A 63592-nucleotide genomic window follows, 5' to 3' on the forward strand; every position below is an offset into this window, starting at 1 on the left:
AACTCTTTTATTTTTTCAGTTAATTAGATTATGCCATGTCATTCCCTTTTTCAAAATTTTTTCCCTATCATTGTTATTTATATTTGTTGGGAATTTTTTAGAATTAATTACAAAAATTAAATGCAAAATATAAAGAAGCTAAAAAAAACTTAAAACAAATAGCCTTTATGCTAGCTGGCGGGACAATTAAGGCGAATTATCTAAAAAGTGGAGCGGGTACATGGGTGCAGGTCGGGTTTGGACACATGTGTAGTGTTTGTCCGGATTAGGGTGTAAATGAGTTGAGTCGCTCGGTCAAAGTTCGATTCGAGTTCGGTCAAAATCGAATTCGAGCTGAGCTCGAGCCAACTCGTTTAAGATTCAAGCCAAATTCAAACTTAGGTAAGAGTCGTTTGATGGTTCGTTGAATTTTTTCGAGCCTAATTATATAATTTTTTTTTATTATATTTTACTTTTTAATCAAAATTTAAAACATACCTATAAGACTGGGCTTATTGTTTATGGTCTCTTAAAATCCAATTATCCACATAACCATATTTTCTATCATGTTTTCCAAATTCCAAATCCTCTTATAACTCTTTAAATGTTTTGATTGTCCTTAATCATCTCATGTAGATTAAGATTAATTTTTTTTTATTTTGTTTTTTAGATTTTGATAGATGGAACTAACTAGGAAAAAATATACTATAAAATTTTAAATTTTGAAATAGACTTTATATTAACAAAATATATAACCTTACAGGATAATATTATTTTTGTTAATCATTATACAAAAATATGATATTTATTTAATATAACATAAAATATACATAGGAGTGAGAAATTTTACCGATATTATAAGCATATCAAAAATATCGAATGTAATATATAGAGAATATCGATTTTTCGGTATATCGAAAAAAGTAAGGTATGATACCGATACCAAAATTATTGGTACAATAAAGTATGAGATTTTTAATATTTTGGTATATCAATATATAACAAAATAATATTTAAAAATTAAAAAATATATATTATATAATACTTATAAGAAAATAAATAGATTTGATATTAATTTAATTACATAAACACAATTTTTGTAAATAAATCAAAATATAATTATACTGTAATATTATTTAATATATGTTGTCTCAATGTATTATATTTTATAAGATGAAAAACTATTTTTATTTCACTATAAAGTGTTTTATTTTTCAAAATAAATCTAATAAAGTCTAATATGTTTTCAAGTTTATCTCAAATATATATACGTGAAATTGTTCTTCTTGAAAAAAACTATTTGTGTGGTGGAGTGGTGATTGATGAACGGTGATTTGTGTTTTTTTAATATAAGAAATTAATATATAAATATATTTAAATTCGAGTCTTTGGAGCCAAACTCGGGCATATGGTTATATGATCGAGCCGAGTTCGGGCTTAATATTGAAAGTTCGATCGAGCTTGAACCGAACCAATAAAAAACGAGTCGAGCCGAACTTGAGTCAGGGCTATTTTGAGATCGACTCGGCTCATTTATATCCCTAGTCCAGATGGCTAAGTGTCAAAGTTTAGAAAGGGGAAGGATGATCCCAAATTCTAATCCTATAAAACATAATTGCTTTTTTTTTTTCTTTTTTCTTTTTTTGTTGTTAGGAAAGCGAGGTGTGTGGTATTTACTAAATAGAAACACAAGGTAGTGTAGTTGTCCGAGGCACATACTCGGAAGTGCAAGACGGGAGGCAGGCCCAGGGTTCATTTCCTGGCGAAAACATATGTTCTTGAAAGATTTCCTTAACCAAACCTTACTTACATTCGGTTACTCCAAATCCAACATAACATGTAGAAATAAACATTAACCCCTAATTCTCACTGAAACTCAAGATTCAAGTTTGAAAAATCATCTAACAATTTAAATAAAACAGCAAAGTTAAAGTCTAAGCAAATGAGATGGTTAGCTTGTGATTTTGTGATCAAATCTCTACCAAAAAACTATAAATAACTAAAAAAACTAATTCTCACTGTAATTGTTCTAAGTTAATCATGGGACCGTATCAACAAACTATAAATAACTAAAAAAAACTAAAAAAATGAGACCTACTCATCCATCATTCAATAAAGAATTTTGAAATCCAACTTTTCATTTTTAGTTTATCCCAAATATCCAAATCAATTTGAAATCGCTGCACAACATGTTTGGAACTTAACTAAATCAAAATATTGATCGATACAAAGCTAAAACATCAACACACCATATTTTTTAAAATTATTCATTTTTTAAACTATAGAATTACAATATGAATGACAAAAAGTTAGGGATTTGCACTAGTAAAAAAAGGGTCTTTAGCGACGGTTTTTCCCGAAGGTTTTGTAAACCTCTCCTAAATACTCCCGAGAGGAACAAATCCTTCGGGATTAAAAATAGATTCCGAGTGGGGTGTGAAACCTTCGGGTTTATTAATTATTACCGAAAGTTCTACAAAGAACTTTCGGTTTTTACCTTCCCAAAACACCCAAAAAAATTCTAAGTGTTGGGTGTGGGTTATTTGCGAAGGTTTTAGGAAAAACCTTCGGTTTTGAAATCCCTTGGTTTTTTAATTGCGAAGGTTATTCAAAGACCCTTCGGTTTTGCTCATTAAAAAAAATTGAAATTTTTGAAAGGGTTTTTTCCGAAGGGTCTTTAATAAACCCTCGGTTTTGACTAATATCAAAACCGAAAGGTTTATGAAAACCTTCGGCCTCAACCTCTATAAATACAAACCCTAACCCTTCTCTTTTTCATTTCGCTTCTCTCCTTTCTCTCTCTTCCGCCTCCGCCGCCGCCTGCCTCTTCCAAGCCAAGCCGCGGGTTCTTCTCTTCAGGTAATTTGTTTGATTTGGTTTTTTTGTTTTGTTTATTGCAAGATTTAGATTTATGTTAGTTTACGTTATTTTGTTTGATGAATATATATATATATATACATATATGATCTGAAATGCATTTAGGATATGGGTGATGATTCGACATGGAAGAGACTTCGGCGTACACCGGAGAAACTGCATCCGTGTTACCAGAATCTGATAACACAATCTGAAATTGCGGCACGTGAGGAAGAGGTCAGAAAGATGACGCTGGAAATGGAAGAAATCCGACTAAGGGATGCCGAAAGAGGTCGTTTGCTTAGTGAAATCAAAGCGGACCGGGCCGAAATGTCTCAGAGATTAGAGAATCTCGAACAGGAACTTGTCTTGTTGAGGAGTCGACTGAATCAACCACCCGCTCCTTCCACCCCCTCTAATAATTAATTTGTAGATTTATTATGGATTTTATGACTGTTATGTTTTAATATTTATGAATTATTGTTATTATGTTTGTTTTGTTTGGTTTAATATGTTTTATTTAATAATTATGTTTTGATTACTTTTCACAAATTTTTAAAAAAAAACCGCATTGCCAAAACCGAGGGTTTATTTGAAAACCTTCGGTTTTGACCTATTTTTTTTTTAAAATTGGGGTAAAAACCGAAGGTTTTCAAATAAACCTTCGGTTTTTGCCTAGCATTAAAAAAATCAGATTTTTTTCTAAGTATGGGAATGGGTAAAAACCGAAGGTTTTCAAATAAACCTTCGGTTTTTGCCTAGCATTAAAAAAATCAGATTTTTTTCTGAGTATGGGAATGGGTAAAAACCGAAGGTTTTCAAATAAACCTTCGGTTTTTGCCTAGCATTAAAAAAATCAGATTTTTTTTCTAAGTATGGGAATGGGTAAAAACCGAAGGTTTTCAAAGAAACCTTCGGTTTTTGCCTAGCATTAAAAAAATCAGATTTTTTTTCTAAGTATGGGAATGGATAAAAACCGAAGGTTTTCAAATAAACCTTCGGTTTTTGCCTAGCATTAAAAAAATCAGATTTTTTTCTAAGTATGGGAATGGGTAAAAACCGAAGGTTTTTAAAGAAACCTTCGGTTTTTGCCTAGCATTAAAAAAATCAGATTTTTTTCTAAGTATGGGAATGGGTAAAAACCGAAGGTTTTCAAAGAAACCTTCGGTTTTTGCCTAGCATTAAAAAAATCAGATTTTTTTCTAAGTATGGGAATGGGTAAAAACCGAAGGTTTTCAAATAAACCTTCGGGTTTAACTATGTTCAGGACCGAGAGTTATACGTAAATCCTTCGCAAATATACATAAAAACGAAAGTTTATGTTATAACTTTCGGTTTTGACAATTCCTAATTTGTTAAATAATTTTGTTTTTAAGCCACTAATCTTAACTCCTAACTAATATAATCAAGTGTGGGTTATATTTTAAAAATGAATATTGTGTTTAATGTTGAAATGTTTATGATTGTGTTTGATTATTATAGAGAAGTGTATTTATATATGTATGAATGTTTATGTTTGATTATGTGAAGAATGTGTTTAATGTTTGATCATATGGATTGTACAATATTGTAAGGATAACAAATGTGTTAAATCGATGTTCTTTAAGGTCATTAGAAGGTGAGAAACAAAAGAATTTAACAAATTTGAAAGTGATAAAACCGACAGTTAAATATTTAACCTTCGGAATTATCCATCTAACCCGAAAGTTGTATATATAACCTTCGGGTTTTATACTTCTCAAGACCGAAAGTTATATATACAACTTTCGTTTTTTATGTGTATTTGCGAAGGTTAATTATATAACTTTCGGTTTTTACATTTTCAATTTTTTAAATTAGAGTATTTTTTCTTTCCAATATAGACTCCTAACTAATATAATCTAATGTGAGTTATATTTTAAAAATTTATATTGTGTTTTATGTTGAAATGTTTATGATTGTGTTTGATTATTATAGAGAAGTGTATTTGAATGTTTATGTATGATTATGTAAAGAATATGTGTAATGTTTGATCATATGGATTGTGCAATATTGTAAGGATAACAAATGTGTTCAATCAATGTTGTTAAAGGTCATTAGTAGGTGAGAAACAAAAGAATTTAACAAATTTGGAAGTGATAAAACCGAAAGTTAAATATTTAACCTTCGGAATTATAAGGGTGAAAACCGAGAGTTGTATATAAAACTCTCGGGTTTCAAGTGAAAACCGAGAGTTGTATATAAAACTCTCGGGTTTTAATAAGGGTCAAAACCGAGGGTTGTATATATAACTCTCGGGTTTTAAAAAGAGTAAAACCGAGAGTTATATATACAACTCTCGGGTTTTAATAAGGGTAAAACCGAGAGTTATATATATAACTCTCGGAAATCAAATGATAAAATTAAAAAACGGGCGCCTCTTTCTCTTCTTTCCCGATTTTACTTCCCTCTTCTCCCGCCGCACTCCAGCCTCTCCCCGACGAACAAGCCTCCGCGCCATCTCCTGCCGAAGTTCTTGCGCCGCCGACCTGCCGAAGACGTTGCGCCGCCGTCCTGCCGAAGACCACCGGTTATTTTGAAGAATAGCCCTCTGCCGCCGCCGGAACGTGAAGAACATCCTCTGCCGCCGCCGCCGCCGCCCTGCAAGGTTTGTTTTTTATTTATTTTGCAATTAGGTTAGATTATTGTTAGATTATTGTTTAATATGTTAGATTATTGTTAGATTAGTGAAATTAGGTTAGATTAGGGTTTGATTTTTGAAATTAGGTTAGATTTTTGTTAGATTATTGTTAGATTTGGGTTGATTATGTTAGATTATTGATAGATTATTGAAATTAGGTTAGATTAGGGTTTGATTTTTGCAATTAGGTTAGATTCATTTTAGATTCTTGTTAGATTTGGGTTGATTATGTTAGATTATTGAAATTAGGTTAGATTATTGTTAGAATTTTGCAATTAGGTTAGATTATTGTTAGATTATGTATATATTATTGTTAAATTAGGTTATAAGTTTAAGATTAGGTTATTGTTAGTATGATTTGGGTTTATTTTTGATTGTGGTTGGTATGATATGTGTTTAATTTTGTTTTAGGTTTGATTGTGGTTGGTATGATTTGGGTTTAATTTTGATTTAGGTTTGATTGTGGTTGGTTTGATTTGAGTTTAATTTTGATTTAGGTTTGATTGTGGTTGGTTTGATTTGGGTTTAATTTTGATTTAGGTTTGATTGTGGATTACGAATTTCAGCCGCCCCCTGCCCGCCCGTCAATCTACATCCGCTGCTCTTCTTCGTTGCTCTTTTGGTGCAAGGTTAGTTCTTCATGTTATATTTAAGTCTGATTTTTCGATTAGGTTTATGTTAGATTAGTTTGATTATGTTAGCTTTTCATGTTAGCTTTTCCTGTTAGATTTTTGTTTGATTTGATTTATGTTAGATTAGGTATTAAGTTTGTTAGATTAAGCTGGATTAGATTGGGATTCAATTAGAATTGAATGTAGGTTAGAATTGTTAAATGCAATGAATTATGTATGAATAAAATTATGTTGGATTAGAATTGATTGCTTCAAAAGGTGTATGAATGATATAATTCTAGATGATATGTATGTTGAATTTTGGTTGGATAATGATAGAATAGTTAGAAATTATGTTAACATTATGTAAGCCTAACTAATTTAGACAAATGTAAGTAATTAATAATGCGGGTTGTTTTCCATTTTATTAGAAATATGGAAGTACCCGATAAAAGCTGGATGACCTTACGTCGAGATCATCCAGATTACGAGGAAGGTGTTGACAAATTCCTCGAGTATGCTGTTAGGAATACATCCCGACAAACCGTGAAATGTCCCTGCGTGAAATGCTTGAACACGCCGTTTATGGAAATAGACGAAGTCAAGACTCACCTCATCGTTTATGGAATAAATATTCATTATGAGTATTGGTATTTTCATGGAGAAAAGAGACGTACTACTCAAGTGGTTAATGAAGATGTCGATGAAGATGCCGATGACTACGATGATGATGACGACGATGATCAGTCGGAGGATGCCGTGCCGGAATTCAACGATCAGACACAGGAGATGAATAATACAGTTAATGAACAGGTCAACGAAGAACGTTATATGCACGAATTTATAAACGATATGTTCCCCAACGTTAATGACGTCCCGAGCAACGATCAACCAGTCGAAGATGCGCAAAGATTTTATAAATTACTTGATGATTCCAAACGACCATTGTATGAAGGTGCTCGAATAACGAAATCATCGGCACTACTGAAACTACTTCACATAAAAAATGTATGTCAATGGACGAATTCTTCGTTCGATATGTTGCTGCGTCTGCTTAAAGACTACATATTACCGATTGACGCTCAATTGCCAAACTCGTACTACGAAAGTAAAAAATTCATTACTGATATCGGGCTTAAATATAACAAGATAGACGCATGTAAGAACAACTGTATGCTATTTTGGAAGGACGACATAAATGAAGATTCGTGTAGAGTTTGCGGTCTTTCAAGATGGAAAGTCGACCAAACAAGTGGGACAGTTCGGGAGAAGCAAAACGGGAAATTCATTCCAAAAAAGGTGTTGAGATATTTCCCTTTAATACCAAGACTGCAAAGACTATACATGTCCTCAAAAACGGCTCCAATGATGAGATGGCATAAAGAAGGAAGAGTTGACAGTGATACGTTGAGACACCCCGCTGATTCCTTAACTTGGAAGACGTTTGATGAAAATTATACAGATTTTGCTTCAGAATCCCGAAACGTAAGACTTGGTTTATCAAGCGATGGATTTCAACCATTTGCAAATGGGAAAAAATCATACAGTGTTTGGCCGGTAATTCTCGTCCCTTATAATGTGTCACCCACGACTTGCATGGATTCTAGCAATTTCATTTTATCTATGTTAATTCCGGGTCCAAAGAGTCCGGGAGATGCAATTGACATATTTCTCCAGCCATTGATCGATGAGTTACATGAACTGTGGCAAACAGGTGTGAAAACGTTTGATGCACACACCTCGCAATACTTTAACATGCGAGCGGCGTTGTTGTGGACCATTAACGACTTTCCCGCATACGCGAACTTATCAGGCTGGAGTACGAAAGGTAAATTTGCTTGTCCTTGTTGTAGCAACGACACGGTATCCCTTCGATTGGTCCATGGTTCCAAACAATGTTACTTGGGTCACAGACGTTTCCTTCCACCGAAGCACAAATACAGAAGGGATAAAGAGTCGTTTGATGGTCGAACTGATTATAGGGATCCCCCTAGATTGTTAACGGGCCAAGAAAGTTATGAACAAGCACGAGACCTAGAAGACATTATTCTTAGTGCGGATATGAGCAAGAGAACCAAGATATATCATGAAACGCGGGGCGACAATTGGAACAAACTTAGCATTTTCTTCCGTCTACCTTATTGGAAATCGCTATTATTGAGACATAATTTGGATGTGATGCATATTGAGAAAAATATCTGTGATAGCGTGCTGGGAACAATAATGAATGTGAAAGAGAAGACTAAGGATGGTCCTAAAGCTCGTAAAGACTTAGAACTCTTGGGCATAAAATCATGGTTACATCCTATAAATGATGAAGGAGTTGTTCATTATCCAGAAGCGCCTTTTACTTTGACATCCGAAAATAAAATACGTCTTTGTAACTTCTTGAAAGATCTCAAGTTGCCTGATGGGTTTTGCTCAAATATCGGGGGTTGTGTAAATTTGGAAGAGAAAAAACTTTCGGGATTAAAGAGTCATGATTGTCACATTTTGTTGGAATACCTAATTCCTTTAGCAACTCGTGGATTGCTTCCAGAGTATGTGTATGATGCGTTAGTAAATTTGTCTCGTTTCTTTCGGTTGTTGTGCTTCAAAGAGTTGATTCAAGAGGACCTGGAACAATTGTACATGGATATTACATTGACGCTTTGCAAATTTGAAATGATTTTTCCGCCGTCAATCTTCGACATCATGATGCATCTCCCGGTTCACTTGTCATTTGAGGCTTTGCTTGGAGGACCTGTTCAGTATCGATGGATGTATCCCTTTGAACATTACATGGGTACAATGAAAAGATATTTGCGGAATAATAACCACCCCGAAGCCTCTATAAGCGAGAGCTATCTTGTTAACGAAAGTATTAGCTTATGTGCCAGGTATATGGAGGAACAAGATCAAGAAAATGCACAACCTGAAATCTCGGGGATTTCAATATTTGCATCATTGGAAGACCTATCCAACGGAAAAGTATACAACTTGGATTATATAGATCGAGTGACAGCTCATTCTTACATTTTGAAAAATTGTCCCGAAGCAGAACCTTTTTACATGTAAGCTTCAAAGTTGCTGTTACTAATTAGCATTAAAGAGTGTTACTAATTAGCATTCGATCTATTTGTAGAGATTATAACAACGAGTCCAGTGGAGAAACGTTTGCCGCATATTTCAAGCATCGAGTGAGTAAATTACAAACCATATATCCTAACTCTTCTTATTTATATTAACAACTACATTTCGGATACATATATAGGTCGCCCATTTAGCAGAAAGTAACGACATATCAAGAGACCTCAAGATCTTAGGAGAAGGTCCAAGTATCTACTCGTCTATGTATGTTTGGTGTAAAGTAAATGGATTCAAATTCTGTACAGAAAAACACGACGAAGGTTTGACAACTCAAAATAGTGGGGTGGTTGTTGAGGGATACAACGGATCTGAAACTATGTCATACTACGGAGTTTTGACGGATATAATCGAATTACAATACTATTCTCACAAACGAGTTGTTTTATTCAAGTGTAAGTGGTTTGATACACACTCGGGGGAACTAGGAGTGAAAGTGGATAAATATGGCTTCGTAAGTGTAAATGTAAACCGAATATTGAAAACGCAAAGTCAAGACCCGTATATATTGGCGAGTCAAGCAAAACAAGTATTCTACGCCCCTGATATGTCAGCCCGACCCGGTTGGAAGATTGTGACAAAAATAAAACCGCGGTTTACAAACATATAGTTCATATTAATTAATTAGGTAGATTTAATTATGTTTTTAACTTTATATTCATTTTTCTTACTACTTTATTTCAAGTATTCACTCATTTTTATTAATGGTGTGAATTAAGAATGTCTGAAGGTCCTAAAACAGTTTGGAAGAGTATGAGGAAGACACCCAAGAAATTGGATAAGAGTTACCAAAACCTACTTGCCCAATCCGAGGTGTTAAAGCAACGAGGATCGTCTTCGAGAGACCAACCACCGATTCCTGTGGTCCCGATAGCTACTGCGCCTCCGCGGACATACGAGAGTGAAGACGATATTGATGACATCGCAGAGTATATAGAGAGCACATTCGCTGCTGATAACCTGCCTAGCGCTGAGGCTGAAGACGAGGGTCTTGAGGAGCCTATCGAGGAGCAGGATGACGAGGAGGAGCACGGGACCACTCCCGACCCATCATCGACAGGTATTTCGTTTACAAATTAGTTAGTGTTTCAATTGATTGACATATTTAATTAAGATTTTGATAATTTTGAAGAATCTTCTGCCCGCAAGAGACGGGGGAAGAACAAGAATATTGCGCTGTCTAAGAGGCAAGCGGGGACGAGGATCCCTCTAACGTTTAGAGACAAGGATGGGAGGCCAGGCGGTACAGACGTGGGAAGGACACGTTGGTCTAGACATGTGGGGTCGATTATCCGGAGCCCCGCAGCCGTCTCACACCGTCTTCTCAAGTGGAAGGCTTTAAGTGCAGACCAATTGGATTCACTGTGGACTGCTATCAAGGTTAATAATTATTACTTGATTAAACATTACGTTATTAAATAATTATTTTTCACATTTCGATGTTATTTTTTTCAGGATCCGTTCGAAGCGACTAATGGTGACATTGACTCTTTTCGAACGAGGGGGTTGGGACACGCCAATCAGATATGGGATAGATGGCGGTCGGATTTGAACACGAATTATATCCGCGTCCACAACGGAGACGAGGCGGCGGTACTGGCTAATCCTCCACCGGACTACGATCGAGACGATTGGGAATTCGTGTGTCGCAACCATTTCTTCACAGAAACGTTTAAGGTAAGGTTTCATAATTCAAATAAGAGTTGATATTAATTAATCTAACTTCATTTGTTATTTCAAATACAGAGACACAGTACTACAAATATGAAGAATCGGAAGAATCTGAAATTCCCACATCGAACGGGAAGTAGACCGTTTGCACAAATTGAAGACGAGATGGTAAGTACATTATTTGTAATAACTTAATATAAAGATTGTTATTAATTATATAAATCATTTATTTCAACAGGCGATTGAAATGGGACGGCCACCGTCTGTAATTGAAGTATTCAAGAGGACCCGTACACCAAAACCGACACAAGAAAACCCAACACCCGTCCCGGACGAACACGTGCAAGAGAAAATTGTAAGTGAATTGAATATGCCTAGTTTTTTTATTATAGAAATGATATTTTATTTTAATTGTGCAGGCTGAGATGGAGGAGGTTGTTAGTAACGAACCGGGAATATCTGATTTTGAATTGACGGAGAGGGTGTTCGGACAACAAAAACACGGGGTCGTCTTCGGAATGGGATCAGGCGTCCGACCCACACAATTTCGTGAGGATCGTCGTAGTGGAAACAGTTCACAGCGAAACAATGAGCGATTGTTAGAAGAGAATCAAATAATGAAGCTCAAGCTGGAGGAACTGGAGAAGAGAGATGAAGAAAGAAGGCGGGAAATGGATGAAATGCAATTGGAAAAGAAAGAAATTGTGGAAAGAATGGAGAGGGAGAAGTTAGAGATAACTGAAAAAATGGAGAGGGAGAAGTCAGAGATGAACGCGAGAATGGAGAGAATAGAATTATATATGAGGCAACAACCACCTCCTCCCCCCACAAGCTAAGGTTGTTTCGATTATGAACATGTTTTCATTATAGTAGTTGAACTTATAACAGATTGTTCGGAATATTTGTTTGGTTTCGAATTTTGTAATGTTCACGATCAATTAATGTGATCGTTTAATGTATGCTGCATTTCTTTTATCATTAATATATTGGTTTGGCTGAACAGGTTTTGGTTATGTTTTGGTTGCGAGCAAAATAATCCGCACATTTTGAAAAATTTAGGGGAAAAAACCGAAAGTAATATTGAAATCTCTCGGTTTTTCTCTTTTTGAAAAAAACGAGAGATATTAGAAACCTCTCGGTTTTAAGCCAATGAGAAAACCGAGAGTTATATGACAAACCCTCGGTTTTTATCCTTAAGAGGAAAACCGAGAGTTATTCACAAAACTTTCGGTTTTCTTGAAAAGGAGAAAACCGAGGGTTTTGCAAAGAACTCTCGGTTTTACAAGAAGAGGAAAACCGAGAGTTATTTACAAAACTTTCGGTTTTAACCGAAGAGGAAAACCGAAAGTTTTGTATATAACTCTCGGTTTTCCTCTTCGGGTAAAACCGAAAGTTCTTTGCAAAACCCTCGGTTTTTCCACACAGAGAAAAACCGAAAGGTCTGTATAAAACCCTCGGTTTTTCCAAAAAGAGAAAAACCGAAAGTTCTTGTAAAACCCTCGGTTTTTTCAAAAAGAGAAAAATACGAAAGTTTTCATATAACTCTCGGTTTTTCTCTTTATGGAAGTCCCGAGAGTGTCAATAGCGAGGGATGGCGAGGGTTACTAAAACCTTCGGTAAGGTGTCTTCACCGAAAGTTATAGGGTCAAAACCGAGAGTTTTAACTCTCGGTTTTGACCCTTTTTTCACCAGTGTTGCAAAGCTCACAAATTTCTCGAAGTGAAAGAAGGTTCTTAACTTCGAAAGTCAACCTAAAAAGCTCTTCGCCCAACAATCGTGAATTTCTCCGGAAGTGAAAGACTTGCTCTTATTCGGCTATTTGATTCAATAAATCAAATGTTCCCTTTCTTTCTGAAAGGGGATTGTGCAGCTAATGATACAAAGGATTGTAGAAAAACTATTAATATTGAATAAAAAAATATATATTATTATAAAAAATTAATTAATCGTTTTAATTTTCAAAATTAATAAAAAAATAATTTAAAATTTATTTGATTATATATTATTAAAATCATCCCAATATATTTAATAAATATTTGAGAATTAAATAAAAATATTAATTTTAATGGGCCAGGCCTGACAGGGTACATGGGTAATGATGGGCTGCACTAAAACGCTCTTTCTTTCCAAAAACCCATACGCAACACCAGCTTGCTTAAAGTAGTGTTTTTTACTGTATAAATATTATAAAATAAACCATGAAATTATTTATATTTTTATACTATATTTAGCCTGTCACAATACTAAGCTAAAAATTGATATAACTTATTAAATTATTTAAATAAAGTTGTTTGAATTGAAATTAAGAAAAAATTATATTATTTAATAGAAATATTTAAAAGTATTAATATATAATAGAAATTAAATTTAAAAAAACTAAAACTAAAATATTTTATTTAATAAATTAATTAATTTTATTGATGATTAGATTTTTAACTGATTTTAAATTATTTGAAAATTATTCAAATAGTAGGAGGCATTATTTTTTTTTCTTGTTTTTTAATAATGGCTTGATCTGAATCCGTAAGGTAGTTCAATCGTAAAATTCGACTTAAGAAATTAAAAAGTCACGGGTTCAATTTAATCTGAAAACGCTTTGGGTTTAAGTGCGGGTCATCACTGTGGGGTGTCATGTTAGTTCTCTTCCATTAAAAAAAATAATAATAATAGTGACTTGGTCTGATTTTAGTTATTGAAGATATATATTTTATGATCTATTTCTTGAAATATGCTTGACAGATGAGGGACCACTTAGTATTTTGTTTAATAAGTAGAAATATTTGTAAAGGAAATTCAGTTTTTGATTCCATATTTTTGTAACCAAAAACAATTGTGATATTTTCGGTTATGCACTTATCTTTTGTGGGTTATTATATTTTGTATACCTAACTTTTTATTATAGTGGAACTTGATTGATAAAAAGTGGCATCATTTTGTTCCTTGATTTGATGGGATTTTCCATGAAAAAAATGTTAGTGTTATTGAATTGTTTTATTTTCGTCTATATTAGTTGATTATCACACTTAAATTTCTATTGAAGTGCATAATTGATTTATTATCGTAGATATTACTATGTCTGTTTATTCTCAACATATTAATACCATACATTTGATTATTGTTTAGTTGATATAGGGAGATAAACTCAAATATTATTATTTTATTATATTATTCAAATTATCATGAAAAGTATGATAAAATATCTCTATTTGTGGAGATAGTTTTTTTATTATCAAATAAGAGTAAAATTTTTTTAAAAATATATAAAAAAAATATTTTTCAAATCTATATATATATATATAATGATGCTTAATTTTTAAAGTGTCCGGATTGTCGGGTTAAGAGTTGTGGTTAATTTGGATATATATATATATATATATATATATATGTGAGAGTAAATAGATACTTGGGTCCGATTGTGGGTTGACCTGCCCATAAATTTAAAACGGTTAAAAATAAAATTAAAAATGCTATAGGTATAGTTCAAACTTGTAACCTAACAAAACAAGTACAACTCTTTAACCAACATGCTAATAACACTTTTTATTTTAAATTCAATATTTAATTTGATGAACGAGGTGATTCATCAATAGTTTTTAATCAGCCATAACTTTTGACTTTGCGCTATAGATTTCACTATTATTAGTGAGCAATAATGGAAGAATTTCGTCATATTTATAGAGATAAGAGATATAATTCATATGGATATAGTAAGTCTCGTCTAAGCTACTTTAATGGTAGTCTTTACATTTTCCCTTTCACTCGTAGTATGAGAAAAAAGTGGACTCTAGAGGTCAAACTAAATGAGTTGAAGAATCAAACTGTATCAATTATTTTAGAGATCGTTCAGCAATGTGAAAGTAATTGGATACTTGAGTCGGATTGTGGGTTGACCCGCCCATAAACTTAAAAAAATATTATCACATTTTTACCGTAATATTTTTTAAGATTTTTTATATTATTACCCGTGCAAATTATCACAGCCCAATCTTCCTGGCCAAGAAGAGGAGGCTTAAGGAGAATGTCACAACCCAATCTTCCTGGCCCAAGAAGAGGAGGAGGCTTAAGCCCGCTTAAGCCCAACGCAAGAAATATTCTAGTTGGAAGGCAGGTGCTTGATTAACGCATCACTAATTGAGAGTTGAAAGACAAGTCCTTGAATAATGCATCACTAATTGGTACTTAAAAGGAATGTCCTTGATTAGTCCATCACTTATTGACAATTAGAAAGAATCCCTAAATTAGTGCATCACTGATTGACACTTATAAGGAATGCCCTAAATTAGTGTGTCATTAATGTAATAGCTAGAATTAGTCCTATAAAGTGAGGTATTACATTGTAAATCACCAAGTATTCGAGTAATATAATATTATTCTTTGTAAGAGTTTTCTCTCTCTAGAATTCTTGTGTCAATTTTATTAAACGTCGAGTGTTGCGTCGAGTAAGGCTGACTAGTTACCCGTTCTTGCGAAGATCGTAACTAGTGCCGCACGGATCGTTAGTGAAAAGACTAAGCCCGTGACAATTGGTATCAAAGCTGAAATGACGAAGAGATCGGATGAAAGTTCAAAGGTCATGGACGAAGTAGAGAATCTTCCCCACGGGACCGGAGAAGATGGTAGGAACTCTCGCAAAGTTCAGGGGGGAGGATCCAAAGCTACCAAAGAAAGAGAGAGATTAAGAGACGCTATCGTTGACATTATCGCCATGCTGGAGAAGGTAGAACTCACCGTGGCATACGGACAAGATAATGCTGAGGACCTAGATGAACGCATTGCCGAGCTTGAGAAGGAGAGAGACGAGCTTCGAGAAGGAATGCAAGGTTCCCTGAACGAAGGCTTGTTCAAATTTCAAGAGCAAACTCAGATCGTGGAGCAAACCCTACTTGGTGAAATTAATACCTTGACCGAGAAACTCGAGGTAATGTCATCTAAATTACAAGTCACCAAAGAGGATGTGGAATTACTCAAGAAGACAATTGCGCAAGAGTGCGGACGTGCTCCTGTAGGAGTCCCCAATCCGATAAGGATAGACGTTCTAATGCCTAAAGCGTATTTAGGCGAGAGGAATGCGAAGGAGATCGACAACTTCTTATGGAGTCTGGACCAGTATTTCAAAGCACTCGGCCTAGTAGAAGAGGCGAGGAAGATAGATACTGCCACGACATACATGGAAGACACCGCAATGCTGTGGTGGAGGAGAAGAAGTAGTGACATAGAAAGAGGTCTATGTTCTGTCAATACCTGGAGTGAATTCAAGGAGAAACTTAAGAGACAGTTCTATCTTGAAAACGCCATTCGAGAAGCAAGGGCCAAGTTGCGGCGACTCTCACACAGAGGGAGTATTAAGGAGTATGTCAAGGAGTTCATCGTTACTCTCCTTGAAATTCCTAACTACTCAGACGACGAAGCCTTGTTCGCCTTCATTGATGGTCTACAAATGTGGGCGAAGCTGGAGTTGGAACGGCGTGGTGTCCAAGATCTAAACACCGCTATTGTCGTGGCTGAATCACTTTTTGAAATGAGAAGGCAAAAGAAACCAAAGTCGACCTATGAGAGGAATGACAAGGGGGGAAATGGTGAAAACCATATCTACAACAATGAAGACCCAATTAAGTCTACCAAATCCAATGGTAGAGAAGATCGGGATGAGAAATGTGGAGAGAAACCCCGGATAAAGTGTTTCTTTTGTGAAGGGTCACACAGAGCAAGAGAGTGCCCTATGAAGAACAAACTATCAGCATTGATGGAGGAGCAAGAACGCCTTCACGATGAAGCTCGACTGGGGTCGTTAAACCTAATTAGTGTTGTTACAGCAGAGTTTAATGAGCCAAAGTCCGCGAAGAAATGACGAATATTTGTGGAAACTAAAGTAAGAAATCACATAGTTAAAGCTTTGTTGGATACGGGAGCCAACAATAACTTTCTATAGGTAAAGGAGGCGGGAAGATTGGGAATCCGGTACACTAAGGAGAAAGGGTGGCTTAAAGCAGTTAACTCGGCACCAAGTGCAACTTATGGAGTTGCTTGTAATGTAAAGATCAACTTGGGGGAGTGGACTGGCCTTCTGAATTTCTCCATTATTGACATGGACGACTACAAAGTGGTTCTCGGCATAGAGTTCCTAGACAAGGTAAATGTCATCCTACTCCCTTCTGCCAATATGATGTACATTCTAGAGCAAGGTACTACTCGCACAATACCTTTAACAAGAGAGAGCAAGAGAGAAACTAGGCACCTATCTGCCATGCAACTCTCAAAAGGTGCGGAGAATACCTACCCATCATCTTTTGTCACCGTGAAAGAAGATGAGAAAACTGCGTCTAAAGAGAAGATACCTCCAGAAGTTACAACTGTCCTAGAGAAAGGTCACGATGTAATGCCCGCTGGATTATTAGAGAAACCCCACCATAAGAGAGAGGTGGATCACAGAGAAGAGTTAGTCAAATGTGCTAAACCATCGGCGGCGGTTCTTTATCGCATTAAACCTCCCAAATTGGAGGAATTGAAGAGGCAACCGGAGGAGTTTCCCTTCAAGAAAGAGAAGTGCGAAATAGCCAAGACTGCCAAAAGAATGAAGAAATGGGAGGACAAGAAGAGAAGACACTTGGAGTTCGGAGGAAACCGAGTGATAGTAAAACTTCTCCTCCATCTAGAGAGACGATTTTCCAAAGTTCACAAGAGGCTTGTGAGGCAATACGAATGCCCTTTCTTAGAGAAGAAATGAGTTGGAAAGCTAGCATGTCGCTCAAAACTTTTATCTTATGTGGAGACACCATCCAGGCCTACAAGGAGGAAGCGACGAGGACGTCGCCAGATTGAGTGGGGGAGAATGTTACGGCCCAATCTTCCTGGCCCAAGAAGAGGAGGAGACTTAAGCCCGCTTAAGACCAACGCAAGGAATATTCTAGCTGGAAGGCATGTGCTTGATTAACGCATCACTAATTGAGAGTTGAAAGACATTTCTTGATTAGCGCATCACTAATTTATACTTAAAAGAAATGTCCTTGATTAGTCCATCACTGATTGACAATTAGAAGGAATCCCTAAATTATTGCATCACTGATTGACACTTATAAGGAATGCCCTAAATTAGTGTGTCATTAATGTAATAGCTAAAATTAGTCCTATAAATACCTGTGAGGTATTACATTATTGTAAATCACCAAGTATTCGAGTAATATAATATTATTCTTTGTAAGAGTTTTCTCTCTCTAGAATTCTTGTGTCAATTTTATTAAACGTCGAGTGTTGCGTCGAGTAAAACTGACTAGTTACTCGTTCTCACGGAGATCGTAACTAGTGTCGCACGGATCGTCAGTGAAAAAACTGAGCCCGTGATAAAATACACGAAATACATGCTAGTGTATATAACCACTTTAAGTCTGAACCTTTAAGTCTAATAAGAAACAAAATAAAATAATTTATGGATAATTTTTTTTTTATTTTTTTTTTTTTGGTTTTAACCGGTGTAACTAAAAATTGGTTTTTAATTTATAAATTTTATTTTTAATTTATTAATTTGTTTTATATGTATATTAATTTTATATTTTTTATATTTTTTAAAAAATATTTATTTAACTTAAAAATGATAATATTTAATTATAATTGAATGATCCTATAAATATAGTTTATTTTTTAAAGATAAAATTACACGATACTTTTATTTTGAAAATATTTTTTTAATTAATTATAACATGATAAGTTAATTAAAATTTAATACTACTTAACAAAAAAATATTTTAATTTTAAGATAATTTTTTAACAATGTGAGACTTTTAATGTTAACGAGTAATGCCCCATAAATACAATATTGCTAATGTCTCGTTTTATACTAATTTTCTCTCTATTATAGCATAAATGTTTTTTTTATAAGATATTTTCTAGTCATCATTAATATTATTGTCATGATCGTCACCAGCCAAATTCATCCTCTCACAAAATCATATAATTAACACATTGTTGAAAGTAGGTCAATTTTCAACTCGGTCAAACAACATCATAATATAAAAATATTCAATATTTGTATATTTGGTTTTTTAATATATATTCGATGTGGTTATACTTTAAAATTTATTTTATGCATATTTTTTAAATTTATTTATGATAAAAGTTTTTTTTAATCGTACTCTAAATATTTTGTCAAAATCAATAAAATATTTTTTTAATATTTTTAAATATAAAATATTATTTTATTAAATTATTAAAATAAAATAATTTTATATAACATATCATTTTTTAAAAATTTATAAAAAAGTAAAATTTCAAACAAGTTTTAAATTCAAAAGTAAAAATTAGTTTAATAGTTAATCTGTAAATAAGAATTGTTATAATAAGTTAGAAAAACAAATTATGATAAAAGAAATAAAAATGAAATGGAGAATGAAAATAAAATTAATTAATAAAGGAAAACATCAGCTATATAACTGGTGAGAGATTTGTTGTTCCTTTAATTTCTCCTAAATCATCTTTAAAATTAATGTATTTTAAAAACTTTACGTATACATATATAGAGATTTTATTATACTTTAATTTTGAAATTTTGAAGGATGAGTATATGACACATCCAAAGGGACAGCACCGCTATAACTAGGACCATGCATATAATTGATTTTCAAACATGATGAGGTTAGAACTAAAATGTGTTAAGGTTCTTAATTAAAGAAGTCTTTATTTGGAATAAAAAAGATATTTCTACTTCAAATAATAAATAGATTCTCCATTTGAACAAAAAATTAACAAAAATGTATAAAAAACAAATAAACGTTGTTTTACTGTGAACTTCACTCAAATCAACAAATAAAATGTATGAATTTTTTCGTCCAAATCAAGCTTCATGATAATCAAAAAAATTGTATACAATTGTTTCGCCTTATTTTATTAATTATTCTGATTTGACATGATGTAATAACACAAAATGCATAGAAACTTAGAGCTAAAAGGATTTTTCATGAGATGGGAAATGAAAACGATTAGCCCCACGGGGTTACATAAAACTAAACTTTGAGATAAAATAAAAAATAATTATGAATGAGTTATCAACATCAAGACAAATTAAATTTAAACTTAATCGATTCAATGTTTGGTGAATTAGATTGCCCAGCTATAAGCTAAAATTTGTTCTATTCTTTTTGTTACATCTTTTCTATGTTATTATTGTCCTTTTCTTATTAATGCTAATAAACAACCCTCTAAAATTGACTATATTTGTCTAATGGATTTAAAAATATTAAAATTTTATTTTTCGTAGTTGAGAATTAAAAAAATAATAATTCTAACAATAGTTATATTGTCAACAATCACATTTGCATAAAGATATGATCCGTGCTATAATAAATGAATCATAGAATAATATATAATGCAATAAACAACCAAAATCAGATCAAGTGAATAATCAAATACACTTATCTTAACATAGTCAAAAACACCTATGTTTAAGAGTTTTAATTTCAAAGATTAGTTACAAAATCCTATTGATGAACCAACTCAATACAATTTGGTTGATTTGGAAGACTTTTTATATTTTAATTACTTAAGTCTTGATAATACTTTTTCAGTTCAATAACAATCAGTTTATGAATCAACCAATCTTGAACTAAAATATTCTGATCAGTCTATTGTATTCATCTTGTAAATTCTATTATTTTTTTTAACATAGAAGCTTGATAATGATTATATTGTTTGTGAAATTTATTGTGATAATCATAAATAACTGTAAATCCATTTTTTAATGATGAATTAAATAATATCGATTAATGTGGATTGGAATCATTATATATATATCTTGCTTGATTAATTATACTTATATCTCTACTAAGAAATAAATTGGAAATGTATTCAAAACAAATTAGTGAAAAATATATTTTCATGTTCATTTCTTCTTTGTATTGTAGGGTTTCTTTGCATATCTTCATGTTTTGTTTACTGTTCTGTTTAAAAGAAATTAATAAAAACGATTTGGTGAAAACTTTCGTTAGTATAGTTGAAGTTCTCTAGTCGTTGAGATATTATCAGCCTTCTCGGGGAGTTTACACATGATGATTAAAAATACCAAGTGAGTTTTGTCTAGTATTAGCCGAATTCAAGAAGGAATTAGGTCCAATTGGTCCTAGCTGATTAATTAGTTAGTATATTAACAATGCACATTAATACAAAATAACCCTAAACCACTTTTAATGTTCAACCCAAAAATGAGGGGAAAGAAAAATAAAGTGGGGGATTATTATTATTTTTTCAAAAAGTAAGTTAACTTGTACTAAAATAATAATAATCGTGCCCTAAAAAATATAACATTTTCTAATGAGATTCGAGTCAATTTGTTTTTATAGAATTAAGATTAAACATGTAACACACCTAATTTATTATTTTATAAAATGATCAATATGATTCAAAATGAAATAGGATTGTTTAACCAATAATGACAAAATATGAAATTAAATAATAAAAAAGTAACTTAATAAAACTAAAAAAATAAAAATCAATGTGTGTAAATTAAAAATAAAGACAAAAACTAGCATGCTCTCAAATCTTGCAAGAGTTAGATAAGATCCCTAGCATAAACATTGTCTCCACATTCTTTTACATTTTATAGAGTATTGAAGGTTACATTATGAAATGTTCCAAATCTTATTTTGATCGTACTTCATAAGATGTGTAATACCCGATAACGTTTGAAACCTATTAGACGAACTCCGCCCAAAAAAGAAAATCTTCTAGTTGTTTCTCGATCCCTAGGATGATCAAGTATTCTCTTTTTTGTTTGAGGCAAGATAATAATATACACTTAACATATTCAATGTTATTATGTTGAAGATATATCAAGATAAACATATCATTACAACTTTTCTTAAAAAGAAAGAGAAAGTCATTGAGTAAAGTTGCTTATATTATTTAATTAAGCTCAATTGATTGAAGTTTGTTAAACAAAGAAACAACATGCATGGCCATTAAATGTTTTAACAACATAAAGCTATGCTCTTACAAACTCCTCAACTAACACTTGAAAGAAAAATGAGTCAGCACTCCATTTTATGCATGCCCACATCTTTCTTCAATTATAACTTTCATAAAGTTTTACTAAAAAAATTGAATTAACTATATAAAATTAAAGTACATAACCAATTAAGATAAGTGTCAAGAAACTAAATAGATGGTAATTAACTTATTAACATGTTAATATAATTTGAATAGCTTGTACATGTGACTTTCATGAAAAAATAATCATGATATATGTGTATGTATGTGGCTGGCTTAAATAATTAAATAAAAAACATAATGGAAAAAGATGTAAAGCAAGTAGAACCCATATAAATGCATTATTAGAGTGATTATTGATGCAATTGTTGGCTTTAGAAAAATCCAATAAATTTGTCAAATTCGATAGACCCACATCACAGCTTGACTTTGCATGGACACAATGCCTTTTGGAAACTCCTCCTTCAATTTGTCTTCTGCTACAAATACTCTCTCTTCTCCCTTTCCATGCACTCAATGCCTTTTCTTGTGGGTCTCACTTATAAATCTTTAATTTGAAAACAAAAATTAGTGTTTAATTACATTAATTATCTCTCGAGTAAATAAACACAACTCTTCTTTGTTTAATAGAAGAAGGGTTCGATTACAACTTACAACGGTTTAAGTTTAAGCGGATGTCATAATCATAAAGTTTCATGCTAATTTGCAACATTTAAACAAAAATATCTTTATATCGTGGAGAAAAATAATAAATAAATCATTGTACTCCATTCCCGACAAGCAACATCTTGGCATATATACTCTAATAATTACTTCCTTATCTATCTGTTTTTTTGGGCATCTTAGTTTGAAGTACTAGCTAGTTTTAAGAATTTAGAACTCTGAAATTGATCTAGATCGATGAAATTAATTATGGGAGTGTGGGGGTTCTGGCCAGGTACCATGTTTGGGTCATACTATTTGCAAACATGCTCATCTGTACATGTTTTATAACATCTTATCTTTTGTCTCTTACTAAATTCATTTAAGACCACAAAAAATTAAAATTGCTTAAAACATTTATACAAAAAATTTAATAAAATTTTTAGACCTCCAATGGATGGAACTTGTAAGTTCTCAAACCATCCAACATTTTTACTTTAAAATTAATTCATTAAATACCTTGTTCTTGGACTTGGATGATAATAGAAGTCGAGATTGAACTTAAAATCATTTCTAGATATTATTGCATATTATTCATTCTCAATTATTTGTTAGATTCATTGATTCAATTCAATTTATGGAGAGAAAACAAGTCTACCTAATGAATATTCTAGAACCCATTTCACTTAATATAGGGGGAAAGAGAGTGAAATTTAAAATATTTTTTCTTAATCAATGTTTTCAAGTATGAATAAAATAATCTCAGTTATAAATAATTAAATCATACTTTTTTTGGATTTAGTAGTGCTTATATTTTGGATAAGAATGTGAGTGAGATTGTATATGAGTTTGAACATAAAAAATAATATTTTTTTATCTTATTTAAATATTAATTTATAAGTATATATAATACTTTAATTATATATTGATAAATTTGTATTTTCAAACAAACAAAGCAATCTTTGTGTTAATAACATTCACAAAAATATATTTATTTTAATATTTATACAAAGAGAGCATTATAATATTTTAAAAATAGAAGAAAAAAATTTCACAAGATATATATAATTTTTTTTTTCAAATTTACCAGGCTAGTTACTAACTATAGGAAATCATTATCAATTTGATCATGTTCTTCACTTGGCTTTAATCTTTTCTTCCATTGAAATTGAATTCTTGCAATGAGCAATCGCCGCCTGAATCGCTGCCTGCAATTCTTCCATGGTGCTATCACTAGTCGAGGTTGGAGGCACCGGTACCAAAAGCCCACTATTTCCCGGCGAGGTTCTCATTGATGCCGGCGCCGACGAGAAATCCCTCCTTCCGGTCATTCTTCCTTTCCTAGAACCGCCGCAGCTGACTAAGTTGCCGGAAAATGAATGGGGCTGCCGTAGAATATGTGGTTTCTCTTTCTTCCCTCTCAAGGATAGAATAAGAGGTCTCATCATTCTTATGTATCTTTTCACTACATTCCCAATATCAAATTTCAGTCCTGTTTTCTGATTCTGATTCTGATTCTGATTCTGATTCTTCTGATTATTATTGCTCTGTTTCTTCTCTGTTCTCCATCTGGGTATTCCAAGAAATGAGAAAGATTTCGACTTTGTAGTTCTTTCCTTGGATTCCATCACTTTCCGGCGAGGTTGGCCGTAAGAGAACGATTTTGATTTCGTCCTTTCTTTAATGTCATCGGCGGCGGCGGCGGCGGTCTGATTAACGGGAAGGGGAAGGTTGTCGAGAGAATTTGTTGATGCCCGTGGAGAGATTGGGGGGAGATGGGAGAGGAGGTGGAGAGGAAGGAGATGACCTTGGAAGAAGATCTCATCTGCCGGAGAGAAATCATGAGTGGGTTGCTTGGATTTGTCAGGGGCGGCGGCGGCGGCGGCGGAATTGGGGTGGAGAGATATGGTGAAGGAGAATTCGTGGGATGGGGAAGAGGTGTTTGAGGGTGGAGATGGTGGTGCTAATTTGGGTGATGGATGAATGACTTGTAATTTTGATAATTGATGATGATCTTGATGAGGATCTACTGGATTATCTTTGATATGGTTGATGTTTTCCATTTTAATTGGATGATATTGATGAGAATAATGATGGATTGAGATTGTGTTCTTGAGGAGGAGAGGAGGAAGAAAGAAAGATGATGATTTGGTTCTCTTAGTTTTGTTTGTGCATGGATTTCACCACATTCATTAGGTTTGGAGAGATAAGGCTTAAAAGGTAATTGGTGTGTGTTTGTGTGTGTGAGAGAAAGATGGGTCCATGTTATTTAATTGTCAACAAATTGAATATTTTTATCTTATGCTGTTCTTTAATTTAATTATAACTTATTACCTTGAGAAAGTAGTTTAAGCTTAAAGAATACTAAGGTATATATTTATAATTTATTAGTCACATGCTTATAAAATTTACATGATTTAATAGTTGATGTTGCATGATTTTTATTGTGGTTTTCTTTTATGAACCTCTTATTTGTTACATTATATATATATTTTTTTTAAATTAAGAGTGGGAAAATGAAAACAAAATTCTCTTAGTCCTAGTTTGGTTTGGTTTGGTATTGATTGGTGATGGTGAATAAGTTATCTACAGTAATTGTTGTGAATAAATTATTACAAAATATATGTTGAATCAAACTGACACCCAATTTTGAGAAGTTTTAACAAATAAATTGAAACAAAATTTATTCCCAACTTTCTAATTAGGTTTGGCAGTCAGGTATGTTAAATTGGATAAGTTTGTTGGCAAGTTATTTATTTAATCTGCAATAATTAATCGCACTAAAAAAAACTAAATTTGGTGTTTTATACAAAATAAAAATTAATTTTTTTTTAATTAAGTTGAGGTGATAAATCATTATTCAAATATATTAACATAGGTGGAAAAATCAATAATGAAAAACGTCCCAATTTTAGAAAAGAATCAACTAGAGTGGAGAAAACCCACTATCCAAACTACTAACATAAAAATAACATCAAAAACATATCATAAATAAACCAAGTGTCATATATCTCCCTTCATACTTCATAGTCATGTCCACTCTAAACACATGTCACAAAAACACTCATTTATCTTCAACCAATATCTTACTTGTTTCTTCTTCCTCAATTGTGTGGAAATTACCAAATTTGGAGCTTTCTATCTCCTTATATTTCTACCAAAAAAATTTTAATTTTTTTTTAAATAATTTATAAAAAATGATATAATTAGAGTCGTTTAAGCTCAACGACAACGTCATAAGAAAATATTTAAAAAAAAACACACACCATTGATCAAACAAAATGAAATTTTAACGAGCACAAATTAATTTTTAAGAGATAAATGAGTTTCTCAACTGCCTCAACCGATTTACCCAATAAAACATCCCCGATTGTCATAATAATAGAATTATGAATTAAACGTATTGGTCGATAGGACTGTAAATGAGCCGAGCCAAGTCGAGCTCAAACCAGCTTAAGCTCGAGCTCGAGCTCGACTCGATTTGGTATTTATTAGCTCGACTCGAACTCGAGTTCGAACGAATTTATAAATTTGAACTCGACTATTTACCTACAAGTTCGGCTCTAATTGAAAATTTTGAACAAAAATTAAATTTTCAAATTCGAGCTCGAACTCGAGATCGAACTCTAACTAAATTTATTTTCAAAATTAAAATATCAAACTCTCATACATATTCAATATTTAAAACATAATTTTTCAAAATAAAAATATGAAACAATCATACTTATTCAACATTTAAAAAAAATTAAAATTATTAAAACTCCAAAATCAAAGTACAAAATTATGTAAATTGTTTGAAGATTCAATATATTAATCTTTTTTAACTTATGTTCTTTAATCCTAACACACGTACAACTACATGCACTTAATAATATAAAATGTTTAATCTTAAAAGTAATTAATATAAAAAATAAATGTTAAAACAAATAACTAAAATTTAACTTTAAGATATAGATACGACAACAAAATATACTTTTATTATATATAATATATTAACTATTTTTATCTTTGTAAGTATTATATATGATATATTAATTATTATATCTATAATATTTACTTTTATTATACCTAATATATTAAAAAAAAAATTATCGCTTTAAATATTATATATAATATACTTTTATTATATATAATATATTAATCATTTTTATTTTTTTTAATATTATATATAATAAATTAATTATTATATCCCTAATATTTACTTTTTATTATAGATAATATATTAACCTATTTTTATCTCTTTCAATAATATATATAATATATTTACTTTTTTTAATATTTTTTTTAATATTATATATAATATATTAATTTTTTTTTCTCTTTCAATATTATATATAACATCCTAATTATTATATCCCTAATATTTTGGCAACTTTTTTTTTTCTATCATCAAATATATTATTAATAGGAATTGAAAATTAGTGTTTTTCTATATTTATCTAACATATATATGTATATAAACATAAGTTTCTCCTAATACATAAAAAGAATATATAAGCATAAGTTTCTCCTAATACATGAAAAAATGATAAACAAGACTTATCGATGAGTTAACCAACATAATAGTTTTTTCCTTCTTTGGTGTTGTATTTCCTTAAAACAAAAAAAAACAAATCAAAGTTAACTAAACGCAAAAACAATAGAAAAATAGATGAAAAGTGAAAGAAATTGTGAAGAATTAGTGAAAAAAATGTGAAGAATGAGGAAGAACAAATGAAGAGTCACTAAGATTAGATGAAGAGTCATGTATTACATTAGGAATTAGGATTTTACTTTGGGATTGTGGACCTTCATATAAACTTTGAAGATAAAGAGTGGGAAGAAAAAAAAATATTTAAATTTTGAGTTTTAATATTAAATAAATAAATAAAAATATTATATATTATGAGGCTCAAAAAAGCTCGACAAGCCATCGAACAAGCATTATATGAGCTCGAGCTCGGCTTGAATACTAAACTAGTCGATTCAAGCTCGGCTCAAACTCGGTCAAAGTCAAGATCAAGTCAAGCTTTGACCGAGCGGCTCACGAGCGGCTTGACTCATTTGCAGCCCTATCGGTCGATAAAGATCACTGACATTCTACATTTTTTCAAGCCAAATGGTCCACCAGAAGATGAGCGGGATAGAGGCCCAATGACTGAGACCAACCGAGCTCACCGTCTCTATCAAAATTCCCAACAACTAACGATAGATTCTGGCATAAACCATTAAATACCAGTCATGTTCCATAATAAGTTCCAAATCGCAATCACTCCATCATAGTGTAAGAGCAAGTGAAACGCTGACTCTGCCTCTTTATGACACATTCTACAACGACTTTCCATAATACATCTTTTTCATGCATTTATCATTCGTCAAAATTTCTCCATGCATGACACTTCATTCGAAGAACGAGATCTTTGATGATAAGAGTCCCACAACTTCTCCCATATGAGATTATAAGGAACATTCTCCACAATTAATGAGTAACAATGACTAACCTTAAAATTATCAATATCTTGCCAACGCAATATATCACACAAAAAAATGATTCATTTTTTTACGCCCACCAAGTTCAACACTCTATCATTTAAAGTTAGTTCTTCAACATTTAGTCTTCTCCTATACCTTATTCTCATTGCAAAACCATTAGAACTCGCATCAAACATGTTTTTGACTATAGCATCTATACATATAACAATCGAGGCAAGGGTCGAGTACGATGAGGAAAGACTTCTGACATTTCACCATACGTCATCCCAAAAACTAGTCGAAGAGTCATCGTCAACTAAAAATTTGCATTGTCCACGAAAAAAACTTCCACATTATCGAGATTTCACTCTAAATACTGCATCTCACTGCCCGATTAATAGATTTAGTGAACCAACTAAACCAATCATGCACATACTTACATTTGATCATAGTAACTCATAAAGAGGTAGGCTCCGAGGAATATTACTACACCATTTTGATAAAAAAAAATGCTTTGTTAAATGAAGTCAAATCTCGTACATACAAGCCCCTTTGATCCTTAAATTTCTTCATTTCATCCCAACTTACTAAATGATGGAATGATGACTTAAAAGGACCATTCAAAGAAACTTACAAATAATTTTTTCCATCTTCACGCCACACTTTTATGTATAAGAAATGAAGATATCATGTAAATAGGCATAGATTCTAGAGCACTTTTGATGAGAACCAAACGCCCACCTTTTGAAATCATTTTGCTCTTCCAAATTGGTAAGTTTCTTATCGGATCCCAAGAAGCTTTGAAATGGGCTTTAGCACCTAAAGGCATTCCAAGATAAGTAGACTGAAATGATCCCACCCCGAAGCCCAAAATGCTCGAAAGTGTCATCTTATTTCTTTTGGATACAAAATTTGAGAAAAAGATCTCAGACTTACTAAGGTTAACCCGCAATTTAGAATATGCTCCAAACAATCAGAGAATATCGCGAAGATGTTTGAAATTTCTGTGAGTGGCTTGAATCATGCATAAGGTATCGTCCGTAAAAAGCAAATGACAAATAGAGACCTCCTCATCCCACAATCCACTCCTCTAATAGGCTAGCATCACTATTAAAAAATGGTGAATGACAACCAGGGGCGGAGCTAGGATTTGAAACTTACCCGGACTAATTTTTTATCAAAATATCAAATAAACAAACAAAATAAACTAAGTTTACTGTCACTAGTACCTTTTAACGACGGAAAATAATCAATAACGACAGTAATTTACCGTTGTTATTGATTAATACATACAAGATATTTAGGGCTACGGGCTACAGCCCTGACCGACTTGTACTTGGCTCCGCCCCTGATGACAACCATCTCTACCGATTGATTATAATACTCATCGGTATTATTAGAAAAATATCGATTTATATATATCAAATTATATTTTAACTAAAATAATTTATAACATAAATAGTCTACTCTATTAAATATTTATCTTTATTCATAATACTTTTATTTCAATTTTCAATAAAACATATGAAATGTAAGTATACATGTCAAATCTTGAAGTTTAAGTATTCGGGACGAATACATGGCGACACTTCGACTCATCCCAAATTAACTACCGATTAAACCAGAGAAAATTCGTCCAAATAAAACCATTCGAATGGAATATAATCCTAACTAGAGATAATCATATATATATATATTATAAATTTTAACATTGAGAAGAAAATGAAGGCATAATGGTTAGGCCAAGAATGAGGCTTTGATGGGGATGGGACCCAACATAGGGTGATTTGATCTGATCATATGGGGAAGCGACCAACGAGTGATGACAGCAAAATATATGTGACCCCTCCAAACCTTGGCATATTCCAGACATTAATTGCCTACTAACACCTGTCATTTCTAAAATAATAATAAGATATTCAAGAAGATAAACAAAAATGTCTTAATAATAATAAGGTAAAATTTAATCCATGTAACATGTTTGATTAGGCTTGGAATTTGGTTAGGTTCATTGTATTCAATCACCATATTTATTTATACAAAATATAAGTTAAAAACAAAATATGAAAACCACAACTCAATCAGAAAAAAAAAATCATAAATAATAGTTCACCTAAATCAATATCTTATTTTTTTCCAACCCAAATAATTCATACAAAAATAATCGGAAATAAAAATTATATATTGTCCATCTACAACACCTTATATTACAAAACTTACTCCAAACCTTTTTTTAACAATTATATGGAACTATTTAATATGACCCGTTATGTATTCAAAGAGCTCTAATAAGAACCAAAATATTGAATACATGTAATGTTTATGAGTATCTTTGAATATTTCAAAGATTTTTATCTTTAGACGGTTGGAACTTGAAAGATAACCTATAATGTGAATAATTGGAAAATTGATTTATCTAAATCCTTTCTCGTTTAGACCACATATAAAAACTCAGCCATCTCTAAAAAAAACATTTAGTCACATATCTTTATATATTGAAAGGAGGTTCTTATTTTAGATCTAACCAATTTGATAAATTACTTCTAAAGGAATGACAAAATCTCGTAACGATATATAACAGAATCTCCCTAGACACTCCACGAGTTTGTCACGTTATATTACTTATTGCAAGTGATTTTTCTACACAATGTTTGAATGGTTAATAGTAAAAGTGAATAGAAAAATTAAATGAAAGGGAGAAAGAATTGAATAGAGTGTAGGGGAATAAGAGGTGTGGGCACACGTGTGGTGTGTGGCCCAAAGAAGAAAGTTCTATTCATTTTCCATTTCTATCACATGATCATCATTCACTTCACTTCATTAAAATAATTTTTCTTTGTAATATTAGGAGGTCAACATCTATTCATTCATCCTTGGTAATCATATCATGGGTGATTGGTAATTACATGTATTTTTTTTTCTTATTAAAGCTTTATATATATATATATATGATCGGTAATTACTTATGTATTTTTCTTATTAAAAGTCGATCTTTAATTAAATACCCATTAATAACCCTCTAAGTTGAAGTAGGAGACTACGACTGAATGAGTCCTAATAAAATCGCTTAAAATAAAGTGAGACCATGATTATGGGTCGGTTACTCGGTTATACCATTGCAGAGTTCAATCATAATTAAAAGAAGAGTTTGATCCAGGCTCAAGAAGGAATGCATAGCTATATGTTTAACTCATACAAGCCAAACACCTTTTTCGGGGAGTTGGGCGAAAGAAAAAGAGGCTCCTAGCTAAAGGTAACTTGTCTCACTTGAGAACAAAGTGGTGCGATAACTTTCAAAAATTAAAAATATAATAAAAAAAATAAGAAATTTCTTTTCAATTGTAAAATTGCTAAATTTATATAATAAAATAGTATATATTTTTTTATAAAATTTTAATTACTTAATAATATAATAAAATATCACAAATTAAAAACTCAAATAACATATTTTATTTTATAGAACAATATATTTATCTTTTAAACTCGACAAAATTCTTTAAAAAGCCAACATCAAACAAGCTATGTGTAGATTTTTTTTATTATATATTTTTAAAATTTAAACTAAAGTTTTAATAGTTAAAATGTAAATAAAACACATTAAAGTGACAATAATAGTTCTTAAGAGATTAAAGATAAAAAAAAATAATGTAGATGGTTTATACACAATTCCTTTGTTAAATAAAACTTGATTGTATTATTTTTAAACAAGTTGTCATTTTAGGAGATAATTGGGTAAAAAAAAGGTATAGGAAAAGAAGAAAGACAAACCATGTGAAATAGAAAAAAAAAAAATACATCAAAAACAAATAAACAAAAACGGCTTGACAACAAAGTAGCATGAATTGAGTTGTTAATTATTTTCCATATTTAAACTTAAGAAAATATGATGATCAGAATAATTTGGGACTTAATTTTATAATAATATATCTCACTAAATATGAATTGATTGATTTGTTTTTATTTATTTATGAGAATGAATTTCAAATTAAATTACTTAAGACCTAAAAATTGTTTGATATCTTGTTTGAATTGCTTTTAGTTAGAGAATTATTCAATGATATTTTAGCTTTGATTTTGATTGTTTATGTAATCAATTTTAATTTACTACAACTTTAATAAATATAACTTTAACTCCCTTTCAACTTTATCTTTCAAATTCTTTAATACAACTTTAACATCTAAAAAATAATTTCATTATATAATTGAAGCACTAAACTCAACCTACTAAAATAGTTTTATGTGACAAAAATCATACATAAGATCAAATGTTAATAACATATGACACAGAGTCTCTCTTCTACATACAATTTAAGATCCAAGATTACAGGCAGAGAAGGAAAATCCATCCTGAAAATGGAGGCCAAGACTAGAATTCCACACAAATTCACACTCAGCCAACCCATTTGATTATTTGAAATCACAATCTTGATTTTCGAATACACTTGATAGGATTCATGTAAATCCTTCTTGACAAATTAGGAAACGGAGCCATACTGAAATTCGAAGAATCCTTCACATCCCAATCCTCCACGTTCTTCGGAACGCAAACATCGTAAAGTATTTGTCCAAGAACACCATGAGCGTTTATCCTCGGCAAGTTCGTCAATTGAATAAATCCTCCTCTTTCACCATCCTCAACAGACCCAACTGCTTTTCCATCGTGATACTCCACAGAAGTGGGAACAACGAAATGATCTTTCGATCCTAGAGCGACTCTTCTCACGATCTGATTTGCGTTTTTCGTTGCTTTCTTCAGAGATTGAAATGGGCCATGTTCTTCGTCATGACTACTGTCGAATCCCATTCTTTCTTCCCCTTCGAGTTGTCTAATTCTTTGAGAGTATATTGTTGATGACTTACCAAGAAGCTCTGTTACAGCAGCACTATATTCAATTGGGTAATTGCGATAATGACCTGCACTGTAATTCTCATTAAGAACGCCTTCAAATGATATCGTTTTTTAAAATTGTGAGGAAAAGGTGTGCAGACAAACCTACGTGAGAAGATCGATTCCATTTCACCATTTTCACATCTCCGCCCAGAGCTTCTAATCTTTGAGCGAAATTAAAGATAACATGCCAAGGAGCAAGATCGTCGTCTTCTGAACAGAAGATTAAATATGGAGCCCCCATGCTCTGTCATTCAAGATGTTTTGTCAATAAATTTATGTGAAAACATCTGTAAACACTTTCTTGATCAGGATCCGAATTAAGAAGAGAATTTCTATTTCCAATCATCAAATGACTTGAGATACCCGAATTAATGCTTTCAAATAAATTTATTGACAGTTTCTCATCTAGATCCGGATTCAGACACAAAAAGTGTTCTCAAATGGTCATCAATACACAAATCTTGGAAGAGTTGAAAGCAATTATATTTGAACATCCTAGGATCAGGGAAGAGCTGCATACTGTTTTCCGAGTCAACTCAGACAGTATTGAGTTAGATCAGTTTTTCTTTAGCATTGAAAAGTGCCAACAAAAGTAGAGAAGACTCACCACAGAGGAATAAAGAGTCTGCCAATAATCAGCTCGTTGCGATTCAAATCTAGTGAGGAAAAGAGTATCCAAGCCGGAAGATATGGAATTTACAATCCATTTTACTATAGGTGGTGGACTAGACATTTGTAGAACCGTCGGGTGTAGAATAAAACGCATACCCATGTCACTTTTAAAGTCAATTGGAGTTGAATCATAGATATGACCACATATGCAGTCCTTAACTAGCTTGTACTCATCCTACACAAGGCAAATACGACATGAACGAAGAGAAAAGGGAAGAAGATCTTGAATTATAAGATTCACTTTGCGTACTGAATTTGGAAGCGATTGACTTCTTCCATCAATTATCTGCAATACATATGGGAAATAGTGTTAACTTGAACAGAAACGTAAAGTTCAAGCTAACAAACGCCATTTTTTGTGGAAAAACTAACCTGAAGCATCTTATACATGCAAGCTTTTGGACCACCAGAAAATGAAGCAAGAACAACAGGGCATGGCCTCATTTTAAGTTCCTTCTCACAAACAAATTAAAAATTAACATTATAATCAGTTAGCAGCATCAGAAAGTTGCAATTATTTATGAGATTTATTGATAAGAAAAATAAGCGGTTGTGAGATGTTGCAATATTCAGAGTAGAAGTTTGAACAAGTACACAAATAATCAGGCAAATTGGTCTGTCTGTTTGAGTGATTTCTTGAAACTGACATACATTTGTCTTTTCTTGTCTTCTTTCTAGCTTGTTTGGGTTTTCGAATAGTCAAATATGTTAAGTTCATTTAATAAACTAAGCCTTCGACCTTTCCCCAAAAAAACAACAATATATTGAGAGAATATGTTGAAAAACTGTCCATTTCATACCTTAATAAGTTCATTGAGTATTTCAAATGCCAATGCTGTTGCCTTCTCAGGAAAGAACCTATGGCAGAAATTCAAAATGATGAGTTAACAAAATTCATTAGCAACATCCTCTGCTAGGATTTATGAGTACGAAAAATATTCACAATTCACATAGCTCAAAAAGAGAGATCTTTCTATGGAAGGCTGTGCTGTGTCGAAATAAAATAATGGAACCCAACATCATATTAGGTGCAACAACCTAAATGGACTGAGTAAGTACACCTTTCAAACGACAAAAACAACCGCCAAACGTCTCAAAAGACATTGAAAGTGTCTAATTCGCAACCGCTGACCAATCAATAATCAGATCACAACCTTATAAAAATGGGAACAACACAGAACAAGAACACCAAATCATATCCTATTAAGGGTAGTAATAATTTCATCAAATTCAATCCCACTGTTTACACAAGAACTAATTCTGATAATGTATTGTTCTCTTTACTTAGAAATGGTCTTCTTTAAAGGACTTCTACATAATGTATTGCTCTCTATACTTATGATATGGGTGGTTGAAATCAAGAAATCTGTCATACAAGAACTTTAAAAATTGTAAAGACTACTAATTGAGTCACTTTATGATATGAAACACTCTTATCAGATCAGATATAACCTGGGAATGCAATGAATGCCTATAGTTCAGCTCTAATCGAGTATTTTCTATAAACTAAGATAGGAAATGATCATAAGAGAAATGATGGAATGAATTAGAAAAAAGGGGGCAAATTTGAGGGAGGAACTCACAAGTTGAGGAATTGGGAATGGCAGATGAGAGAATTCCAACCGAGAGAAGAATATAAGTCGACGTAATTCTTGAGGTGCTTATCTTGACTGGACATCCAAGCGAAAACCACGACAATACCTTCCACTTTTTCGGTTTCTTTCCTCCTCGTCCCCCAATAATACCTACCCCCAAATCCCCACATATCTTACAAAGCAATCAAAAACCTAACAGCAAGAGTTTGTCAAGTAGAAGTAAAATTGGGTTGTGATTTGCTGATCGATGATGAGAAATATTCCTTTATTTGTGGACGAAGAAGAAGATTACGACCATGGATGAAGTCATGGAGTATGCCATACCGCGGCGGGACCCATTTCTCGTGTATCTTCTTCTGTACAATCATTTTCTTAGCCACGCCCAGGGAAGACTTCCATATTAAGACCAGCTTTCATAGGATTTTAGGGTAAAACTCTGGTTTTTCTAAGTAATATTTTAAAATATTTAATGTGTTTTTAAAAATATTTTGTTTTTCAATTTTTATTATTTTTTTTAACAATTAAAATATTAAAATATATATTATTTTAATTTTATATACTATTGTAATATTTAAATACTCAATAATCACAATTGATGGTATTATTAATTAAAAAAAACAATAATAACATATCATCCATAGTAATTCAATTTAACAGTCAAAACAACACAACGAGAATCTATATATTAAATATTATAATAAATTTATAAAATTTAAAATTTTAATAAAGAAGATCTAACCATGAATTTATTTTAGGGTTACAATAGCAGATGGATATCTCTAGGCTCCATGAGGTCTTGGGTTCGAGCTCGTCAGACAATAAATTCTACGTCTGGTTAAATGGTTAAGTGTGTTTGCGGATTATGCGAGATTAGTCGCACTTCATAGGAGCAGTGGAACTCAGCGTTCTCAAAAAAAATATAAACTCATTGTCTGCGGTATCTTCACAACAATCCGATCAAACCAATCACGCGGTATAAAAAAAAATTATACAAAAAATTATGAGCGACAGTAAATAATTTCATTGCCCGTGGGTTGGTAAACAACGTCGAGAAATGTTTTCATTTGATAATTATCCATCTACATGTATATAATCAAAATAATGAGAAATTCGTATAAATTAAGAGAAAATATATGAAGAAGGGTCTTCAAATGAAATATCAACATCAAAAATATTTTATTGAGCAAATGAGAAATAATTTTAGATCTAACAATTTCATCTCATTTGTTGCTATAAAGGGGATGTACACAAACTCGAGAAATTATAACCAAGACATTGACAAGTATGAACAACAAATGACCTACAAAATATTGAGAGTATTTTTCAAATTATAAAAATTCTACGCAATTTTGTAAGAGCAACTCCAACCGGCACACATAATCCCCCATTGTGCGTGCCATTTTCTCCTTCAACCCATCGGCATAAAAAAACCCGAACCTGCCTTCTCTCTCTTCAGTCCAGACGCAAATATGTGTATGGACGGTTGATTATCACAATTTTGGCCATTTTTGAAAAAATGGACCTTACATTTATTTTTTATTTTTTTTAACTTTTTATTTTTTTACATCTAAATTAATCATTTAACTTATTTTTACTTTTAAGATAAAAAATTATAATATTTTTTAAATGTATAATTAAATCATTAAATTTATTATACTTAAATTTTATCTAATTTATTTTATAGGTATGTGTATCAAGTGTTTTTTTTATTAATAATGTTTGTTTTATATAATATGTTTGTTTATTTAAATATATTATTGAATTAAAATATTTATTATAAATTAATTTTATTTTAATTTTATTTTAATTTTATTAAATGAATAAAAAAAATTAGGGTTAAATATGTAAAGTTGATAAATATATAGATAATATTAATAAAGTTAAAACGTTTGTGTAAGAAAGGAATATTCTAAAAATATTCTTTTGGGTTTAGAAATGGGTTTTTTGGTTGGAGATGAATTATTGTTTAATGTAACATTTACTGCATTTTGGGTTTGAGAATGTGTGTGTGGGTTGGAGATGGTGTAACACCCAGAAAACTCTTTGTCCCTATAACCCCTGAAAAATCCTTATCCCGAAAAAGTTCGAGGTTTGAGAAATTTTAATCTCAGTTTACGTGTCAGGAATCTTTTAAAAATAAAACATTATTTTAAAAGATTTAAACAAATCCTAATAGCTTTGAAATTAATTTGGGTTTAAATTTAAATAATCTTTAGATTTATCATAATCAAATTTAAATTTGATTTTTCAAAATCCGTAAATAAATTAATTAAAAATAATTAATTTGAAAGATTATTTATTTGAAACAGAATCGCCAATTGATTTTTAGTTTTTAAAATCAATAAAAAGGTATATGTATACAAACGTATTTTGCGCTTCATCCTATATACTCATTTTAAAAACGGTCTCTATTTTATAAAATATTGGCTTGTTGAAAATTGGTTGTATAACGTTTTATTTTAACCAATTATTCTTTCGGTCCTAGACATGCATATGTTTTTGTGTATTTAAAATTGTAATAACAATATTTAAATGTTGGTACATGTTGTTAATGATGATGACTAGGGAGGGATATACCTAAAAAGATCATCAGTATTTAAAGGCATTAGGGTTTAAACATAAATTCCAAACGAGCCTTTATCAAAATATTTTTGTGGGAATTTGAAATCATTTTCTGTGTTTTGGGATTTTTAGAAAAAAAATACAAAAAAATTGGAAAATAAAAGTGCAACCAAACAGACCCTATGACCGTTGTCCTCGGTCCTGGGTGCGTTTTTATCGGTTAGGGCTAAAGCCTTTGGTCCTAAGTCCAGAGTCTTGGTCGGGTTTTAAAGCCTCCCAGTCCTTAGGCTAAAATCTTTGATCGGACCTCTCGGTCCTAGTTTAAAAAACCTCGGTCGAACCTCTTAGTCCTGGTTGAAAAGCCTCGGTCGAACCTCTCGGTCCTAGCTGAAAATCCTCGGTCGAATCTTTCTGTCCTAGATGAAAAGCCTTGGTTGGACCTCTTGGTCCTTATCGAAATTTCTCGGTCGGACGCCTCGGTCCTGACTAAAGATCCTCGGTCATATCTCTTAGTCCTAATCAAACCTCCTAGTCCTCAAGAAGATCAAAATTGCAGGTTTTGCAATTTTGATTGAGGTTTGGATTGTTTGATCTAAGGGCATGTGTAGCTTCACAAATCTCCCAAGAACAACATGAACATCATCCCAAGGTATCATTCGACCTGGGTGATGTTCAATTTATTCAAAACAGTTTGTAGGCCAAAAATCATGTTTTTTGGTTTTTAAAGTTTAATATAGTGTAAGGAGCTTGCTAGTAGCTTCCTTATATTTCATATGATTGATTGGTACCAATACATGAACAATAGTTGTTCGTTTTGACCAATTCAAGAACTTAAAATTTTCAATTATTTTAAAATTTTTGATTTTGATCATAATGATAGGATGGATCAAACATAATATAAATAGGTGACCAACATCACTAAAAACATGTTGTGAAGCTTTCTAGGTCGTTGTTATTGAGGATTAGCTCAAGAATAGAAAACCCAATTTTTGATTTTTCCAAATTCAAAATTGGGTATTTTGTTTTAAATCGAGTGATCTATTCTAGCTTTCATAGAAAGCTTGTAAATGATCCTAAGATCATTTACCAATCAAGAAATCCAACAACTAGGCAATATACAAACTTATGAAAACTGAAATATATAAATTTCAATTTCAAACTAGAAGTTGAATTAGAAGATGATTGGAAGTTTAACAAGGATTGAAGAACATTCCTTATACATTATGGAAGCTTTTGGGGTGGTCTCTTGCCTTCGAATTTATCAAGGGAGGCTATTTATAGCCTCTTGAAGTCGATTTGGGAAGCAATTTGATTGGATTTAGTCAGAAACCCTCAATGGTATTTTGGCTATTCTTGATTCAACTTGCCCGATTAGTCCATAATGAAGCCTATGATCATAGGAGAAATGATCACCGTGATAGGGTGATCATTTTAACTTTTGAATTAGTCAAAATGGTGGACTATCGACGAAGTTCAATCTTTGACAAATCAAAGATGAGATTCTTCCTTATATGTTATTCATCGCAAGGAAGAATACAAACTAGGAGTAAAATGACACCGTCTTGGGTGTAAATACGGACACAGAGCATTCTGTTAGTGTCTCGTTTAGGTTCTATCCACAACCGAGTGATCCGTTGCGTTTCAGCTAACGTGCGTTAGCTGATTCCCTACTTCGCAGATGCGTGCTCCTTTCGCTACAGCGGGCAACGCGGGCGACTCTTGGGCGTTAGATAAAAATCTAGTGCCTATCTAAAGGCCGTGGTTTCGGCTATATCAATCCTTCTGGATTTTGACTACATCTGATTACAAATTTATTTTTTCATTTTAAACCTTAAGGGTTTATTTAAAATTAATTTTTTTCCACCCTTTTGACTTTATTTTAAAATCTGTAAAATACACAAAAATATTTAAAATATATATGACATTTATTTTGTCAAATTTTTTTTTTGTATATTCTTGGGTTGAATAAATAATTTATTTGGGATAAAATGGATACAACATTTATCTAAAATTATTTATTTTAATCCTCTTGATTTTTCTAAAATTAATTTTAGATAAAATATGTACAACATTTATCCCAAATTATTTTTTTTGTCATTATCCTTAATTATTTTAGGATTTTAATTATTACAATAATTAATCCATTTAATTGTTTAATTAGGTTTTGGCCTTGAGGTTAACTATTTTGATTTTATTTATTCGAATATAATCAAAATAATTATTTATAAATTTATAAATTGGGTGTGTAAAATTTTAGTGCTTATAGAATGCCCCTCTCTAATCAAGTTTGATTACAACAAACCGATTTTGAAAACGTACATATGAGTATGACATCTAACACTAAGTTTTTCGTATCCAATTTATTTTATCGAGGGTGATGGAAAGATAGCACATGTAATAAATTGTCGTTGGAGTGATCCGGTGTTGTTGTGTATAGCATTCATCAAGGTGCTTCTAAGTGTTGATCATTGATCTTTCCTTGGTGATTATCTTATAAAGATAGTTCCTAAAATCTTGTTTCACAGATCTTAACAAAGTATCCCTAAAATCTATAGGATAATGATGTCAAGGTAATTATAGGTATTTGAAAAATCAATTCTTATTTATCATGAACATCGACAGATTATTCAAGATAGTCATGTACAAATGTCTAGTAGTTAATGTCGTTTGATGAGACATAAAGGAGACATGAAAGTTTTAGCAACTTTTCATATAAGTTACTAACAAGTAATATTTTAGGGTGATCATATGTGTATGATCACGAGACTATCAACAAATAAGTCTGAGTGAAAGCTGAAGAGCTTCCTTATAGGGTCTACTAAAAAGTAATGCTTAGTGCGATCATATACAAATGATCATGGTACTATCAACAAATATGTTTATCGTGGGAGCTAATAAACTTGCCATTGAGGTTACCAACAAGTAATACTTGAGGTGATCATGTATAAATGATTGTGGTACTTTCAACATATAGATTTTTTTGTTTGTGGAATAGAAGGAGAACACATATCGAAATATAGGATTTTGATGTACTTACCGAGATATAGGGTCTTTGTACATATTCAAGTGATAGGGTTTTAGTACATATTAACAAATAGGAGTTTTGACAGAATTATATACAAACGATGTCTCATACCTATCGACAAATAGGGTTTTAGTGGATCATATACATAAGATCTTAATACTTGTCGATAGACAAGATTTTTGATACATATTGAGAGATGGGTTTTGACCAGATACCAATCGAGAGAGATAAGGTTTTTTCGTTACCTACTAACAAGTATGGGTTTGAACAAAATTGTGTATGAACGATGTCTCGTACCTTTCAACAAATAGGATTTTGAGTAACCTACTAACAAGTATGGGTTTGAACGGATCGTGTATGAACAATGTCTCGTACCTATCCATAGATAGGGTTTTGAGTAACCTACTAACAAGTTGGAGTTTGAACGGAATCGTGTATGAAGATGTCTCGTACCTTTCAACAGATAAGGTTTTGAAGGATCATGTACGAATGATCTTGGTACTTATCGACAAACAAGGTTTGATACCTATCAACAAATAAGGTTTTTGAAATCTATTAACAAATATGAGTTTGGATGGAATTGTGTGCGTACGATGTCTCGTACGTATTGACAAATAGGGTTTTGATGGATCATATACAAATGATCTTGGTACTTATCGATATATAAGGTTTGATACCTATCAACAGATAGAAGTTTGACGGATCATGTACGAATGATCTTGGTACTTATCGATATATAAGGTTTTATACCTATCAACATATATGATTTTTGATACCTATTAACAAATAAAAGTTTGGACGTGTATGAACGATGTCTCGTACCTATCGACAGATATAGTTTTTATGGATCATGTACAAATGGTCTTGGTACATATCTACATATAAGGTTTGATACCTATCAATAAATAGGGTTTTGACACATACTAACAAATAGGAGTTTGGACGGAATCGTGTACGAATGATGTCTCGTACATATCGATAGATAAAGTTTTGATAGATCATGTACGAATGATCTTGGGTACTTATCGACATATAAGGTTTTGGAAGATCATTTACGAATGATCTCGATATTTGTTAACAAACAAGGTTTTGGTGGATAATGTACGAATGATCTTAGGTACTTATCGTTAGATAAGGTTTTTGGACCTATCCACAAATAGGGTTTTGATGGATCATGTACGAATGATCTCGGGTACTTATCGACAAATAAGGTTTTGGCGGATCATGTATGAATGATCTCGATACTTGTCAACAAACAAACTTTTGATACCTATTAACAAATAGGCTTTGGAAGGAATCATGTACAAATGATGTCTCGTACCTATCGATAGATAGGGTTTTGGTGAATCATGTACGAATGATCACAGGACTTGTCAATATAAAAAACTTTTGGACCTATCAACATATAGGTGTTTTGGTACCTACTAACAAGTAGGGGTCTGAACGGAATCGTGTATGAATGATGTCTCGTACCTATCAATATATAGGGTTTTAATACCTATTAACAAATAGGACTTTGGACGGAATCGTATACAAACGATGTCTCGTACCTATCGACATATAGGATTTTGATAGCTATTAACAAATAAGAGTTTGGACAGAATCGTATACAAACGATGTCTCGTACCTATCGACAGATAAGGTTTTGAACAAATAAAAATTTGGATGGAGTTGTATACAAACGATGTCTCGTACCTATCGACAAATAGGGTTTTGGTAGATCATGTACAAATGATCTCGGTACTTGTCAACAAACAAGGCTTTTGAACTTATCAACAAATATGAGTTTTGACGGAATCGTATACAAACGATGTCTCATACCTATCAAAAATAAGATTTTGGAGACTCGATTTGCTTATTTGTTTTTACAATATCGGTCCTGGGTCTTTTGGCCTTTAAGAGAATATTTCAACATAATTATTTTCCCCTTTTCCTTTCAATGTGACCTTCGCAGCTAGTTGAAATTCGTTAATCGACGGTTTCGAACTTTATGAACAGATGCCTCATATTTTTGTATAAGGGGACATTTTTTGTTCCTCAATTCCTATCCGTGTTTATCTTTTTTTCAAGATTGTAATGAACCTTGATCCTTTTGAACGGATCATTCCGTTTTTTATTCGAAACGTGTTCAGGGCTAGGCATTAACGTCTATTATGTCATTTGTGATCATTTTTCTTTCATCAAGGAATAAGATTTCTTTTTTTTTCCAATTTTCGAGATATCAGTTATAAATTCGATCTCGTGTATAAATGATTATCCAGAATTATTACCCTCGAAGAAGATAGTCAAAACTTCAATGTTTTGACAAGGGTGCAACTATATTTGGTTGCTTGGCCTTAAACCACATTTCTCAAAAGTTTACTCATCGTAAAATATCTTTTAGAGAGATTTATCAACTTTCTACTTTGGGTTTTTATTTTCCATTTTTCTTTTTTCTTGTGTTGACTCTGGGTATATCTAGTAGAATAAGTAGATTATGTTCTTGCCATAGCAATCAAGACTATAGTATGAGTGAACACGAAAGGTGATTTCAAAATCTCAACCTATTTGAGCTGTTTTTTAGTTTCCGAGTGTTAGGATCGAAGACAACAGTAGAAAGGGGGTTGAATATTGTTGTTCTATTTTTCACTAGAAGACTTTAATTTGTATAGACGCTACACAAACCCACTCAAATCACAAGTCTTAACATTTTCCTGTCTGAACGTCTAGCTCTCACCCTATCTTGTTGAAAAGCCGACTACACAAGTAAAATGATTATAGAATGATACAAAATATTATTGCTTAACGTATATCGTCTCGGGTATGCATAAACTTAAAGAACAAACGAGAGCACACAGACTAGAGAGCTTCACCGTTGTTCTCTAATGCCTTTTTATATTTGAGGCATGGCAACAGTCGAATCCATTCTGTCGATACGTGGCAATGGTACATTTGTCGAATATCTGGCGTATGAGATTTTAGTGTGAAGTGGAATGGAATATTTGTTTATCGTTTTGTATGTTAGAGCAGAGAGTTGGTTGTACATTCTGTCGTATTGCAGTCTATGAGTGCTCAACTACTTGACTTAGCTGATAGCGAACTCTACTGATGAGCTACTCTACTAATAGCGGACTCAGCTATTGATCAGCTCAGCTGCTAGCGAACTCTGTTAATGGCGAGCTCTGCTGCTAGCGAACTCTGATGTTTGTGCAACTCTTCTGCTAGAGAACTTTACTGTCTGAGCTCAGCTGATAGCGAGTCTGCTGATGGAAACTCTGATGTTAGTGAATCTTCAGATGATGGCAACTACTATTAGCAAACTTTGTTGCCAGCGAACTCAGCTGATAGCGAGTCTGCTGATGGCAAGTCTATTGTTGACAAGTCTGCTGTTATCGAGCTCTGTTGATGGAGCAATTCTGCTGCCAGCGAACTTAGTTAATAGCGAGTCCGCTGATGGTAAGTCTATTGTTAGTGAGCTCTGCTGATGGAGCAACTCTACTGCCAGCGAACTCAGCTGATAGCGATTCTGTTGATGGCAAATCTGCTGTTAGAGAGCTCTGCTGATGGAGCAACTCTACTTCTAGTGAGTCTTCAGTTTTTACCTACGCATTAACACATTACTGAACTTAGTCTTATTCCTTCATCAAACCATCATCAAAACCATGTGTGTTCATTTTAATTATCCTAAGTTTATTTCAATCAATTAAAATATTTTTTATAATTCAACTTAATTTAATGATTTTCCCCCCTCTAACTTAATTTAACAATTTTCTCATATTCTCCCCTTTTACTAAATTTAACACCACAGTATATCTGGTAGAATTGGTATATTCTGCTCTTGTCGTAGCAATTAAGACTAGAGTTTGAGTGAGCAAGAATTGTGATTTCAATACCTCAACCAACACAAAAAACATTTCTTTATTTGTTTGAGAGATTTTCAGGGTTTATTCCAGATCTCTTTTTGGCATTTTCATTTTTGGTTTTTTTCTTCCCAAAACATCGAGTTTCAAACCTCTCTTTTCTTTAACAAAGGGAGCGATGATGTGTCCTTTCTCAATTTACGGCTCTTGGCATTTCTTTTATGGGATTTATTCCAGATCTTTTTCTTCAAAAACATTATATGGAGGGTTCTTTTTAGGATAATCGCTTACAAACAAAAAAGAGCTTATGATCGATATATTATGAATCAGAGTTATTGTGAAATCATTGGTTTCATTTATGAGAATATCACTCGGTTGAAAACGATACTTTTGGTTTTGTCCTTACTTGTTTCCTAAAATCCATCACATCTGTTTTAGGTCAGGAACAAAAGTTTTATTCCTTTCTCAAAAGATTTTTTTCTTTCTCTTTTGAGGAATGGACTGGGGGTTTTATTTATTTAAATAAGATTGGGTCTACAAACATGCATGTTGCCTACGTAACTTCTCTCATTTATTTTTCTATAGGCGGACAACTCATCTAAGGAGGATTTTCTTGATTACGAAGGGTCATTCCCATTGGAGATAAAATTTGCCCCTGGGGTCTAGGTGTTCCCGAGTTCGTTTAAGAACCAAATTACCTTCTTTTAGGTTTCTAGGTTTCATCTTTCTATTGATGGTGTTTAACATTCGTTTTGGTAGACTTGGGTTTTATATAAAGCGTTTTAACCTCTTATTCTCCATCAATGTCAATTGATCGTATCGAGACTTAAGCTAGTCATTTCAATAACATGGCTTTCTAAGAGTATTTTTAAAGTTAGAATCTCAATTTCGATAGATTATACGACGTCCATGCCGTGAACCAGGGAATAGGGAGTTTCGTCTGATGTCGAACTTCGAGTAGTTGTACGATATCCCCATAAGGCAATGTGATAGTTTCTCATGCCAATTCTTATACGTGTTGGTCATCTTCTTGATGATCCTAATCACATTTTTGTTTGCCTCTCTGATCACACCATTGGTTTGTGGTCTATAGGGTGATGACTTATGATGTTCGATCTTGAATTCGTCGAGCAATTGAAACATTTTCTTCGGAAGTGTTAACCATTGTCTGAAATTAGGGTGTGAGGGACTCCATATCTTGCGACGATGCTAGTGCAGATGAACTTTACCACTTGAGATGATTTCAAGACTTTGTAGGAGTCTGCTTCAACCCACTTAGCGAAGTAGTCTATGGCTATGAGTATGAACTCGTGGCCATTTGAAGTGTGAGGATAAATTTCAAATGATTTTTTGGTTGTTTGGTTATGAAAACCAAGTTCTAATTAGAAAAAAAATTAGATACTAAGGCTTCAATGCACCCAGCTCTTGAAATTGATTCTCGGATTCTATAGCAAATGACAAGTTCCAAAGTGCACCAGCAGCTTCTTGTCTGAATGCAACAAATAAATTTTATAAAATCAAAATCCCTTTGGTAGGTTGTAACAAAAATTATGTACATGCATGGTATGATTGATTCACCCCTACAAATCATTTCAAGTCATTTAACTTCATAACAAAATTTATGTTCAGGCAACACAATATTGTACAAGTGAATATAGGGTTGAAATTAAATACTTGAACAATACTATATATGGAGACGTAGAGCCTATCCCATGTTAGGATTTGTATCTCCCAAATCCGGCCAGCTTGAAACAATCTATAAGAATGCAAGAAAGAAGAACACAAGAAGACACAGATTTATAGTGGTTCACTCAAATTGAGTTACGTCCACTTCAGCCACCACCAGATTTCACTATGAAGAAGAAGAATGAATACAGAGTTTTTGCCTCACACTTTATCTCTCTAGAATTATGTCTCTCGCTTGTAAACCCTTAATAATCACATATTTATAGGTTAAACATTCAGGTACTAAACCTAAATAACTCTTGGTCATGCCCAAGACCAAAACCAAATACAAACCCAATAAACTCTAATTAACAATGTAGAGTTTATTATAAGTGTAGGCTCCATAACTCAACAATCTCCCACTTGGAGACTAACTTCATCATCTCTCGATCGGTAGTGGTTTTCCATCCGGTGTCTTAACGAAGACCAATTGAAGTTGCACACAACTTCAGTTTCTCATTTGTCACAGCTTTCGTCAACATATCAGCTGGATTCTCAATCCCGGAAATCTTCTCAAGAGATACTACTCCATCTTCTAGAGTTGACCAGATGAAATGATAACGAACTTATATATGCTTCGTCCTGCCATGATAAACATGATTTTTTGCCAAATGAATGGCACTCTGACTGTCGCATTGCAACACACTTCCCTCGTAGTCTTGACCCAATTCTCGCAAAAAGGGTTGTAACCACATCATCTCCTTAGCAGCCTCTGTCACAACAACATACTCTACCTCACAACTAGAAAAAGTAACAATCTTCTGCAATTTTGTAACCCAACTGATTGCAGTACCTCCCAGAGTATAAATGTACCCTATTGTGCTCTTCCTACTATCAACATCACCACCATTGTCAACATCAGCATATCCTTCCAAATATATATTAAACTTTCGAAAACACAAAGCGAGACCTGTACTTCCTCTTAAGTATCGTAGTATCCATTTTACTGCTTCTCAATGTTGTCTACCCGTGTTGCTCATGAATCTTCTTACAACTCCCACTGCATGTGCAATGTCTAGTCTTGTACAAATCATTGCATACATAATACAACCAATGGCAGAGGCATACAGAACAATGGTCATGTAATTTTTCTCCTCCTCTGTTGAAGGCGACTGATCTTTAGATAGTCTGAAGTGCCTAGCTAAGAGGGTAGTAACTGGTTTTGCATCATACAAGTTAAACCTACTAAGAACTTTCTTCACATATTCTTCTTGTGAAAACTTGAGAATTTCTTCATCCTTGAAAATTCTCATCTCAAGGATTTGTTTTGCAGCACCCAAATCCTTCATTGAAAAATTTTCAGACAACTCTTTCTTGAGCTTGTTAATCTCATACAAGCTTTCTCTAGCAATCAAAATGTCATCAACGTAGAGAAGTAGAATAATGTACGATTTATCAAACCTCTTGATATAGCAGCAATGATCAGCTTCACACCTCAGAAAATTGTTACTTTTCATGAAGCTATCAAACTTCTTGTATCATTGCCTTGGAGCCTGTTTCAAACCATACAAAATTTTTTGAAGCTTACACACAAGCTCATCTTTTCCTTTGATTTCAAATCCTTCTGGTTGTCGCATGTAAATCTCTTCATCTAAATCACCATGAAGAAAAATTGTTTTGACATCCATTTGTTGAAGATGAAAGTCTTCTTTCACAACCAAACTCAAAATAGTTCTGATTGTCATCAATTTAATTACTGGAGAGAAGATCTCATTGTAGTCAATACTTTCTTTCTGTTGAAATCCTTTCACAACCAATCTTGCCTTGTACCTCACGATTTTATCATGTTCTTCTTTAATCCTGAAGATCCATTTATTGCGAAGTGCTTTCTTTCCCTTTGGTAGCTCAGTGAACTCCTAAGTCTGATTCAACGTCAAAGAGTCCATCTCATTTTTCATCGCAGACTCCCACTTAACCGATTCATCAGATTGTATTGCTTCCTCATAGCATTCAGGTCCACCTCTATCTGTCAACAATATATAGTTAAGAGATGGAGATCACCTCTCAACTGGTTTTAGATTACTTGACGATCTTCTCAACGATATAACCGGTGTTTGCTGATTTACCTCTAGGGCCACGTTCTCAACGATTTCATCTTCAACAACACATTGTTCTTCTTCGACAGTCGGTATATATTCAGCTAAAAATTCTCTCAAATCGACTATATCAGTCTCTTCCAACTTAGAATTACCATATGATGTCTTCCCAACACAATCTTTGTAGGGAACCTGTTCATAGAAGATAACATTTTTGCTACAAATGATCTTCCGATTTTGATTATCCCAGAAACGATAACCAAACTCGATATCACCATAACCAATGAAAAAACATTTATTAGACTTTGGATCAAACTTGCTCCTATCACATTCATTAATATGAACATATGATAAACAACCAAACACTTTCAAATAAGAAATGTTTACCTTTTTATTGCTTCAGGCTTCTTCAGGAATTCTGAATTCAAGAGGAACAAATGGTCCCCTGTTTATCAAATAGGCAATAATATTAATAGCATCTGCCCAAAAGGTTTTAGGCAGCCTGCATACAATCTCATACTTCTAGCATGCTCGTTCAATGTTCGATTCATTCGTTTAGCTACTCCATTTTCTTGAGGCGTTTGGGGAATAGTCTTCACCATACTGATCCCATTCATAGCACAATACTCTTTGAAATCTGAATTGATATATTCACCTCCGTTGTCGGATCTCAAGCACTTAACTTTCTGATTTGTTTCATTTTCAACCAAAGCCTTCCATTTCTTGAAAATAGCAAATACTTTAGACTTGTGCTTCATAAAATATACTCATACCTTTCTTTTCGAATCATCTATAAACGTCACGTAGTATTATGATCCGCCAATAGAAGAAACAAGTTTAGGTCCCCACACATTAGTGTGTACCAACTCTAGCCTTTATTTCTTGAGCTCCTTCCCAATTTTGAAGAAACTCACCCGTTTCTGTTTTCCAAGAATGCAGTTTTCACATAAGTAATGTTCAACAGACTTCAGTTCTCGAATCTGTCCATTCTTCAAAAGAATTTTCATCCCTTTTTCGCTCATATGGCCCAACCTGTAATGCCACAGTTCACTGTTTCTCAGCAAGTTGAAGTCGTGTATAACGTTCTAGTTTTGTGATATCGAGCAACAACTATTTCTCATTCACCATTTCTACAAATGAAATTGTGACCTTCTTCATCAAGCTAAGTAACAGAAATCAGATTGCGCATTAAACCTGTAATGTGTCTCACCTTATTAATCTTCCAAACAGAACCATTATTTGCCATCTTCAATTTGATGTCCCCCATGCCAACAATATCCAGTGTCTCACCATCTGCAAGATATACTTTCCCACAGTTTCCAGCCACATAATTCTCCATTTATTCTTTGTGAGAAATGGTGTGGAAAGACGCTCCTGAGTCCAAAACCTATGAATCTATCGGGCTATCAACAGACAGAAGTAACGCATCAGTGAGAGATTCTGTAACAACGTTGGCTGCATCATTTTTATCCTTACCGTTTTTCTTCGGTGCTTTACAATTCCTCTTTAAATGACCCTGTTTATCACAATTCCATCACTTAAAAGTCCGTCCAGACTTGGACTGACTTCTCCTGCTCCTTGACATAGATCTGCTCTTACCTCGGTTGAAATTTCTATCATTTCCTCTACCCGTGTTTTACACATTCAGAGCAGACCTTTAAATGTTTCACCATAATCAATTTTACGAACCTCTTCAGCAAGAATACGATCTTTAACTTCAACAAATTTTAGTTTAGCATTTCCAACTAAATTACTAATTGCTGCCCTCATAGGTTCCCAACTATTTGGTAGAGATGCTAATAAAATCAGGGAACTAACTTCATCCCCAAAATCAATCTCAACAGATAGCAATTGATTCACAATTGTATTGAATTCATTCAAATGAGTAGTGACAGAAGTACCATCAATCATTCTTAAGTAAAATAGTATTTTCATTAAGTGTACCTTGTTGTTAGTAGATGGTTTCTCATACATATCAGAAAGATCTTTCATCAGACCCATGTCTCCTTTACTACATTGTGAGCAACCGTCTTGGCTAACGTCAATTAGACAACTCTCAAAACCTGTCTATCAAGGAGTTTTCATTCAGCTTCATCCATCTTCTCTAGTTTCTCACTCAAAAGAACATGAAGCTTCTTTCCATAGAGATAATCTTTAATATGCATTCTCTAGAAGGCATAATTTGTCCCATCGAATCTTCCAATCCCATGTTCTATATTGTTCTCACTTGCCATTGTTTCCGATGCTTAGATCTAGTCTAGCTGCTCTAATACCAGTTGTCAGGATTTGTATCTCCCAAATCCGACCAGTTTGAAACAATCTGTAAAAATGCAAGAAAGAAGAATACAAGAAGACACAGATTTATAGTGGTTCACTCAAATTGAGCTACATCCACTTCAGCCACCACCAGATTTTACTATGAAGAAGAAAAAGGAATATATAGTTTATAACATTTTTAATAAAATTATTTAAGAGTATTAATATATAATTCTAATAAAAAAATATTATTTAGTATTTTGATTAATTAATTGACTACGATAATAAGACAATCTTTAATTGAGTTAACTAGTATGATTTTAAATAAATTCTTAAATAAATAAATTTTTGTTATTCTAAATTTACTATAATAAAATTTTACGAATTTTTAAATAATTTTGATTTTACTATTTTATATAATTTTATATTAAATATATATATATATTTATAAATTAAACAAACAATATTTATTTAAATAAATTAATTAATATAATTAATTTTATATATATATTTTTTTAGTATTATTTACTTATTATTATTTTTTAATAAATTTTATATTTAAATATATAAAATTTTAAAATTAATTAAGTATAATATATATTTATATATATATATATATAATAATAATAATATGTAACAAATATGTTTTGAATTTATTTTTTTACTATTTAATCTAAATATGTAAATAATAATAATATGTAAGGTTATATATAAATCTTAAAAATATAATATCAAAAAATTTATAACGTTTAATTAATATGTGATTTAGTGTGTGAAAATAAATTTGATTAGTTAATAGGAAAATGACCATTTAAAAGGGGAAATTGGACTAAATGACCCTAAAAATAGGCCTATTTGCGTCCGTGGTCAGGTTTAATAATATTTGATCTGGTGATCACTTAATTTTTTTTGGACAAATTTACCCTTTTCGCGTAACGCGAAGGGAGTTCGCGTTTCGCGAAGTGAAACAGTATTGATATATATACTCAAATTTTTTCATTTCTCTCATTTTCTTTCTCTCTCAAGCTTTCTTTCCTCCTCCTGAGTTTGTCGCCGGCGGCGTAAACTCCGGCGATGGCGACTCTAAAGCATAAATCTACAAGATAAGAAACATAATCCCCGAATCTATGTTTATATAACAGATTTATGTTCTTATTTGTATTTCTTAATGAAACCCTAACCCTAAATATGTTATTTTTGGTGATATTGGTTAATATTGGTTCATATTGAATCATATTTGTTCATATTTGTTCATATTGGGTCATATTTGTTCATATATGTTCATATTTGTTCATATTGGTTTATTAGTTTGTTCATCTTATTGATTGTTCTTTTGGCTGTGATGATATTTGCAGATGATATCGTTTCTGCTAGTTACTTAACGAAGCGTTAAGTACTTAACGAAGCGTTAAGTACTTAGCGAAGCGTTAAGTACTTAACGCTTCGGTAAGTACTTAACGCTTCGTTAAGTACTTAACGTTTCGTTAAGTACTTAGCGTTTCTGCACGCGCGCGTAGGAAGACGAATATGCGCGCGTATATGCACGCGCCATACCATATATTTTAAAAAATAAAACATTTCGACATTCATTTCTTCCATTTTCCCTCTTCTATCCTCTCGATTCCTCTCTCTCTACAACCGTCTCACTGAAGACTTTGACAAGGCCGATCTGCCCGTCCCCCTCGTGTCCTCTGTCTCTATCATTGATTCCCCATAAATCTCAGGTTTGTTTTTTTGGAATACTTGACTGCTGGTTTAGGTGTAGAGAAGGTGACTTCCAATGAAATTGAGTTTTTTCGACAAAAGATGGTGGTCCGGTTATTTCATCAAATTACAGAACCTTAGTTTGTATTGTAATCTTTTATTGATTTTTGGATAGAACTTGACTTGTGCTTATGTATTCTGAACTTGTATTACTTTTTGGGTAGAACTTCAACTCAAGTTACATTTCATGTTAAAATATTTGTAGTTTTAATGTAGTCTGGTTGGTTGGTAGTCTGATATTTACATACCAAAAATTGAACATATAAATCAATATACATAAATCATACCAAGTAACTAACTTAAACTCACTTTAACTTAAACCAAGTTTAACTTAACGAAGCGTTAAGTACTTAACGAAACGATAAGTACTTAACGAAGCGATAAGTACTTAACGAAGCGTTAAGTACTTAACGAAGCGTTAAGTACTTAACGAAGCGTTAAGTACTCCTTCAGTACACAGATAAACTAGATACAACAAAAAGATTGCAACTTATCCGAGTACAACTTATCCGAGTACAACTTATCCGAGTACAACTTATTCGATTAACACTTATCCGAGTACAACTTATCCGAAAACATAATACAACTTATCCAAAACATAATACAACTTATTCAAAACACTTATACAACTTATCCCAATCAATCTAAAGGCTCATATTGTTGAGATGATGGCTCGTGCTGTTGAGAAGATGAGTCATGATGCTTAGATGATGATGCTTTTGCAGTAGATGGAGCAGGCATGACTTCTTTGCATGTGGCCATATTATGTCCTAGTCCACCACATGAGCTGCATCGTCTCGGAGCCTTACGTACCTCACCTTGAGATGACCTACGCTTTGTTTGTGGGCGCCCTTTCTTAACCTTGACAGGTGGTTTTAGACATACGCGTTCCTTGATCATTTCGGGAATATCCCAATCGTCTTCATCACTAGCAGGGTAACATGTCTCCGCATATGCATTCATCCAAGATTCAGTTGTGTAATACCTGTAAGAATGGAAAATAAAACGATTAAACAATTGGTTAAATAGATTGAACAAGTGAGCTGAATAATACCTTGAACAAAAGTCATAACAAACCAAATTGCGGTGACGGGCAGCAGCCATTGCATGAGTACAAGGAAGACCAGAAACTTCAAATACCCTACAAGTGCAGTTCATGTCTTTCAAATTGACTTTAAAATGAGACTGATTGTCATGCACATAAAACTCGAATCGGTTAAGCGATGATACTGTATAGAATCTAGCATTCTCGAATCCCTCACGTAACCACTTTTCATATGTTGGAGATAACATTTCTCGGTGGTTGGACGCTCTTTCTCTTCTCTCATTAAACCAACCTTGTATTGTCAATCTTAAATACTCGGCCATTGAGGAAATGGGGTACTTTTTGGCTTCTCTGCTCTGACTATTAAAACTCTCAGCATAATTGCTTGTTAGTTGATTGTATCGCTTACCGGGGAAAAATGCTCTACTCCATCTTTGAAATCCAATTTCTTCCAAATAGGCAGCAATCCTATGATCTTTAACCCTTATCTTGTCAAAAAAAACGATTGAATTCGTGGACAGTGTACGCACGAGAAGCCATATCAAACTCCATATGACAATTATCAGTTTTGAATTTCGCGTTGATATTCATCTTTATGTGATATGTGCACGCACCGTGGTATGCTTCTAGAAAAACAGCACATAAGGCATTGGCGATGCTTGGGTGTCTATCGGATACGAAGACGAGATCATCAACTAATCCAATTGCTTCTCTCAATTTTTGCATAAAATAAGTCCAAGAGTTATTATTCTCTGAATCAACAACTCCGAATGCGACAGGATATAATTGTTCATTAGCATCTAATGCAATAGACACCAATAGTTGACCTTCCACCTTGTGCTTAAGAAAACTGGCATCAACACACAATACGGGACGACAAAAGGCTTTGAAACCCCTAATAGAGAGGCCTAGGGACATGAACATATACTTGAAGTGCCCGACCTCGTCTATTTGGATGTCTGTTATGGTACCAGGATTATGCTTCTCCAACATGTAAAGGTATGAGGGTAATTTTTCATATGAATCATCAACCGTTCCTCGCACCGCCACTAATGCCATTTCCCTAGCCCTCCAAGCCTTATTATAAGTCAAATTTACCCCATAAGTTGCCTGCATGTCTTCAATTATTTTCTTAGGCAAGTGATTATGGTGATGGTCCATATACTTACTCTTCACGCACTGCCCAATAACCCATGCTGGTGTTTGCATTTTTTTCTCTAGCCTCGACAGAACTGAGCATAAGTGTTGTTGGTCGAATTTCCGGATCTCAAACATCTCAGATAATTTACCTTTCACGGCACGCAATCTCCACTTGCATTTCTCATCCAAACATTTCACATACCAAAGATGTTTTCTTGACTTCTCCACCTTGAATTCAAAATGATTAGTCATCGCATATTTATATAGCATCAGTTGTAGTTCTTTTTTATTTTCAAACAAGGCACCGACTTCCAATACGGTTTCAGTAGTTAACGCCAACGCAAATGAGGGGTCTGTCGGTGATATGTCTGTCGGTGATATGTCTGTCGATGGTGTACCAAATGATGATCTTCTTGCACTACATGGTGTACCCAATGATGATCTTCTTGCACTAGTAGGTGTACCCGTTGATGCTCTTCTCGCACTATGTGGTGTAGGTATCGATGCATGCAAGTCCTGAGTAAGTGGGATGTGAGGCAAAAAGTTATCTCCGGCTTCATTACTTTCAACAAAGACCTCCGAGGGTAAAGCTTCTGGTATAATTTTCTGAGTAAATTGTGGGAGAATACTTTCTTGAGTTGGGTAGGTAAGTAGTGGTATCTTTTCTTTAGTAAATTGTGACTTCTCTACTACATACACACACAATGGTGACACAGTTCGACCCAAAATCAAGCGTGATAAATATATGTTCAGATCCTTATCATCTTCAATAAAAACGGGTTTAGGATTTGTGATATTCGGAATATCATACTTCACTTGCAGCACTAAATCATACGTAGATTTCTGCACTTGAAGTCTTTCATGGAGTTTATCAATTAATTCAGTATAACGAGTACTTTGGGGTAAATCCAATGTTTTGATTGAAGAGGCATCAAAAAACCATATTCCATTAGCATCAGCTTTCCACTCTCCATTATAGAAAACGAAAACTTCGGCTGCAAGAAAAAATGGAAACAGGATAATTAATACTGTGAAATGGAAACCCTTCGCGAAACGGGAAGTACTTCGCGAAACGGGAAGCACTTAGCGAAACGGGAAGTACTTAGCGAAACGGGAAGTACTTCGCGAAACGGGAAGTATCATCAGATGAAACCCTAAACAACACAGTGATTCGAAAATGCATAAATGAACAACAATAAACTTGAAATACATAAATTTACCAAGTGTTACAGTGCTTGTGCTCGTCGTGGAGCTCATTGAGTGCCGCCGTTTAACTTCGTCGCCGGCGAGATTAGAGAGAAGGAGGAGAAAAGCGGAAGGGAAGAAAGAGAAGGGAAGAAAAGAAATGAAAAAAAGATGGCCGGATTTTATTATATAGTAAGGGTATTCTGGACTTTTCACAGCGACTCACCTCGCGAAACGCGAAGTCCCTTCGCGTTACGCGAAAAAGGTAATTTCGTCCAAAAAAAATTAAGTGGTCATCAGATCAATTTAAGTTTTCTGCCGACCACAGAGGCAAATAGGCCTATTTTTAGGGTCATTTCGTCCAATTTCCCTTTAAAAGTATTTATAAGCGGGTTAACCCGCGGTTCCATTTCCACATGCGGGTCAAACCTGTTTAAAAAAAAAAATTCTTTGCCTTCCTCTCTCTCTCCCCGGCGTACATTCAAACCCTAATCCCTGCAAATTCCTCTTCCGGTCGCCGGTCGTAATTTATCTTGAACGGCGTCGGATAACCGACCTCCATCAATACGACGTCGGAGAATCGACCTCCACACCGGAGAGAGCTCTCTATCTCTGTACGATTGCAGACAGGTTTTCTTAATCTCTGATTAGGTTTTCTTAATCTCTGTTCACTTTGAGTGGAACCAATAACAGATTGAAAGGTTGTAAAGAGAGAAATAGAGGATTTTTAGGTTAATTTGTGTATTTTCGTACTGAAATTTGTTTTCCAGCTTTACATCATGCTATACATGAAACTACTTGTTCTTAAAAACATTGGATTTTATGCATTTCGGAAACTTCCTTCTTTTCTAATTGTGTGTGTTTTCTCTGCCGTAACATCCCACCCCATTTCATGTTTACTTACCAGCCCTGAATTTATAAATCCTGCAAATAGATAATCTTGTCAATTTCATGCTAATAAGCTCATCCCACTCTGATTTGTTAGATCAAGTAATGGATTACCCATGTGATGTGTGATTGTTTACAGATGTTTCTGTGTATATGCACAATAGGATGAACTTTTGGGTATGTCCATTCACTTGGTGTTTGATTAAGCCTGGTTATGTTCATGCACTTTTGATCAAGAAATTTCCTTTCAATGACTTTCATAATTCTTATAATAAGGTTCTCATTTTTCAGCATTTTAACAATTCAACTGTCTTGCTGCAGTACTCTTGGATATTATCTTGGCCATGTTATTGATTGACAATCCAACTGGTAGAACCTACTATGAAATTCTAGGAGCTAAGGAAGATGCAAGCTATGAAGAACTTAAAACTAGCTACCGCTCATCCATCCTCAATTCTCATCCAGATAAACTGCAAAATACATCTCTAGAAAACGTTGATGATGAGTCCCAAGAGAAATTTCTGGAGGTGCAGAAGGCTTGGGAAATCCTGGGAAACTCAAGGTCACGTGTAGCCTACGATAATAAACTTGAAGAATTGAGACATGATTCGTTTGCTGCAGAAGAGATTAGCTTAAAGGATTTGACGGTTGAAATTGTTGGTGAAGTTGTGGAGATGTTTTATCAGTGTAGATGTGGTGACTATTACTCTATTGATTCTTCAGAGTTGGAGGGAATGGGTTATAAGTTGTTTAGAAGGGATGAAAGTAAGATTTCCTTGCAAATGTCGGATGCGTTGCCATCTTATGTGCTTCTTTCTTGTGGATCTTGCTCCCTTAGAATCCATCTTACATTGAACTCGGATATGGAGATTCAAACTGATGATGATTTGTCCAAGTTTAGATAGAAATGTCATTAGTAGTTTTGAAGATTTTGTTGCTAACTTATTCATACCCCTTATTGTTTATATTCTTATTGTTCTGGAATTGGTCTTTATATTTTAATATCACAAATTTTGTGATTCCAATTCATACAATTTCTTCTGTTTTTGGCTACAATGCATGAATGAAGATGGAAATGGGTTTGAATTGAAAGAAATATTTTCCAATAAATTTATAAACGAGTTTCATAGTTCGAATTCAGATTTTGTTCCCAAATAAGTCATATCATAATTCTCAGTTAATAAAATTAGTTTTGACTAAAGATTGCATTATTTTTCAACAACAAACTACAAAAAATAAAATGGTGTAGGAATAATATAAACATCTCAAGTAATAAATAATTTTCAGAAACACCATTCAAAGACTAATTAATCAAATAAATCATCTTGATTGCTTGTTTCAAACTTCTACGGAAAATCAAATAAAGCACAAGGGGCGGGAGAGGGTATCTCTTTAACTGAAATCCGAGGATAGAAATTGAGACTCATCAGTTACTCAGTTCAATTGAGTCCAAGTGCAATTCCATAAAACAATTTAACACAACTGTAAACCGATATTCGTATGATCTAGCAGGAACTACAATAGTTCATAAGTAAAAAAACATTCAAGAACAAGCCAGTCTTTTGTCGATGGGGATTTAAGGGTTTGCCTTTTCTTGTTGTGTAGACACACACTACTAGAAGACCACTGTATCCAACATGGTACCCAATGTCTGAACAATGTTGGAAGACATTAAGTTGGAGACATGCTCTTCTAGATGTTTCTTGGCGTCCTGCCTTCCCACGTTTGCAATTGCTAGTTTTTCCGGGGACAGCTCATCCTCTTCTTGCACCGCCTTGTTGTACTTAATTGCCAGACTCAACATTTCCTGTCAAAATCCCCCCAAGAAAAGAGTAAGTATTCACCAAATAACTGTCATATTTTTCATCTAAGTGTGGATCTGGATGAGAGATCATGTAGGGGTGTATCTAAAATCATATCTAGAAACGAGTAAATAGTTTGGAAGGAGATTCAAGAATGATTTTCAAAGTTGCTAGCTCCACTCAAAATTACACTGAATCAGTATGGGCTTCTAGAAATTTGTCAAAAGGATCAGACTTAACAAAAAAGTGATTCACTAACCTGAACAGTTTGCTCATTGGTTTTGGAATGGGTATCAAACCGTTGGAGTGTTAATCCATCAGTCCATTTCTTCTTATGAAGATTCAGTAACATCTTCTCCTCAAGTTCGTTCTTCCTGTAGTTAATAGCTATTGAATAATAATGCCTATTCAATCCATGGATTAGTGCCTGACAAACACATAACAACTCATCAGAATTAAGATGAACCAAAGACCATAATAAAACAAAACTGACTCTTATTTATCTTTCAGCACTCACTTGAATGGAAGGTTTGTTAAGATGCCCAAGGTTTGATGTTGTCTGCCTTGGCTCTTGGCCAAGCATCATAGTTTGTGGATTTATTAAACGGAAAGCATCAATAACCACCTTTCCTTTCACACTTTGTATGGGATCCACCACCACAGCTACAGCCCTCTGATTTAGTGCTTCAAAACTCTGCAGGATACATCTTCAGAATATCAATACCATTTTTACAACCTTGACCAAAAGATATATCTAAGTCTTGTTTGATGAAAACGTAGATTATTTAAGTTCCGATTTGAATGATAAAACGAGGCCTTATTGATTACACCTATCCAATAATTCCTATAATTCTCATTCTGGGTCATAATCAGTTAAAACTATTGTTCAATAAGGGTTTAAATCATTGGTTTTCAGTATCTTCTAATGCACAAAGATGATGGAGTATAGAGTAGTAACAAACCTGTTGAGTATTAATGTCGACACCAGATAGCCAACATCCAAATCCAGGGTGAGAATGGTACCAACCAACCACCATTTCAGGTCTACAGAACCATGTAATAGATAAAGTAAGTACATACTAGCTTCACAGATTAGTTGCAAGAACTAATGATCATGAAAACCTAAATAAGTAACTAAATTGTGAATGTGTTCAATTTGTTTCTATGTGGGTTTGATTGAATATTTGAATCAATAATATACCTTCCAGTTTGTTTAAGCATATCAAGCATGTTCGTCTGGAAGACATGATCAACGGCTTCAACACTTACACCAGTACCACTCTGAGGCATGGCGAAAACGTCAACAACACGGACAGTATACTCATCTACAAATTCCCCCAACATCAAACCCATGACTTCCATTGGAACTCCTGCTCTCCCTATTAATCCAAAGAGAAACACAGAAACCCTAATCAGAAATTTCACAATGACCCAAATCTGTTCACGTTCGAAAGAGATCGAAGATAAAGAAAAGCTTACCGTGTTTGAGCATTTTCAGTAGGGCAAGTGAGGAAATGTAAACCTGCTCTGACGAGTCAAGAGTGGGAGAATCTGGCGGCGGGTGCCCCAACGCACCTCCAGCGCCGGCGAACATTCTTTGCAATCTCTCCATATCAAGATCTTTTTCTCCTTCACCACTCAGTTTTCTTTGGGAGCAAGACAAGAACGATCGGAAATGAAGAAACCCAACTGAGAGATATAAATAATGAACCCTATTTGTGTAAAGTTCTAATTTTCCATACCCTTATTTATTTATTTTAATCATTCTATATAACATTATTTACTCTCATTTTATTAACCCAAAATTATATATCTATTTGATCCAAAATTATATATATATAAATATATATTAGTTAATTTGAAACATAAATTTCAAAATAAAATTATAGTATAATTATTTTTTAATTTAACCGTCTATAAAAATAAACTTAATAAAAGTTTCAAGGTTAAACTTTCTTGGCTCTCCCGATAACTATTTAGCATTGGAGAGTTGATGTTGCGTTTTTTTCGGTCTGTCTTTCTGTTTAGCCTAGTCAATTTTTTTGTCTCGGATTTTTATCTTCAATCGTTGGTGGGTTTTTTTCTACTCATATCCTCCGACTGTGTTGACGAACTTTTCTCGAGTCAATGTTCTTCCTCTCCTTAACAGCAAAGGAGATTAAATAATCAAATCTAGATTTATTTTTCATATTTTCATCAAAAAGTTATTGAATTTGTTTTTCATATGAATGACCTCTTACATTTATCCTCTCATTATTTGTATTGATTTGATCACTATTTCGGCTATATATACAGATGATTTATTTTCAATTGACAAAAATCTTTCGGCGTTGCATATCAATCTCGGTTAAAGATAATTTTAACTGTCGTTCAAAATATTTGGTAGAGATTTTTATGATATTGTTTTATTAGTTCGTTCGACTTACTCTATTTTAACATCATCGTTCATTAATTCAAATGAGTTCGTTTTAGGAAGAACCCTCAATAAATTACATTATCGTTATTTATTTTGATTTTTTAGATATTATTTTATATTATTTACTAATTAATTTTTTATATGTAACTTTTATTTAAATTTAATAAGAATTAATTTCTTATAAAAAATTACAAATTAAAAAAATATAATACTAACTCTAAAATAAGTTATAATATAAACTAGCATGTATCTCGTGCATTTATGGTAAAAATGCTTGAGTAATGATACAAAAAGCCGTGAAATAAATATTATGGTAAAAATGTGATAGTATTTTTAATTTTATTTTTAACTGTTTTAAGTTTATGAACGGAGCAACACACAATCCGACCTAAATATCCATTTACTCTCACATATATATTCAAATTAATCTCAGCTCTCGACCCGACAATCCAGACACTTTAAAAATTAAGCATCATTATATATATATATATATATATATATATATATATATATATATATATATATATATATTAGTCAGTTAAAAAGTTAAACTTATATTGTTAAAATGTCCAGCGTTCATAAAATTTGGCGTTGAATTTAAAATATAAAGTGTTATTAGCCTAGTTGGTTAAAGGGTTGTACTCGTTTTGTTAGGTGGCAAGTTTGAAACATACCTATAACATTTTTAATTTTATGTTTAACCGTTTTAAGTTTATTGGTGGGTCAATCCACAATCCGACCAAATATCCAATTACTCTCACATTTATATCCAAATTAACCACAACTCTTGACCCAGCAATCCGGACATTTTAAAAATTAAGCATCATTATATATATATATATATTAACATTTTTAATTTTATTTTTAACCATTTTAAGTTTATGGGCGGGTCAACCCAAAATCCGACCCAAATATCTATTTACTCTCGCATATATATCCAAATTAATCACAGCTCTCGGTCCGACAATCCGGACACTTTAAAAATTAAGCATCATTATATATATATTAGTTAAAAAGTTGAACTTATATTGTTAAAATATCTCGCGTTCATCAAATTTGGTGTTGATTTTAGAATATAAAATGTTATTAACCTAGTTGGTTAAAAAGTTGTACTCGTTTTGTTAGGTTACAAGTTCGAAACGTACCTATAACATTTTTAATTTTATTTTTAACCGTTTTAAGTGTATAGGTGAGTCAACCCATAATCCAACCCAAGTATCCATTTACTCTCACATATATATTCAAATTAACCATAACTCTCGACCCAACAATTCGGACACTTAAAAATTAAGCATCATTATATATATATATATATATATATATATATATATATATATATATATATAGATTAGTTAGTTAAAATTTTGAACTTATATTGTTAAAATGTTATGCGTTAATTAAATTTGGTGTTGAATTTTAAATATAAAATGTTATTAGTCTAGTTGGTTAAAGGGTTGTATTTGTTTTGTTAGGTTGTAAGTTCAAAATATACCTATAGCATTTTTAATTTTATTTTTAACCGTTTTAAGTTTATGGGCGGGTCAACCCACAATCTGACCCAAGTATCCATTTACTCTCACATATATATTCAAATTAACCACAGCTCTCGACCCGACAATCCGGACACTTTAAAAATTAAGCATCATTATATATATATATATATATATAGAAAGAGAGAGAGATTAGTTAGTTAAAAAGTTGAACTTATATTGTTAAAATGTCCCGCGTTCATCAAATTTGGTGTTAAGTTTAGAATATAAAGTGTTATTAGTTTAGTTGGTTAAAGGGTTGTACTCGTTTTGTTAGGTTGCAAGTTTGAAACATACCTATAGCATTTTTAATTTTATTTTTAACCGTTTTAAGTTTATAGGTGGGTCAACCCACAATCCGACCCAAGTATTCATTTACTCTCACATATATATATATATATATTCAAATTAACCACCGTTCTCGAATCAACAATTCAGACATTTTAAAAATTATATATATATATATATATATATATATATATATATATATATATATATATATATATATATATATATATATATATATATATATATTAGTTTGATATTTAAATCTCAATCATATTGCCAAGTTAAAACTTTTTTTATAATCATTTATCATAGTTGATAATCTATGTAAATTTTCTTCTAGTATTTATAATTGATCATTTGCCATTCCTTTTTCACAATTTAAGTAGTTAAGACGTTTTAAATGACAACCGAACTCTATAATTTTTAATTTTTTAGTCACATTCTTGTCATTTGAGGTATCCAATTAGTTAATTACTTTCAATTTTTTAGTCTCTTTACTAATAAGTCGAAATATTGCCCCATTACGTGTTATCGTATGCTCGCTTGTAGCTTAAAAAAAAAAGTCTTATCCCGACTTAAGATAGGTTGGAGAAAGTGAAAAAAAAAACAGGAAAGAATTCACATGCAAGATTAATGACACAATCAACAAAAAGAACCCTCACTTTCAATGAATATTTTCTCAAAGAATACTTAAGAAACATCACATTCTTGGTGTTTATGTCCCAATTTTATTCTTAAGAAAACTTTGCACTGTCTTTTGCAATAACCCTTCTCATGTCTCATTTGCATGTAATTTTTGTCTTGGATTGACTACTCTAGTTCAATATTATATTTTTGCATTCTTTAGAATTTCTTGCCTAAATAATTATTCCAACCTCAAGCAATTTGTGACATCTCTCAAATCTCTTTTCTATTTGGTCACTTTCATTTTCTTCTTTTATATGATTCAAGCAATTGACATCACAACT

General features: G+C 32.8%; 4 protein-coding genes across 5 annotated transcripts; 1 reads left to right on the plus strand and 3 right to left on the minus strand.

The window, feature by feature from the left end:
* Positions 1–23473: 23473 nt before the first annotated feature.
* LOC124910476 (BRI1 kinase inhibitor 1-like) lies at positions 23474–24690 on the minus strand. Its single transcript, XM_047451121.1, has one exon. The coding sequence runs from the start codon at positions 24576–24578 to the stop codon at positions 23652–23654; it is 927 nt and encodes a 308-aa protein (XP_047307077.1). The 5' UTR covers positions 24579–24690; the 3' UTR covers positions 23474–23651.
* Positions 24691–32136: 7446 nt separating this feature from the next.
* On the minus strand, positions 32137–35502 carry LOC124920027. Of its 2 annotated transcripts, none has more exons than XR_007097619.1 (6): positions 35113–35502; positions 34330–34387; positions 33902–33982; positions 33465–33815; positions 32964–33101; positions 32137–32885 (listed from the first exon to the last, which is right to left on the minus strand). XR_007097619.1 is itself a non-coding variant. In XM_047460417.1 (6 exons), exons 4-6 carry the CDS (start codon positions 33627–33629, stop codon positions 32384–32386), a joined length of 804 nt encoding a protein of 267 aa, XP_047316373.1. In that variant the 5' UTR covers positions 33630–33815; positions 33902–33982; positions 34330–34387; positions 35113–35499; the 3' UTR covers positions 32137–32383. The 2 variants fall into 2 exon arrangements, 1 of the variants encoding a protein (XP_047316373.1); XM_047460417.1 differs by having other exon boundaries at positions 32137–32880; positions 32960–33101; positions 35113–35499.
* A 20626-nt stretch (positions 35503–56128) lies between these two features.
* Positions 56129–57639, plus strand: LOC124910520 (dnaJ homolog subfamily C member 24). The gene is made up of 2 exons (XM_047451174.1): positions 56129–56331; positions 56911–57639. Exon 2 carries the CDS (start codon positions 56934–56936, stop codon positions 57492–57494), a length of 561 nt encoding a protein of 186 aa, XP_047307130.1. The 5' UTR covers positions 56129–56331; positions 56911–56933; the 3' UTR covers positions 57495–57639.
* Positions 57640–57999: 360 nt separating this feature from the next.
* LOC124910532 (26S proteasome non-ATPase regulatory subunit 14 homolog) lies at positions 58000–60085 on the minus strand. The gene is made up of 6 exons (XM_047451196.1): positions 59871–60085; positions 59593–59770; positions 59354–59435; positions 58909–59085; positions 58651–58818; positions 58000–58396 (listed from the first exon to the last, which is right to left on the minus strand). Exons 1-6 carry the CDS (start codon positions 60001–60003, stop codon positions 58205–58207), a joined length of 930 nt encoding a protein of 309 aa, XP_047307152.1. The 5' UTR covers positions 60004–60085; the 3' UTR covers positions 58000–58204.
* Between the last annotated feature and the right edge of the window lie 3507 nt (positions 60086–63592).

This window comes from Impatiens glandulifera, chromosome 1 (genome assembly GCF_907164915.1).
Source record: "Impatiens glandulifera chromosome 1, dImpGla2.1, whole genome shotgun sequence".
NCBI lineage: Eukaryota > Viridiplantae > Streptophyta > Magnoliopsida > Ericales > Balsaminaceae > Impatiens > Impatiens glandulifera.

Coding starts and splice junctions, on each gene's coding strand:
- LOC124910476 (XM_047451121.1), bottom strand. CDS start 24,578: ATGGAAAACATCAACCATATCAAAGATAATCCAGTAGATCCTCATCAA.
- LOC124910520 (XM_047451174.1), top strand. CDS start 56,934: ATGTTATTGATTGACAATCCAACTGGTAGAACCTACTATGAAATTCTA.
- LOC124910532 (XM_047451196.1), bottom strand. CDS start 60,003: ATGGAGAGATTGCAAAGAATGTTCGCCGGCGCTGGAGGTGCGTTGGGG. Junction 59,436..59,592: donor ATGCTTAAACAAACTGGAAG/GTATATTATTGA, acceptor ATGGTTCTGTAG/ACCTGAAATGGTGGTTGGTT. Junction 58,397..58,650: donor CCAATGAGCAAACTGTTCAG/GTTAGTGAATCA, acceptor GGATTTTGACAG/GAAATGTTGAGTCTGGCAAT.
- LOC124920027 (XM_047460417.1), bottom strand. CDS start 33,629: ATGGGTATGCGTTTTATTCTACACCCGACGGTTCTACAAATGTCTAGT. Junction 33,102..33,464: donor AGACTCTTTATTCCTCTGTG/GTGAGTCTTCTC, acceptor CTTGAATGACAG/AGCATGGGGGCTCCATATTT. Junction 32,881..32,959: donor GAATCGATCTTCTCACGTAG/GTTTGTCTGCAC, acceptor ATTACAGTGCAG/GTCATTATCGCAATTACCCA.